The sequence below is a fragment of the Schistocerca americana genome, chromosome 8 (genome assembly GCF_021461395.2).
Source record: "Schistocerca americana isolate TAMUIC-IGC-003095 chromosome 8, iqSchAmer2.1, whole genome shotgun sequence".
Classification (NCBI taxonomy): domain Eukaryota; kingdom Metazoa; phylum Arthropoda; class Insecta; order Orthoptera; family Acrididae; genus Schistocerca; species Schistocerca americana.
Window position 1 is genome coordinate 257718715 of NC_060126.1, and position 60948 is coordinate 257779662.

The 60948-nt window shown below is 39.9% G+C and overlaps 1 protein-coding gene across 6 annotated transcripts; it reads right to left on the bottom strand.

Moving 5' to 3' along the window:
• Positions 1-15263: 15263 nt before the first annotated feature.
• On the bottom strand, positions 15264-59322 carry LOC124544809 (non-structural maintenance of chromosomes element 1 homolog). Of its 6 annotated transcripts, none has more exons than XR_006967566.1 (7): positions 58966-59286; positions 58663-58816; positions 47068-47269; positions 45439-45552; positions 41921-42041; positions 20090-20427; positions 15264-17750 (listed from the first exon to the last, which is right to left on the bottom strand). XR_006967566.1 is itself a non-coding variant. In XM_047123498.1 (6 exons), exons 1-5 carry the CDS (start codon positions 59066-59068, stop codon positions 41928-41930), a joined length of 687 nt encoding a protein of 228 aa, XP_046979454.1. In that variant the 5' UTR covers positions 59069-59322; the 3' UTR covers positions 15264-17750; positions 41921-41927. The 6 variants fall into 6 exon arrangements, 4 of the variants coding, with proteins under 4 accessions (XP_046979454.1, XP_046979455.1, XP_046979453.1 ...); XR_006967565.1 differs by having other exon boundaries at positions 15264-15346; positions 15742-20427; XM_047123498.1 differs by lacking the exon at positions 20090-20427 and having other exon boundaries at positions 58966-59322.
• Positions 59323-60948: the final 1626 nt, after the last annotated feature.

Consider the following 60948-nt stretch of genomic DNA (forward strand, 5'->3'; position numbering starts at 1 on the left):
TGACACATAGATTAGACTTCTGTAATTCTGTGTTTCAGATTCCTACTCAATGAATAACTTCAAGAAGTATTGTTAAAATAGCACTCAAAACTTTGCAAATAATAATAGAATTTTGATGCTTTTGCTGATATTATACATGTTGTGTTCCATATTTTATTTTCGACAATGGTGGTGCCTGATTATTTGCATGTTCTAACTGTATATATATATATTTCCTACTGCTTTTGCTGTTGACAGATTTGATCTAAAGTCAAACTGGCTTGTATTCAATAACCAGTTTTTTTTTCAGAATAGCCATACAGTCAGTTATGTGTACAGCTTTCTATTATTCTTGATAGAACTGAGATCAGTCTATGATTACGACAGTGGTGTCTCTCTTCTTTCTTAAACACAAAGAGGGTAACAATTCTTTTAAGAATTTTTCGCTACATAAAGCAATGGCATTTAAATTTCATTTGCTACGATCTTTCTGACAAAGTTACGCATTTCACTATACTCCTCTGTCTTAGAATTTCCAAGCTTGTTAATTGCCTTGCTAATGTTGTGGAGAGTAGTTTTAGACCACAAGAAGATAGTTACATTCTTTATTTGAGATACATGTGTGTCAGCAACTGGGTTGTTGTTGCAGCTTGAATGACGACAGCCTGTACAGTTTACAAAGTGTACATTTAATACATTAGAGTCTATGGGAATGGTATCGTATTTTTTTACGTTCGTTTCCTGCACTTTTAATGACATCCATGCTGCTTTATGACTATTTCTAGATTTCAGAATGTAGCTATTAGTTGTTTCGCACATGGCTATTTTAATACCAGTTTTGCAGACTTGTTTGAGTTTTGCATATAGTTTCTTAACTTCACCGCTTTTAAGAGATATATCTTTAGTTACAAGAAGCTGTATTCTTATTTTATTCAGACTTGAAGTGTACCGTATTTTAGTATTTTATGATTAATATTAATTAGTGTTATTAATGTTTTTCTTATAGATGGTTGGACAGCTGCTATTTAATATACTCTGAACAATGTCAAGAAACAAAGTTGTGCATTCATCAATACTTCTCTGTGGTCAATTTACAGGACCAATCCATTGATTTTGGTTCCCTTATTATATTTTTCCATGCGATTTTTATTTAGCATCCTATAATTTACAAAACTTTTGGTACATTCAAAGTGTGACTGTTTTATTTTTAGACATAGTCGTTCAAGATCAGATAGTCATAATTTAACACTACATTCTACATAGTCTGCTCCTAACCTTGTGGGTTGTTCACTTATGCAATAGATATTAAGTGACTTCATCACCTTATTAAGTCAGATACCTTATTTCTTTTTTCCTTTATGTCTTTATGCTTTAAATATACCTTCTAGACACAGCTACTGATGTCTATAACTGAGTACTTTATATTTAGACTGTTTCTAGCATATATTGATACCCCACTGTGTGCAATATTTGTTCTACAGTTACTTGTGATCAGAAAGTATCCCAAGTGGGACACACAATTCTGTATGTGAACTACTTAACCAATGTTTGTTATTACATAGTATGTTACAGATGATCTGTTCAAGCCAGTAATGTAATTAGTTGAGTTTGCTCCTGAGTGATTGCATATAAAAGTGAAGTAGAAGCTAACTATAGTGGTAATTCCCAACCACAACCACGTCTATTACTACCTGAATTTTTTTATTAAAAGTGAAAGGAAGCACAACTTCACATTTCCATAGTGTACAGGATTTCATATCTTTTCTGCCATATTAATTAAAATATCAGCAAAATTTCTTTCAATGCTTTATAAGGAATAACAACATATTATACATAATAAAACCAGAATTTTGGAATACACTCAGCTGTGTTATAATTCTTATGTCTGGTTGAGGATGCTTATATAATTTGTCTCTTGCCAAGTTTGATAGTTATCACATAAGTGAATCTTAAAGTGTTTTGTTATTAAGAATTACTTAAAATTTCTTGACTGTTATGCTACAATTAAAGAAATTCTGTTCTTCAGCCCATCATTTCATCCTGATCTGTCTCCATACAACATTTTTAGGAAAGGTAGGCCTTTGATTTAAAACACAATTGCTCTCTGCTGACTGCAGTGAAAATTATTTAATGCAACAGTAGGAAATATTTTGTTAAATAACACAATTATGTACTTTACATTTCATAAATTGAAAGTCTGAAGAAAAAATCTCTGCTAAGTGACATGCACAGTATTACTGGAACCTGCTTCCTACATTTTACTGATGCTAACAAGTAAGTTTTTGTTTTATGTCCACAAATATTAATGCAGATGTTTTTGACATCCAAATAATATTTGTTTTGAAAATAATTAACTCATGTGTTTGCTTTCATTCTGCCAAGGCTCACACTTAGGTTAGTATAAACAGGAGGCTGTTATTAGCTCAGCAATGTGTTCATCACACCCAAAGTTAAAGCAACGATATATTGTGGGGATTTCACGAAATCTGAAGTTTTCCCCGAGAGCTGTCCCTACAACTTAACCATCCAGGAAGGTCTTAAGCAACAAATAATGGTCGCATGTGTGATTTTTGGTTAAAATACAGGGTGTTTCAAAAAGAATAACCTGATTTTGAACGATAATAGTTCCAAAACATGGGATGTGATGGCAAAGAAACGTGTGTTGTTTGAATGTGCAAGACGTATAGTTTCAGAAAATCGCCAGTAAATCTGTCAATGTGTCTTCTCAGCTTGGAAGTCCAAAGCCATTCTAAAAATAACTAGGATATTTTGAACCTTTGGCTGGGCGCGATTGTGGTGGTAAGAGTCTGGTAAGTAGAAGTGGTATGTGGCTTTTATGGACAAAAATCGAACATTGTGTATTTATTGGAGGGGAGGGGGGGTGGTAGGTATTTACTTTATTTTGTAATTGTACTACATACATGTTGCAGTTCACGTAGAAAAAAATTGTGAAAAGTCGCACAGCATTCAATTGCACAAATAAATTCGATAAAGGGACCAATATAACCTTTCATAGCTTTTTTTAATGTTTTGTATATTGATGCACTTGCCTTATAAATGTTCCTACAACGTGATAGTCTAATAAAAGTGCATTTAATTGCAGGTTTCCTGTTTCAGAACCACACCTTTTAGAAAAATGGTAAAATGCTGTCTGGAGGCACGGTTTCCAACAGAAAGAAACCCATTTTCTGTGTTCGCAATAGAGCCTGTCGTGTTGTATTTTATCTAATAACTTGAAAAACATTGAAGAGCAAACAAGAGGAGATTTCGCGCCTAAATTTGCCACCACAGTGGCCGCCATTCAGTTTGTCCTTTGTTCACGACCACTCACGGGATTGTGGGACCTCATTAGCAGTCAGTCAGATGGCGAGCACTCAACAGACGGCGTTTTGTGCGATGCAGTCTGCAAAGAGCAAGTACGTGATGTCGGTCCAGTGAGCATTTCGTTGACGTATTGACACTGATCTGTCTGCACCCAAAAACATTCGTAGTTGGTTTCGCCAGTTTGAAGAGGTAGAATGCTTGTGTAAAGGTAAGAGTCCAGGTCGACCTCAGTCTTCTGATGACACGATGGAAATAACTCAGTAAACGCTCCAGCGTCCACGAAAGTCTACGCGCACCGCAAGTAGGGAACTGACAATGCCTCATACTTCTATCTGGCGAGGGAACTGACAGTGGATGCGCACGCTTCTGATTTGGGTGCCATCTATATACAGCGCTTAGAACTTGATGGCTCGGTTACACGGAAGTTAGTAGAATAACGTTTTTGTCAAATGGAGCCTGACTGACCATTCGGTACAGAACGTCTCAGTACCGTAAGATGACGTACGAGGGTAATCCTAAAAGTAAGGTATTTTTTTATAAGTACATGGACCTGTTTATTTCTACAATGGTTTACATCAGTTTACAGCTTGAACGTGTAGCTATTTTTTGACATAATCACCATTTCTGTCGATGCATTTTTGTAGACGCTGTGGCAGTTTCTGCATGCCCATGTCATACCAAATCGCCGCCATGCTGTTCAGAAAGTTATGAACCTCTTCTTTCACCTCGTCGTCGGAGCTGAATCGCTTTCCGGCCAAATATTCTTTTAACCTAGGGAACAGGTGATAGTCACTGGGCGCCAAATCAGGACTATAAGGTGGGTGGGTGATTACTTTCCACTGAAACTGTTGCAGAAGAACGCCCTTGCTCAACATTCCTCTTCTCCGATTCCGAATTGCCCGTTTGAGTTTTTTCAGAGTCTCGCAGTACCTATCAGCGTTACTTGTGGTCCCAGTGATTCAGCTCCAACGACGAGATGAAAGAAGAGGTTCATAACTTTCTGAACAGCATGGCGGTGAGCTGGTATGATATGGGCATACAAAACCTGCCACAGCGTCTACAAAAATGCATCGACAGAAATTGTGAGTATATCGAAAAATAGCTAAATGTTCAAGCTGTAAACTGATGTAAGCTATTGTAGAAATAAACAGGTCTATGTACTTAAAAAAATAGATCTTACTTTTGGGATTACCCTCGTATTTTGTGGTTTCTCGTTTTCGGCAATGTGTATTGTTGGGTAGATCACACATAATGTGAAAACAGTGATACGCGCTCACTTCATCTTGTGTACGCCGTATGAGATAATGCAGGTTGACTGACGGGACGATTAATTACTTGAAATTTTGAGCTACAATGCCATGATCAGGTACAATGGGAAGCACCCTCTTCTATGCACTTCAGTGGTTTGTAAAGTAGTGAGAAATCACAGAGACAGAGGTAACTTTTATGCTCTGTTAGAAAAATACGATTCAATTCAATCAGCTGCAAAATGATGGTTGTGTTGTTGGGTCCTTGGCTTTAAAACTTTTCACAAGGGAAAGTTCTGAATTCATCCTTGCAAGCGCGATACGGGGATACACAATCTAGCTTAAGCAGTGTGTAATTACATGCCGGATAAACATCGGAATGGCGAAGAAACAGTATTTTTCATTTACGGAAGCTAGCCACATGCGAAATTCTAACAGAGTTCACATTTTATTGCTATTTTAATGCCCGAATAAGCTCCTAATTTCAGCTGTCACCTTGGCAACGGTCGTATTGGAGTCAACAACAGAGGAAACGTCATTTTTAGCACTCAACCATCCGACCACGCAGGGCCACCTGGACTCCCACGCATAAAAAGGTACGTAGAACTATTTCCTTTAGGTTTACTTCTCCAACAATCTGCGGAGCCAATGGAGGGAAAGATACGAGTTAGTGTCCTCTCGATTGAGCAGTATTTTGAGTTTCTTCAGTATCCTATGCCCAGCTATTCTTTACCTGTGTTTATGCGATTTCATAATCCTGGTTAATGTTTCGTAATTCTACGCATCTACTGTACCTGTATCTTAAATTTATACGATACCAAAAAACTAATCCGCAGTTCTCTCGTTAGAGTAAAAGTATCACCGTTCAGAAATTAAACCAGTCACATGTATTATAAAATTGAAGTACGCCCCAAATCAATGGTGTTTCTTACTCCGACCGTGGTCTCAGCCTTAATGTTTCATCAAAATATAATCATTCGCTAGAAGCCCTTAAAAAGATACAGTACAATAAATTCTCACGATTTCGGAATTCGCAACAATTTGGTCTGGTTCTTTATCAGGAAGTAAATCGCCCTTACTGTACCGGACTTCATTCGCATCAAGCTTCATTATTGACAGGCGTCAAAGGCATCCCCTCCCCATTTGCTTCACTTGTGGCCGATAATTAGTAACGTATATATCATTGTTGGAATATATAAATCGTTAAAATTTAAAAGATAAAACAAAATGCTTTATAAAATCCGTGCTGGTGCATCTACCAAGAGTTATGGCCGAGTTTGGCATTACCAACATGGGAACATTACCAAATATCAGTAAAAAAAAAAAAAAAAAAAAAATAAATATATATATATATATATATATATATATAATTTTTTTTTTTTTTTTTTTTTTTTTTTTTTACTGATATTTGGTAATGTTCCCATGTTGGTAATGCCAAACTCGGCCATAACTCTTGGTAGATGCACCAGCACGGATTTTATAAAGCATTTTGTTTTATCTTTTAAATTTTAACGATTTATATATTCCAACAATGATATATACGTTACTAATTATCGGCCACAAGTGAAGCAAATGGGGAGGGGATGCCTTTGACGCCTGTCAATAATGAAGCTTGATGCGAATGAAGTCCGGTACAGTAAGGGCGATTTGTGTGTAGAAGGGACAAAAGAGCAATACGATTTCCTTTTATGCTCAGTTTCACTTTTAGGGGATAAAACAACCCGAAAAGTGAGTTGGCATTTTAGGTTTAGTGGGAATACCCCAGAACAATGATATACAAAAAAATGTTTTCTTATAAAAGTTGATATGTAATTGACGTTCTTTAAAATTGTATAATCAACTGTTGTAATTAGAAATTTTGCAAAAGATCCTACACCCATTAGTTAACTTTGAAAACTGAAAACTTTTGTTCCAACATAAATTAAAGAAGCTTTCAAGCCAAATATATCCCCTTGTAATAAAGCTGGTTAATGAAATACTATTGTAGGAAAATAAACTGTATTTATATTTTTTTTTTTGCTTACCATTTCACATACGTGTATTTTGTTAATTGAAAATAATAAGTAACTCATCATGATACAGAATCACTACAATAACGATAATTTGCAAATAAATGCTCAAAACAGCGTTTCTTTTTACACCTTGCACATAAAATCAACGTAATTTCTTCAGATATTCGCGACCCAAAAGTAAAAATCCGGCAGACTTTCAAATGTTCATGGGTAATCCTCTAATATTCTGGTTTGTATCAGACATTATTACAGTACATTTCAAAGACTTGGTGAATAGAACTGCAAAAGCTGATTATTAAATTTTCAAGAACATTAATTACATCTTACCTTTTATATGAGAAACATTTTTTATATACCATCATTTTGAAGATATTCCCTCTAAACTTAAAATACCAAATTACCTTTCGGGGTGTGTCTTAACTCTTAAAAGTGAAACCAGGAAAAAAAAAAAAAAAAAGGGCATGTTGCACTATTTTGCCCACTCGACATACCCGCTGAGTTTCATCAGGATCGTTTATTGACACTTGGGAATGTCCTGTAAGTCGACATCTTGAATAATCGTAATAAAACTTTGGATTTTTTTGTTTAAAACAAGATGAACTAGCCAGAAAAATGGAAATGGGCAACTGTGTCAAAACTGACCGCCACTGATGATGCTCTATGGGCCTGACACGTACAAGATAAAGCTCTGCAGGGCACCATGTAAGAGAAATCGAACTGCATGCTGCACTAAAAAGATTTGCAGATGAAGTAGGTCAAGCAGGTGGGTGGCTCTTCAGATTCCATAACTGGCACAATATCTCTAACAGAAAAGTGTGTGGACAAAGTTTAAGTGCAGGTGTAATGACTGCTCAGTCACACTTTTACAACACAAATGAAAATGGTTTGTCTTGTGAATCCATTTCTGACAACACACAGGCTAGCAGAAAAGATAGTTTAATATGAAGACAAAGTGAGTAAGGAACAAATCACTAACCTTGTCTGTGCGAATTATAATGGTTCACACTGTTTAAAAATCTCTCATAGCTGAGAAATCTTTTGCTACTCAATAATTCCTAAATTTTATTCCACTGAAAAATCTGGTAACAGATTTCTCAATATATAGTTCAAACCTGTTTTGCCTTTCCATTGTGGTATTACGAAAGCTTCATGGCGTTAGAAGATATTTAAGTACAATTTCTAGGACAGATTCACAAGGTTAAATGATTACAGATGCAATTTTCAGTTACAGGTAGAATGGCCACCAGAGTGCATTAGTGTTGTTACCAGGCCTGATAGGGTATATAAGGTCATCAGGTGTCAAATGATGACTGTGAAGTCCATGAAGATGCCACATACTCGTGTGATACAGCATTAGCAGCAAGTGACCATTTGAGAGGAGCCCCTTGTGGGTCTGGTCAAATCATGCAGTATACAGATTTGTAAGGCATTAGGATGTAACAGTGGGCCGATGTTGGATGTATGGGACCGTGAGAGCAGGCATATTTATCATCAAGGTTCTGGTCAGCCACCATATTGGAAGGTCACAGTGTTGTGTACCGAGCTCATTGTGACCCCTTCACATCTTTGCCTGCCGTCCAGGAACAGGTAATGGACTCCCTGCAACATTCTGTGTCAACCCTCTCCATTGGCCAGAGATTAGCAACAGCCAGACTGCAAAATTACTATCCAATGCCTAGGATGCCATTAACACCACAACACAAATGGCCACATTTGGTGTGTGACAACACTATTTCACAGACATCATGTGCCCTCATGTGTTACCTCTCATGCAACACTGTTGTGGCGCCATTTTTCAGCAGTATAATACTTGTCCACACATGGCACACACTTATGACCTGTCTGTGAATGGAGGTACTCCAATGGCTAGCAAGCTCCCCAAATATGTCCTCAATACAACGTGAGAGACCAGCATGAATATCAACTCCATACCAGCACTAGTATTCGGCATATCAAAGACCAGTTACAACAGTTGAGGGCTGGCTTACGTCAGGAGAAGATAGAATAGCTTTATGACACCCTTCCCAACAAAATCAGTGCGTGCATCCAGGTCAAAGAGGATGCGATGTCATACTGATACGTGGGTTCATATTACCAAACTATTTGTAAATTTGACTTGATATTACGATCACTGAAATAACAAAACATACCCTCTCTGCCTAATCTGTTCTTGGACACTGTAGGAAGTATTCCAGTCAGTCATGATGAAAGGTAAAGTGCGAATAAACAGTCACTGAAAATAATAATCAGAGTCAAATATTACATAATGGACATAATTTATGTTTTTTGCATAATGTAATTTTGTACAATACATCCTTTTTGTGGCACAAATTTATATTGCCCAAGTGGAACAAGTATGCTGCTTCTGTTAAGTCAGCAATGTCCGTCATTTCTGTCCTAATTGTCACTGCCTTTAGTGTGCACTGTGGCATTGTCCCTACTGAACGAAAATAGGTTTTTTGACCAGTCTCATTTAGGACTGAACCTAACCGGATTTTTATTTCCTCAGATAGAGATAAAGAACTCAGCAGAGCACTTTAGACACACTTACTATGCAGGGTCATTTCAGAATATCTCCCTTCTTTGATTTTTGATAATTTACAAACTCGGATAGATAACAAACTGATTTTATCTTTATTTCATTAAAGTCACAACAGACAAATAGCAGAGCAAAAATATATTTTTTTCCCAGCAATTACAAGCTACTGTTCACTGATAAAAACACTGTGAAACATCAATGGAACAAATTAGTTTTTAACAAACATTTCTGCAGTGTTTATGGCATTTAACATTTATGTTGCTAGTCTCATAATCAATATCTGCTAATTTTACATCAGCTTCAAATATGTGTCTGCTCACCATGTTCAGGTCGTACGAGTGAATTTCTGTTCCTCCTGAATTGTTCTGTGTACCACTTTAGATGTTCAGAGTGACTAAAAAGTCCATTAACGTTTGAAAATGCACTAATTCTTGGAATAATGTAGGTAGAGAGGTAAAACTTGACTTACACATGCAACAAATGGCACTGGACAGCAAGATGACAGTGGTGACATCAAGTTGTGAATAAAATGAGCTGTAGTGAGAGAGGGAGTCTGATGCACCAGCAATTGCGGCATATTGACCCTTATATTAGTGAAGCTTTACTGTCAGAATGGAGAATTTGCAACTGCAGCTTTATGATCCTATCGCCAGACAAAGGGTATCCATATCGGTAAATATCCTGTGACAAGTGTCACTGTAAAGACAATGATAATGATGTTCAAAGCTACAGGCTGTTTAGGTGCTCGGCCCCATAGTGGACGACATGATATAAATAAATGCTGCTGCTGCTCAGACAGTTTAGGAGGAAATGGAGACTTTAGTGGGTTCCTTTCTGCATGGTGAAGTCAGCGCTCGTTAAGTTGTATGTCACACCAGCATTCTGCACACTATTGTTTGGAAAGCACTAAGGTGTACCCTCCAATGCTACTGTACAACATCCAGCATCATCATGAACTGTCTGCAACCAGTTTTGAGACACAAAGTGCATTTGTGGCGTGTGCACTTCAAAAAATGGGGGAAGGTGAGGATTGGTTGTCTGTGTTATGGACCAATGAAGCCCATTTCACTCTGTTGGTCTCTCAACACTGACAGATGCAGTATTGGGCTACCGAAACTTCTGCATCTGGGCAAGTAGTAACTCCTTGGAAACATCACTAAATACCTTATTTATCACACTTTTTGAGTAATCATCATCAGATAAAATATCCTTAGGAAAACTCATACAGGTGAGCAGTACAAGAAAATGTATTCTCTTATGTGCAATAGCTGTTGTACATGTTTGAAAAAGATATTATTTTGAGAACCGCATGCCAGAATGGTCATTGAAACTCCTTTGCATGATGAAGTCTTCACAGTGCAGTGTGGATTTACCATATCAGTCGTGATTGGACCCTTTTCCATGGAGGAAACGGGGCCTGCTTCTTTAAAAACTGCCAGTGTTACAGGTGCGAGGTATGCCCATATGTTACAGAATCACATCATCCCCAGTGTGGCTCATAAACAGCTGGTGGAAGGTACAACTTTTATGCAGTATGGCACTCCACCCATATTGCTACACATGTGAAAGATATCTTGTGCACATTTGTTTGGTCAGGATAATGCACTCAGCCGCAATTTCTGTCATCCTTAGCCTACTGGGTCCTCAGACCTCAATCCATGTGATTTTTGGTTGTGGGGTTACCTGAACTCACAAGTCTACCGATCTCATTAGAGATGCTAAAAGACAAAATCTGACGGCAATTTCTCACCATACCTACTGATTGAACATGATGTCAGAGCTCATCAGTCCCCTTCCTTTTCTGTGCAGACATGGTGCCAGCTCCTTCCAGCGACTTATCAAGGCCTCACTGCTTCCATGCCACGATGCATCACAACTATTATCCATGCCAAAGGTGGACATATTGGCTATTAGTTAGATGGTCATAACATTCTGGCTGATTGGTGTATACCTTACGCAGTAGATACCAAGATATCCACATTCAACAAATTTATTTCAAACTAATTTCATATGTCTGTCGACTGTCAGTAATAGCTGTTCTTTCAGACATGAAAGTAACTATTCTTCGTAAACCTACATGTGGACAAAATTCTTCGCAAGGCATGGCAAAGAAATCTGCCATAATGAGTCCACTACAAAGAATTGTGGCAATGAGTCAACAATGCATCACAGTGCATACTAAACTTCATGAGAGAAGTGCTTTAACATGAGCTAAACATGTAGATCACATGTGTTTTTTTTTCTTTTATTTGTGCAACCTGAGGCAGCCTCCAATACATATTGAATCACTCATATAACATAAAAACCCACAATTTGCATACAGTATTTGCATTGTTTGTAAATATACATGATCCAGTCACATCCATGTGATCACTGCCCATGTTCAATGTCAATGTGAAATAAGCATTGACGGATCACAGGCGGACACGAGCAGTGTAGGATATATAGAGCGCCTAGGGGTCGTGGGAAACAGTGCAGTCGTTGTCGTAATGCAGAAACGAAAAGATTTATCTGACATTCAAAAGGGCATAATTGGCTTTTGAGCCAAGGGCTGAGGTATTTCCAAAATTGCTAAGTTTGTGAACTGTTCGTGTGCTGCTGTGGTTAAAGTGCTCCATACATGGAAAAACAGTGCTATCGAAAACCAGAGTCAAGGCAACTGTGGAGCTTCATGGGCTGTTGATGACAGGGGGGGATTTGTATGGGGAAATAGATGTGCAACTGTTGAGTAACTGTCTGCCCAGATGAACAACGGGACTATCATGAGTGTTTCCTCAATGACCGATCAGCAAATGTTGCCGCGTATGGGCCTCTGCAGCAGGTGCCTGGTTCATACATCCACGCAGACTGCAGTTGATAGGTGATGAAGGCTGGAATTTGCGCCACCAGTACTGCAACTGGACATCCACTGAGTGGTGACAGGTGGCCTTTTCACATGAATCACGTTTTATGTTCCATCGGGCAGATGGGCGTTGGCATGTTACGTCCGAAAGCAAACACCCTGTAATTCAATGAATCAACCCAAGTATGCATCTATCCTTGGGGACGCAGGACAATGCAATGCACATATTTCACAGAACTCATGCATTGTTAGAACAGCACCAGGACAAATTTAGGGTCCTCTCCTGGCCACCAAACTCTCCAGATTTAAATCCAATCAAAAATCTGAGAGACCACCTTGATTGATCTGTTTGTGCCATTGAGCCTCAACTTAGAAACCTTACCACTGGAGTCAGCAAAGATCCATATCCCTGTCAGTATCTTCGAGAACTTCATGGAATCCCTTCACGCACGTCTCACAGTTGTTTGAGTTTTTCAGGCTTTTGACAGATGGTCACATAAATGTGACTGGACAATGTATTACTTACATTATGATGTGCTCCCATCATTGCCATGAGATCTCACTCCAAACACCAGTTCAATATGGAACACACAACATTCTTGTCTCCAGACAACTTTCCTGGTGTGCACTGCTTACATTGCGTAATTTATATTAAAGAAATGTTATTGGTAAGCTTGATTTCTCCCAGTATCATATAAAGAATTCCAAAAATATAGAGCGTACAGTTCATTGTTGATAGCCATCTGAACTGGTCACTGTTGTTGCAATTGAGAATGGAGAAAATCAAGTTTCTTGCTGTTGGGTTGGACTGCCACACAAATCAACACAGAGCCTGATGAAGTTCATGTGAACCCAGCAACTCTGCATCATCACTATAGACCATTTACTTTTGGATTAATGAACTGAAATTGGACAAGCACAATATCGTGCACGGAGAATTGGCTATGAAGAAACTGCGGGTGAGGTGGGTGCATCCAGCACAACATTTCAGCACGATGTCTGGCAATGTACAATCAAAATCTGCACGACATTTTGCACTGATTTGTGACTGTTGAATAAACATGGATCCAACGTTACACACTAGAGTCAAAATGGCAGTCAAAACACTGGACAAAGGCTGATGAAAGTGCATCAAAAAAGGAAAGACCAATATGTCAGGTGATAAAGTTATGACCACTTTTTTTTTTTTTTTTTTAATTCCTGACGAATAATCCACCTAGATTAATTGGAAAAAGGCAGAATCATAATTGGACCCTATTATGCTTCATTGTCAGACCGTCTGGAACTTGCGTTGGTTGAAAGAAGACCAAGGTTGCCACACAAACAAGTGCTCTTTCACCAAGATAATGCACCATCCCACACATCAGACATAACATAGGTGAAAGTGCATGAACTGGACTTCAAATTGGTTCTTCATACAGCATGTTCACCAGATGACTAAGCCACATGTAAAAAGGTCGACACAACATTTGAAATTTTGTTCTCGATTTTAATCATTAGAACACCCATCATGAAAAACCCCACTTTCATGTTATTACTGTTTGTGGTATGATATTCTTCCAATTAAAGGTAGTATCATTCTAACTTTGTTATAATACATAGCATACATTTTAGTTCACATAAGTGAAGGCTTACCATATGTCTGGGATTAGCTCAGATAATCCTGGTTTTTTAGTGCTGTCCGGGGATACCAAAATGTCCCACGTTTGAGAGTTTTATGACTGGTGAAAATTTTTTTTATTTTAAATTTTAGAGCTATTTGTTGAACAACGCACTTTTAAACATTCTCTTTCCGAGTCTCTCTCAACATACCTTGGAGCAAGTGCTAACGTCAGTGGAGAGGCTTAACTACCAATTCTGCCACAATTTTTCACTTAAGGAATTTGACGACAAAATGGGTAATGTGTTTGTATTGTTTTCATGCATGAAGTACTAATCTAACAGCAGAAGTAAATGAAATACGCATCTGATAAATTACCAGCTCAAATAAGCCAGCTTCATCTGGTTCACTAAGAACCACATATCAGAGTGCTGTGTTTTGCAACTGCGGTCAGTGTTTTAAACAGGTATCTGTTGGAGGTTGGTAGTTGGCGATGGGGGGAACAGGCAATGGAGTGAGGTTAAATGGAAGAGGAAGTGGGGAAAGCAGGCTGGGAGGGGGTGGTAGGGATGTCAAGAGTTTAAGAATTATAGAATGTATAACTGTTCGATTCTCATTGAAACACCGGTAGTGTAGAACAATAGGTGCGTAAAATGCAAATAGCATAAATATTGAATTTATGAAATAGAGTGTGGGGGAGAGTGGGCAATGGAAAGGGAGGGGGGAGAGTGGCAGAGTGCTATGGGTTTAACAAGAGATAGTCTTATATTAAAACTGCAAGAAGTCAGTAATGCAAAAAACCTTGTTATGATACCAGAGTGGATGTAGTGTTGTTCTTAATATGTATGTTGTTGTATTCTGTTGTATATATCAAGTGGTGCGCTTTGTGTGTACACATGTAGTTCATTAAATGGTATGATTTGTAGGCACGTATACATATACATATAGTTACTCATCAAACGACGCCACACGTGCTAAGGTGACAACACAACTTATCAGGGGCAAATTACACAGTCTTTTTTTAAGGAAATATTATTTGACAGTTTAATACCCACAATATGAAACACATAAAGAGCAGTGTGTAGCCTGTATGTTAACAAAACATCTCAGATCCTTTTTGCATTGCAATTTCATTGAATACTGCTTTAATGTCACGGGTTGTGGTGGAAAAATTTTATAGTGTGGCATGTTTGTCAATGATCATTTGGAGTAAGTTAATTTCTGTGAATTTATGTAGCTGGGATAAAAGATAGCTGTTATGTGGCAACCACAAGAATTTAATGAAAACTGCTATTAATATTTGGAAATAAATTAAAATGCAAACTTTCAAAGTTATTTCTGTAGCTCTGTGCTGCTTAATATTGGCAATATTCAAATAAAATGTTGTGGCTGTGCAAACGGCGCTGTATTGCACTTTCTGATACTCTGAAAAAATAAGTTATTAGTTTCCTAACATGTAGGGGTGCTAAAGATACATAAAGGTTTCAAGAGTAAATAAATACGTATATTTTACCAAAATGCAACATAAGTACACTTAACAATGTCTCTCACATCTATCCTCATCAAAAAACATGACCACCACAGAAAGTAATTACATCAAATTACTTGGCTGTTTCACAGTCATTAACATTTTAAACATGGAACGAAGGATAATGTACATAATAAATCAATGTCATTCTTAAATACAATTAAGTTGAATGATAACTTTTTTTTTTTTTTCTTCAAGAATCATGAAATCATTGCACCGTAATTCCGTATGGAAAAATGTTGTTCTCCACAGGACAACCAGTACAAGGCGTAAAACTGTAAAAGGAGAATAAAATAGTAGATTATAAAATTGGAAATAAAGTAGCAAAAACTAAATTAGTATCTGTAGTTATTCTAAGTGTGATACTCTGAAAGTTCAATGTGATAAGTTCTTACTCAGAAAGTGTAAAAATAAAACTGTGTATTGTTTTCATTAAAATATTAAAAGTATAGGCCTAGAACAATGGACACACAAATAGTGAAAGATATAAAGGTCGTAAAATTACCAAAATGGGATTATGTTGAGTATCTAGAATTGCATTTAGTGCCATTAAACATTGTCAATTTTAAAAAGCATGGAAACCGATTAAAAAAAAAACATTAAATTATAAAAGCGAAACAGCATGCAGCAACTAATGTTATAGGGGACAGGGTGTGACAGTTACGGTTACCTGCATTTCCTTCTGTTTGGTGACACTGTATGGCGCACACTGTTGCAGTATGTACGGAAGCCAGTCAGCACTTGTACACCCACCTACTGCTAGGGGGTTGGTGTGTGAGCCGTTAATAAAATCATTCAACTGATTTAATGTGTTGCCAGGCTCTTGTAGATGGGGTGAAAAAATCTCAATCCCTTAGGTTCATTGTGCAGTACTTTCAAGTGCGTATTGATAGTTCCAATGGCATGCCTCCATGTTAGAAGATGCTCAGCAAATGCTGTTTTATTACAATGAATTGAAGTGTGCTCTTTGATCCATATTTCAAACGTGCTGCCTGTTTGACCTGTGTAAGGTTTTTTAGAGATTCCACATTTTAATTTACATACACCTGCTGCTGTGAATTTTGAGGCTTTTTCTATTCACATGCTACCTCAGGGTGAAGTGAATAATGTCATTAGTTTTAAACCCTATATGCAAATTGGTATTACGAAATTCTCCAGCAGTAACATCTGAAACCTGTCCTTTATAATTCACAGCCATGTACACTACTTCCTTGTCTCCCTGTTCACCTGTTAGCGTGCTGCCATTGATTTTATGCTGTTGTTGTCTGTTAATTTTATGAACCTCTCTGGTCATTTAGGTAATCCCATTTATACAGAAAAATTTCTTTCAATTTCGTTAGCATAACCTTTTCTCAAAACGGGATTAGTGAAGTGGCTAGAGATCCTACAAAAAAGTTCCAGGCATAACTAATGGGCAAAGTTCGAAAATCAAATTTTCTGTTTTCTGATGGGCAAAAAGCGATGTATAATCATAAGCCCATGAATGCCAGACGCACATGTGCAGGTTAAGCTTCATAATAAAAAAAGTAAAAAGTCCTCATGCCGTGATAAATGCAGTGCTAGTACAAAGATTGAAAATGCTATACACTTTCATGAGCAGTATAGTTTGCGGACAAAGTCATACCACCTGTTTCCATCTTTTTATCCCTAGATATGGTGAATTTGTATATTAACATGCCTGTTTGCAAGCCATTAGAAATAGTTAAGAACAACCGTGAATTAATGGAGCTTCGAGAACTGATGTTTTCCTATTTTAGGTTTAAAGGTAATATATTCCACAAACCCGGGAGGGCCAGCCATGGGAAATTCCCTCATCGGCATTATGACTGAGATTTACCTTAATCATTTAGAAAACTAATTTTTCACTAAGAACCCTGCAACAGCCAGTAAAGTTGTCTGCTATTACCGCTACGTTGATGATGCTATTTTGTAGGTTAAAGGAGATCAAAGCGATTTTAATGACATAGTGGAGAGAATGAGTGCCATTCACCCAAAAATTAGATTTACAGAAAATAAAGAAGCCATCAACTATTTCGACATTACGGTTATAAGTAAGGTGGGTAAACACCGTTTTAGCGTGTACAGAAAACTGACCTGTGCAGACATTATCACTAAGTCCTGGCACCCTGAAAGGATGAAGATGGCATATTTTCAATCCAAGATTAATAGGTTATTAAAACTGCCACTAAGCAAGCACGAGAGGAATAAGAAATCACTGTTATAAAGCACGTTGCAGAGAGCAATGGTTACACGGTCTCAACAGTAACTTAAGTTATTACAGAAAATTAAAAAACAACAATAGCGTGAGATCAATAGTAGCAAGCTAACAGGTGAACAGCAATACAAGAAAATAACACATATGCCCTTGAGTTACAAACGACAGGTATCAGATTGTTGACTTCCATAACTCATTTGCCACTGTAAGAACCATCTAGTGGCAGTTTGAAAACTGGGCAGGCCAGACTGTCAGGTGTAATCTGCTCCTTTTTGGGAAACATTCTAACTGTGTGCTCGGAAGTGGACTTTCCAGATCATCTGTTCATGCAAGTAAGCTGGTCGGCTGCTGTAAGTGGCTAGCTGGTGACCCGGGGACTGCAGCAATCAGACGTATGTCTTGTCCAGCCAAGGGCCGCAGTTCATGGGCACATTGTCCAGTTGTTAGATATTGCTGAATAGCACCTGTAAAGTAATACAGAATTATTGTGAGAGGAAAAAAGGGGAAAACAGTGAGTCCTCTTGCACTACATGCTCAAAACAAATGTACTAACGCAGGACCAGAGGCTTGAAAGTGAATTGCGCGCACAGATGTTATTGCTAGACAATTTTACAATACCAATTTGCATATGGGATTTAAAACTAATGACATTACTCTCTTCAGCCTGAGTATCATATGAATAGAAACGCCTCAAAATTCATGGAAGCAGGTATATATAAACTAAAGTGTAGAAACTGTCGAAACATTTACGTACGTCAAACAGGCAGGACGTGTGTGTGAAATATGCATCAAAGAGCACACTTCTGTTCACAGTAATACAACAGCGTTTGGTGAGCATCTTCTAACATCGAAGCATGCTGTTGGAACTATTGATATGCACTTGAAAGTGCAATGAACATAAGGGACCACCTTCTAACAATGTTGGAAGCAATCGAGATTTTTACACACTATTTGCAAAAGCCTGGCAACACATTAAATCAGTCGAATGATTTTATTAACGGCTCACACACTGTCCCAGAAGCAGGCGGGTGTGCAAGTGCAGACTGACTTCCGTACGTAATGCAAAACTGCGCGCCATACAATACTGCCAAGCAAATGCAGGTAACCATAACTGTCACACCCTGTCAGGGCTTAGTTGCTGTATGCAGTTTCACTTTTATAATTTATTGTTTTATATTTTTTACTGCTTTATACATTATCTGCTTTTTAAAATTGACAATATTTAATGACACTTCATGCAACTCTAGGTACTCAACATAATCCCACTTCTGTAATTTTACTGTTTCACTATTTATATGTCAATTGTTCTAGGCATTTACTTTTAGTATTTTAGTGAAAAAGAATTATAGTTTTATCTTTATGCTTTCAGAGTAAGAACTTATGACCTTGTGCTTTCAAAGTATCACAGTTTGAAAATAGCTTCAGATATTAATTCAGTTTTCACTACTCAATTTCCACTTTTATAATCTACTATTTTATTCTCTTTGTACAGTTTTACATACCCCATCTAGTACCTTAACAGAAGGTTTTTTTTTTATGTTATCGACTTTTTGCAGTTTCAGTATAAAACTCACTCTTATTAAACCCATGTGATGCTAGGTATGCTCCCTTTGGTAAAAACTGTGCTAGAAATAAATATAAATGATGCTATTCACACTCATCTGATATTATGTTCAATAGTGTGACATACTGAGAGTTATTGTGTGTGTTACACGAGGGATCTCCAAAATACGGTCTAAAGGTTGCATCTGGTACAAGCTTGAACGAAGCCTTTTAAAATAGTGTGAGAGTCTTCCTGGCTTGTTTAATTCAATTGTAATTTCAAGTTTTCTTTCTTCTGAATGCATGTGAAATATGTCTATTCAAGCTAAAAAGAGGAAATTGAATGTAGGTGTCCTATCTTCAGTACAACGTGGCCATGAAATATTTTGTTATAGAGAAAGCCAACAAATTAATTAGTGTTGTTTGTAATGAATTTATTGCTGTTCTTATGGAATACAATAGTCAGTGCCACTATGAAAAAATGCATGATGCACATTTCGATAGCAGTGCATTTTAATTACAGCTAGAGAGGTGTTTTCTTTACAGAACCAAATGATGTAAAGCTACTCTTTTAGCAAATACAGTGACATGTTGAATTGAAGAAATTGTCTGTAATTTATCCAAACAGTTACAAGAAAAGACATAAGTTTGCTTGGTACCCAACAGACCTGGATGAATCACAGACATCTCTGTTGTCACTCAATTGAGGTATTAACACAGACTTCGAAGTTACTGAAGAACCAGCAAATCTTATTTCCTTGCAGGGTACAGATGGGTGCAGGGGATTGTGTGCCAAATATACAGGTCTCATTGGAACACCACACTACATTCAGTGTGAAGCCAGTGGTGTATCAAACCCTGGAAAACACACTGCACTATTGATCGGGATGCACTTTGGGCAAAATCAGTGGGTGTGTCTTGTGTGAAGAATACTGTTGTAATTTTGGTTTTTAATTTCATTCGATGTCATAGACTCGCTACCGCCATCAATTCAAGCCTTTCCTTCAAGAGGTAGAATCTTTGTCAAGTATTCTCTCATATCACATGGCAGTGAGATGGTTAATGTGTGGTAAAATTTTGCAAAGCTTCCTTTCTTTGAGAACAAAGATGAAATATTTCTGAATGAGAAAAACAATTTTGAATGAAATGAATCAAACTTCAAGAGGAGGACAATATTATTTTTTGTCTTTACAAGCATGTTAAAGATTTTAATCAAAACAAATACTTTCTGAACACAATATCACACAGAAACATTCCTCACATTTTGCCAACTCCCAGTCATCAAATCGTGAACATGTTTAAAGTTCTCCATTTTTGTTCACAAGGTAATTTCTTGGTGATCTGAAGGAGATCTCTTCCAGGTTCTTGTATTTAGACGCTTATTCCAATGAGATCGAGATTTTCCAGAACCCCTTTTCTTGCAAAGTGGAAGATGTCCAGGCACACTGCAAATGGAAATCATTGACCTGCGAGGTGATTATTCCGTGAAGGACCAGTTTAAAGAAGAAACTGTGTTGAGTTTTACAAGTTTCTTCCAGAAGGAAACTACCCCAAGATCAAAGATTTTGCACAAGATTTGTTGTCTGCATTTGACACTACCTATAAGTGGGAACAAACATTTTATTTAGTGAAATTTAGAAAATCTAAACACAAAAACAACAAACATTTATGAAATAGTTTACTCATACAGCAGATTAAGTTAAGAGCCACATTTTCAGAAAATTATGGGTTCCAAAGCTAAAATTCTAAATTTCATTCCTTTCACTAAGTGTGCAGAGGAGAGAGTTGTGCCAGGAGGATACTGCAGTGAAAAACACAAGTTTTTTGGTCAGTACTTCAGTCTAATGACTTGATAATAGAATCGCATGCATGAGTAAGTACTAAAGACTGCCAGAAGCAATTTCCGTCATGTTATGCAGTTTTTGTAGTTATTGTATACGAGATCGTGTTTTGTGCAGCATTTGTAAATATTTCGAGTTCTACACATTTAAGCTATGTATAATAAAAGGAAAGTCTGTAAAGTTTGGCAGTGGCTTCAGAAAATAAAGGAAACAAAAATTACAAACAAAATACCTCTACTAGTCTTCAAAGTAAGTAGTTGTCAACGGCACATAGTTGTTCATCTTCCACACTTTCCAAAAAAGTGGTCTGACAAAATCCAAGATTAAGACAATGTTGATTGCCTTTTTTGACAGCATGGGCTTGATCCATCATGAATATTTATCCAGGGAGATGGAGGAGATAATGAACGGCACGCCATTAACTGTCACTTGGTCTCCAGATCGATTTGGTAGCACTAGGTCCCATGACCTGTAATGACATGAATGTCCAACAAGGCATGACCACACGTGCTTTGAGCAATTCCACAAGAATCGTTTGCTGACAGTTTACTATATTTTTACAGCTGATGTCAAAAGTGTGCTACTACTAGTAGTGATTACTTTGAAGGACACTAAAGGTGTTTTGTTTGTAACTCTTGTTTCCTTTATTTTCTGAGAACTCTGACCAAATCTTTTCGGCACACCTTGTATATTAAAGCTATTTGGAATATATTGTTAATTCTTCAGTTAGAGAATCTTAATGCAAGCAAAAATTAGTTACACAAAGTATGGATGGATAATCCATAAATCTGAGTTTTGCTAATGTTTCAACAATTTCATCTGCCTTGAAAAATGAAAATGTCTGTTGTTTCCAACTGCTTCCATTTAAAATGTATTTTACTTGTAACTGGTTTTTGATAATACTTTTGTCTAATTTGACTTGACATGCTGATTATTAGTGCGCAGTAGAGTAATAATGTAACTTAGAGGTGATTAACAACAGATTGGGAAGATTTTCTGAGCTGCATAGCTTTTAAATTTCAACAGAATATTTGTTTCTAAGTACATGGCCTTGTTGTACATTGGAACATGTTTTCACATTTGGATAACCCTTAATTTTCCAGAGTAATTTTTGTAATTTCAAGAAAAAAACTGCAGCACACAAAAAGTCAATTGGGCTGGATAGAGGCGAAAATCTGAATTAAGGGTTCCAACATACATCACTCTCCTCTACTAAAGATTTATAAAGTGTACCTGAGGTTTTCACTTAAAATTGTGTTTCTGTCAAACAACAATAAATTTCGTTGTTATTTCCTTCTTGGATTTCTAAGAACAGTGTGTTGTTATCTGGTGCCTAATAGGATTCAAAACTTGATGTGTGGCCCTCGTGCTCTGGTAATTTCGAGACCCATGTTAGACTGTGCTTAAAGTTTGTGAAAGTCCAGTCCTTCATTAATTTGCAACACAGCTGGACAGTAATTTTGTTGTCTTTACACCCCCCCTCCCCCCAATAAGAAAGACCAAATAACATTTTTATGGGAATTGGGTTGTACTCTCACAGACGTCTAACAGTAACTGCTGTAGGATATCTGTTAGTAACTATATTTACTTCTCACTATTGGCAGACCCATCAATAAAACAAGGACCAACAATGTGATTCACGAAAGCCTGCACCCCAAGTTGACACACTGAGGGGGTTGGTTATCCACTTCTCTCAGCCAATGTGGCTTTACAGCTGACCTGTAGTGCGCATTGTGAAGATTCTTGTGCCTGTGGTTTGTAAATGATGCTTCATTTGTAAACAAAATCTGGTGCAGCTGTAACTGATTTTAAAAGCTATTTCCGTGAAACTGTTGAAGTGAAATGTGGGAAATATAAAATGTGTTTGACTGTAGTATTCACAAAATACTCCCCTGGTTGATCTGACTAGCACATTCTAGCTGCCTTGTAGCAAGATGTGTATTGTAAGTAACCGCTGCTAAAACTTTTGTTTGATTGCGTTCAGATGTTCTGTTTTTTCCAGTGGTGTATTTTATTCTTTATAGTACCAGTTTTTGAATGTTACTTATATGTTTGCAAAGACAGATTGTGAGGGCTTGGCACAATCAGGATATATTTTGGTATATAAATGGACAACTTGTTCTAAGAATTTGGTGACATTTCCCATAAATAAAAGCCTAATCCTCTTTTTTGACAACCCCATGAAACTCTGAATAACTTCATGAGCTAGTTTTCTGATACCTACAACAGCAGAACACATACTGATGGATTTCAAGTGCACAGATAAAACACAAGAACTATACTTATGTAAGGTATAGTAGCCAGATGTTTGTGGGATCTCTTCTCCTGATTGTGTGACAATGTTTTTTGGTGCTGTTACCTTGCAACTATTTGAAAAATTTTTGCACAGTAACTGAAGTCCTCTATGAAGGCTATTTCCAATGCCACAGAAAAAACTGTACAGTCCCACCTTAAAAAAATCATAATTCAGCTGCTATAAATATTAAAAATTGCTTGAATGTCTGAAAATTTGCCACACTGTCTCAACTCAATTTGGTGAAAATCTCGTCTCAACATATTTACTCGTTCTGCAAATGTTTGGAGTGGCCTGTCTTTGCTGCCCTCACTCTGTAGTGAGTAATGTGGTAGTACTGCAGTCCAACGATAGTGCTTTAGTATTTGGCTTTCCTTAATTCTTTTGCTGCTACAGACATGCTCCTTGCATTCTGGTGGCTGTGCTGAGACTGGGCACTTCTGCCAATATGAAATACTTTTCATCCGATTTTTCAAAAACTACACTCCTGGAAATTGAAATAAGAACACCGTGAATTCATTGTCCCAGGAAGGGGAAACTTTATTGACACATTCCTGGGGTCAGATACATCACATGATCACACTGACATAACCACAGGCACATAGACACAGGCAACAGAGCATGCACAATGTCGGCACTAGTACAGTGTATATCCACCTTTCGCAGCAATGCAGGCTGCTATTCTCCCATGGAGACGGTCGTAGAGATGCCGGATGTAGTCCTGTGGAACGGCTTGCCATGCCATTTCCACCTGGCGCCTCAGTTGGACCAGCGTTCGTGCTGGACGTGCAGACCGCGTGAGACGACGCTTCATCCAGTCCCAAACATGCTCAATGGGGAACAGATCCGGAGATCTTGCTGGCCAGGGTAGTTGACTTACACCTTCTAGAGCACGTTGGGTGGCACGGGATACATGCGGACGTGCATTGTCCTGTTGGAACAGCACGTTCCCTTGCCGGTCTAGGAATGGTAGAACGCTGGGTTCGATGACGGTTTGGATGTACCGTGCACTATTCAGTGTCCCCTCGACGATCACCAGTGGTGTACGGCCAGTGTAGGAGATCGCTCCCCACACCATGATGCCGGGTGTTGGCCCTGTGTGCCTCGGTCGTATGCAGTCCTGATTGTGGCGCTCACCTGCACGGTGCCAAACACGCATACGACCATCATTGGCACCAAGGCAGAAGCGACTCTCATCGCTGAAGACGACACGTCTCCATTCGTCCCTCCATTCACGCCTGTCGCGACACCACTGGAGGCGGGCTGCACGATGTTGGGGCGTGAGCGGAAGACGGCCTAACGGTGTGCGGGACCGTAGCCCAGCTTCATGGAGACGGTTGCGAATGGTCCTCGCCGATACCCCAGGAGCAACAGTGTCCCTAATTTGCTGGGAAGTGGCGGTGCGGTCCCCTACGGCACTGCGTAGGATCCTACGGTCTTGGCGTGCATCCGTGCGTCGCTGCGGTCCGGTCCCAGGTCGACGGGCACGTGCACCTTCCGCCGACCACTGGCGACAACATCGATGTACTGTGGAGACCTCACGCCCCACGTGTTGAGCAATTCGGCGGTACGTCCACCCGGCCTCCCGCATGCCCACTATACGCCCTCGCTCAAAGTCCGTCAACTGCACATACGGTTCACGTCCACGCTGTCGCAGCATGCTACCAGTGTTAAAGACTGCGATGGAGCTCCGTATGCCATGGCAAACTGGCGGACACTGACGGCGGCGGTGCACAAATGCTGCGCAGCTAGCGCCATTCGACGGCCAACACCGCGGTTCCTGGTGTGTCCGCTGTGCCGTGCGTGTGATCATTGCTTGTACAGCCCTCTCGCAGTGTCTGGAGCAAGTATGGTGGGTCTGACACACCGGTGTCAATGTGTTCTTTTTTCCATTTCCAGGAGTGTATTACGTGAAAAAATTTTAATTGTTGCACACCTTACAGTCTGATACCTTCACTCAATAAAGAACTGAAATTCCTTTCGTTATCCATCATACACACTGCATTACATTACATTAAACAAATCATTTGCACAAACTTTTAAAGATTTTGCAGTGGTAAAAATGCATTGTGTAAACTTTGTCTATGGTTCATTTTAGTTCATATGCTGCAGTGAATGGAGTGTAAACAACATGTTGTTGTTGTTGTTGTTGTTGTTGTTGTTGTTGTTGTCGTCGTCGTCGTCTTGAGTCCTGAAACTGGTTTGATGCAGCTCTCCATACTACTATATCCTGTGCAAGCTTCATCATCTCCCAGTACCTAGTGCAACCTACATCCCTCTGTATCTGTTTAGTGTATTCATTTCTTGGTCTCGTATTGGTGATCCCTTGATGCCTCAGAACATGTCCTACCAACCGATCCCTTCTTCTAGTCAAGTTGTGCCACAAACTTCTCTTCTCCCCAATCCTACTCAATACCTCCTCATTAGTTATATGATCTACCGGTCTAGTCTTCAGCATTCTTCTGTAGCACCACATTTCGAAAGCTTCTATTCTCTTCTTGTCCAAACTAGTTATCGTCCATGTTTCACTTCCATACATGGCCACACTCCATACAAATACTTTCAGAAACGACTTCCTGACACTTAAATCTGTACTCGATGTTAACAAATTTCTCTTCCTCACAAACTTTTTCCTTGCCATTGCCAGTCTACATTTTATATCCTCTCTACTTTGACCATCATCAGTTACTTTGCTCCCCAAATAGCAAAACCCATCTACTACTTTAAGTGTCTCATTTCCTAATCTAATTCCAGGAGCATCAGCCGACTTAATTCGACTACATTCCATTATCCTCGTTTTGCTTTTGTTGATGTTCATCTTATATCCTCCTTTCAAGACACTGTCCATTCCGTTCAACAGCTCTTCCAAGTCCTTTGCTGTCTCTGATAGAATTACAATGTCATCGGCGAACCTCAAAGTTTTTATTTCTTCTCCAAGGATTTTAATACCTACTCCGAATTTTTCTTTTGTTTCCTTCACTGCTTGCTCAATACACAGATTGAATAACATCGGGGAGAGGCTACAGCCCTGTCTCACTCCCTTCCCAACCAATGCTTCCCTTTCATGTCCCTCGACTCATAACTGCACCTGGTTTCTGTACTAATTGTAAATAGCCTTTCGCTCCCTGTATTTTACCCCTGCCACCTTTAGAATTTGAAAGAGAGTATTCCAGTCAACATTGTTAAAAGCTTTCTCTAAGTCTACAAATGCGGTCACGCAGTTCCAGACTGAAGCGCCTAGAACCGCACGGCCACACCGGCCGGCCGTTTGCCTTTCCTTAATCTAGCTTCTAAGATAAGTCGTAGGGTCAGTATTGCCTCACGGGTTCCAATATTTCTACGCAATCCAAATTGATCTTCCCAGAGGTCGGCTTCTACCAGTTTTTCCATTCGTTTGTAAAGAATTCGTGTTAGTATTTTGCATCCATGACTTATTAAACTGATTGTTCTGTAATTTTCACATCTGTGAGCACCTGATTTCTTTGGGATTGGAATTATTATACTCTTCTTGAAGTCTGAGGGTATTTCGCCTGTTTCATACATCTTGCTCACCAGATGGTAGAGTTTTGTCAGGACTGGCTCTCCCAAGGCCGTCAGTAGTTCTAATGGAATGTTGTCTACTCCTGGGGCCTTGTTTCGACTTAGGTCTTCCAGTGCTCTGTCAAACTCTTTACACAGTATCATATATCCCATTTCATCTTCATCTACATCCTCTTCCATTTCCAGAATATTGTCCTCAAGTACATTGCCCTTGTATAGACCCTCTATATACTCCTTCCACCTTTCTGCTTTCCCTTCTTTGCTTAAAACTGGGTTTCCATCTGAGCTCTTGATATTCATACAAGTGGTTCTCTTTTCTCCAAAGGTCACTCTAATTTTCCTATAGGTAGTATCTATCTTACCCCTAGTGGAATAAGTCTCTACATCCTTACATTTGTGCTCTAGGCATCCCTGTTTAGCCATTTTGCACTTCCTGTCAATCTCATTTTTGAGATGTTTGTATTCCTTTTTGCGTGCTTCATTGACTGCATTTTTATATTTTCTCCTTTCATCAATTAAATTCAATCTTTCTTCTGTTAATCAAGGATTTCTACTAGCCCTCATCTTTTTACCTACTTGATCCTCTGCTGCCTTCACTGCTTCATTCCTCAAAGCTACCCATTCTTCTTCTACTGTATTTCTTTCCCCCATTCCTGTCAATTGTTCCCTTATGCTCTCCCTGAAACTCTGTACAACCTCTGGTTCTTTCAGTTTATCCAGGTCCCATCTCCTTAAATTCTCAACTTTTTGCAGTTTCTCCGGTTTTAATCTAAAGTTCATAACCAATGGATTGTGGTCAGAGTCCACATCTGCACCTGGAAATGTCTTACAATTTAAAACCTGGTTCCTAAATCTGTGTCTTACCATTATATAATCTATCTGAAACCTGTCAGTATCTCCAGGCTTCTTCCATGTATACAACCTTCTTTTATGATTCTTGAACCAAGTGTTAGCTATGATTAAGTTGTGCTCTGTGCAAAATTCTAAAAGGCGGCTTCCTCTCTCATTCCTTCCCCCCCAATCCATATTCACCTACTATGTTTCCTTCTCTCCCTTTTCCTACTGACGAATTCCAGTCAGCCATGACTATTAAATTTTCGTCTCCCTTCACTACCTGAATAATTTCTTTTATCTCGTCATACATTTCTTCAATTTCTTCATCATCTGCAGAGCTAGTTGTCATATAAACTTGTACTACTGTAGTAGGCGTGGGCTTCGTGTCTATCTAGGGCACAATAAGGCGTTCACTATGCTGTTTTTGTAGTAGTTTACATGCACTCCTTTTTTTTTATTATTCATTATTAAACCGACTCCTGCATTATCCCTATTTGATTTTGTATTTATAACCCTGTATTCACCTGACCAAAAGTCTTGTTCCTCCTGCCACCGAACTTCACTAATTCCCACTATATCTAACTTTAACCTATCCATTTCCCTTTTTAAATTTTCTAACCTACCTGCTCGATTAAGGGATCTGACATTCCATGCTCCGATCCGTAGAACACCAGTTTTCTTTCTCCTGATAATGACGTCCTGATTATTCCCCGTCCGAAGATACGAATGGGGGCTATTTTAGAACCAGTTGTACAGAACATCTCAGAGCACTGAAAAGTGATCACTCCTAATCAACATCTGCTGACCATCTAAAAGCATTGAATCACCATCCAACAAACACAGAAACTAATTTAAAAATTCTTAAAACTACTAACGGCCTATACCAAAAATTAACACTAAAAAAAAAATTATCATATTCAAAAATCAATAGCCGCAGGAAAGAAGGTACTAAATAAATAGACATCACAATGCAAGAAAACTGCATATGAGCATCCTCCAAAATTGAATTCCCCTCCACCACATACTCCACACCATTCACTCTACCCGTCTATCCATAACTCCCTCATTTCCCTCCTCTCCTGTCCCCTTTTTCTCTGTCTTTGACATTCTACCCTCCACCCCCACAAAAGCTATGCATCACAAACATCAACAACACTTCAAATGATGTGTGTGCCATGTCCCAAACATACAACAAAACAAATGAACACCATACAGCCACACCTACATGTAATGGCAGCAGAAAGTGAAGGAAATAATTGTGTTAAACTGACATAAATATGGGAAAAGCACCACAACATCAAAAACTAACCTATTAAATAACCAGTATATAGTGATTCTGTTGGAAAATAACAATAAAATACAAAAGGTTTTGTTGATTGCAGATGACAAGCTGTAGATTGTGTAGAAGATGTAAAGCCACCAGCATAAACAACCAATAGTTTCATGTGAGGTATGTAAAGAAATGAATACACTTACTTTATTTCCAAATTCACTATAAAACTAAAACCTGTAGGCATATCGTAAATGGGCACTGAATGCCTCAACCCTATAATCTGTGTCCTAACTCCGTACTGCACGCAACCCAACGTAAAATATTTGACAATAATCGGTCCTTTTACAAATGTAAATGTTCTGTGCAAAAAGTTCAAATAACTCACACAAGAGGGTAACATGTAACAATAATTTTGCAGAAAGCAATGAATAAACCCACTGAAGATAGCACAAAAAGTGCAGAAACATATCTGGGTGAAAACAAAACTACAGAATGGTGTTTTGGACAACATGGAAATCCTCTCCAATAATATGTACCATTTCATTTGTTAGTAATGGGCATGTCTACTACTGGACAGCATATCAACCAACTTTAAGATTGAGGAATAATACACTTTTTGTTGTTGTTAACAGTATTCCAAACTTCACTGTTGGCAGTAAGCATGACTTTGTTCCTAGTTCATGATACTAATGCTATTCCTTCAGCACATTTTGGCAACTGACAAAATAGATGTAGTTCAGTTTTAGCATTTACTTTTGTTTTCTTCTCGATCCTATTGTCATATCCTGCATCACTTTCCAGTTTTAGCAGTCACGTACCACTTATTGCTGATTTCTTAGTACCAAACTCTCCTTTATTCTTCACAATCTATTTTTCAGTAATGCTTCGTAATTACAAATGGTTATTGAGCTGCTCTGCCCTTATATGTATCTACTGAATTTCCCACAGACAGCAATTCACAAACTCGAACTCATACTAAGTTTCTTCAAAAGGAGTCTTGAAATTCAGTATTTACAGAGCAGTTTCTGCTCCTATAAGATTTTTTATATTCAAAAAATCTGAGCTCCATTTAATATATACTTGGGTCAACAGTTAAAATGTCAGGAAGGCAGAAACTGAGCACAACTGGTCACATTCATGGCATCCTGTCAAAGCCTCAGCCACTGACATGGTAAATCATCATTCTTGTGGCTGTATTGACCAAAGGGTCAATTAATAACTGAAGCTCATGTGAAGAGAGGGATCAAACTCAAGAACTGTTTCCAATGTCTGACTAGAACCCAAAAGAAATCTTGTTCCAACATGACATTGCACATCCACACACAAATCTCACATTGTTGTTGTTGTGGTCTTCAGTCCTGAGTCTGGTTTGATGCAGCTCTCCATGCTACTCTATCCTGTGCAAGCTTCTTCATCTCCCAGTACCTACTGCAACCTACATCCTTCTGAATCTGCTTGGTGTATTCATCTCTTGGTCCCCCTCTACGATTTTTACCCTCCACGCTGCCTTCCAATACTAAATTGGTGATCCCTCGATGCCTCAGAACATGTCCTACCAATCGATCCCTTCTTCTAGTCAAGTTGTGCCTCAAACTTCTCTTCTCCCGAATTCTATTCAATACCTCCTCATTAGTTATGTGATCTACCCATCTAATCTTCAGCATTCTTCTGTAGAACCACATTTTGAAAGCTTCTATTCTCTTCTTGTCCAAACTATTTATCATCCACGTTTCACTATCATATGTGGCCACACTCCATACAAATACTTTCAGGAACGACTTCCTGACACTTAAATCTATACCCGATGTTAACAAATTTCTCTTCTTCAGAAACGCTTTCCTTGCCATTGCCAGTCTACATTTTATATCTTCTCTACTTCGACCATCATCAGTTACTTTGCTCCCCAAATAGCAAAACTCCTTTACTACTTTAAGTGTCTCATTTCCTAATCTAATTCCCTCAGCATCACCCGACTTAATTCGACTACATTCCATTACCCATGTTTTGCTTTTGTTGGTGTTCATCTTATATCCTCCTTTCAAGACGCTATCCATTCCGTTCAACTGCACTTCCAAGTCCTTTGCTGTCTCTGACAGAATTACAATGTCATCGGCAACCTCAAGGTTTTTATTTCTTCTTCATGGATTTTAATACCTACTCCAAATTTTTCTTTTGTTTCCTTCACTGCTTGCTCAATATACAGATTGAATAACATCGGGGAGAGGCTACAACCCTGTCTCACTCCCTTCCCAACCACTGCTTTCCTTTCATGCCCCTCATCTCTTATAACTGCCATTTGGTTTCTGTACAAACTGTAAATAGCCTTTCGGTCGCTGTATTTTACCCCTGCCACCTTCAGAATCTGAAAGAGAGTATTCCAGTCAACATTGTCAAAAGCTTTCTCTAAGTCTACAAATGCTAGAAATGTAGGTTTGCCTTTCCTTAATCTTTCTTCTAAGATAAGTCATAAGGTCAGTATTGCCTCACGTGTTCCAGTATTTCTACAGAATCCGAACTGATCTTCCCCGAGGTCGGCTTCTACTAGTTTTTCCATTCGTTTGTAAAGAATTCGTGTTAGTATTTTGCAGCTGTGACTTATTATACTGATAGTTCGGTAATTTTCACATCTGTCAACAACTGCTTTCTTTGGGATTGGAATTATTATATTCTTCTTGAAGTCTGCGGGTATTTCCCCTGTCTCATACATCTTGCTCACCAGATGGTAAAGTTTTGTCAGGACTCGCTCTCCCAAGGCTGTTAGTAGTTCTAATGGAATGTTGTCTACTCCCGGGGCCTTGTTTCGACTCAGGTCTTTCAGTGCTCTATCAAACTCTTCACGCAATATCATATCTCCCATTTCATCTTCTATTTCCATAATACTATCCTCAAGTACATCGCCCTTGTATAGACCCTCTATATACTACTTCCACGTTTCTGCTTTCCCTTCTTTGCTCAGAACTGGGTTTCCATCTGAGCTCTTGATATTCATACAAGTGGTTCTCTTTTCTCCAAAGGTCTCTCTAATTTTCCTGTAGGTAGTATCTATCTTACCCCTGGTGAGATAAGCCTCTACATCCTTACATTTGTCCTCTAGCCATCCCTGCTTAGCCATTTTGCACTTCCTGTCGATCTCATTTTTGAGACGTTTGTATTCCTTTTTGCCTGCTTCATTGACTGCATTTTTATATTTTCTCCTTTCATCAACTAAATTCAATCTTTCTTCTGTTACCCAAGGATTTCTACTAGCCCTCGTCTTTTTACCTACTTGATTGTCTGCTGCCTTCACTACTTCATCCCTCAAAGCTACCCATTCTTCTTCTACTGTATTTCTTTCCCCCATTCCTGTCAATTGTTCCCTTATGCTCTCCCTGAAACACTGTACAACCTCTGGTTTAGTCAGTTTATGCATGTCCCATCTTCTTAAATTCCCACCTTTTTCCAGTTTCTTCAGTTTTAATCTACAGTTCATAACCAATGGATTGTGGTCAGAGTCCACATCTGCCCCTGGAAATGTCTTACAATTTAAAACCTGGTTCCTAAATCTGTGTCTTACCATTATATAATCTATCTGAAACCTGCCAGTATAACCAGGATTCTTCCATGTATACAACCTTCTTTTATGAATCTTGAACCAAGTGTTAGCTATGATTCAGTTGTGCTCTGTGCAAAATTCTATCAGGCAGCTTCCTCTTTCATTTCTTATCCCCAATCCATATTCACCTACTACGTTTTCTTCTCTCCCTTTTCCTACTACCGAATTCCAGTCACTCATGACTATTAAATTTTCATCTCCCTTCACTATCTCAATAATTTCTTTTATTTCATCACACATTTCTTCGATTTTTTCGTCATCTGCAGAGCTAGTTGGCATACAAACTTGTACTACTGTAGTAGGCATGGGCTTCGTGTCTATCTTGGCCACAATAATGCCTTCACTATGCTGTTTGTAGTAGCTTACCCGCATTCCTATTTTTTTATTCATTATTAAACCTACTCCTGCATTACCCCTATTTGACTTTGTATTTATAACCCTGTATTCACCTGACCAAAAGTTATGTTCCTCCTGCCACCGAACTTCACTAATTCCCACTATATCTAACTTTAACCTATCCATTTCCCTTTTTAAATTTTCTAACCTACCTGCCCGATTAAGGGATCTGACATTCCATGCTCTGATCTGTAGAATGCCAGTTTTCTTTCTCCTGATAATGACATCCTCTTGAGCAGTCCCCGCCCGGAGATCTGAATGGGGGACTATTTTACCTCCGGAATATTTTACCCAAGAGGACGCCATCATCATTAACCATACAGTAAAGCTGCATGCCCTCGGGAAAAATTACGGCTGTAGTTTCCCCTTGCTTTCAACCGTTCGCAGTACCAGCACAGCAAGGCCGTTTTGGTTAGTGTTACAAGGCCAGATCAGTCAATCGTCCGGACTGTTGCCCCTGCAACTACTGAAAAGGCTGCTACCCCTCTTCAGGAACCACACGTTTGTCTGGCCTCTCAACAGATACCCCTCCGTTGTGGTTGCACCTACGGTACAGCTATCTGTATCCCTGAAGCACGCATGCCTCCCCACCAATGGCAAGGTCCATGGTTCATGGGGCGTACAAATCTCACAACTGGGAATATATCATCAAATTGGGTTGAATATCACTGTCTCATCCACCCTGTAGCCCAAACCTAGAGGCTTCAAAGTTCCAGCTATTTGGACCACAAAAGAATTATCCACATGGAACACTTTGAACGTCACCAGAGTGTAATTCATGCAGTGAAAATATGGTTACATGCACAGGCCAAGTGCTTTTACCAACAGGGAATACATACCCTTTCACAACACTGACAAAAGCCCATAAAACATGATTAAGATTATGTAGTGAAGCAATACATATAAAAGAAATATTAACTGTTATTGTTACCAAATTCTAACTCTTAAGAATGAATTATGTTCTGAGAAGAAGACTGTGGACACTATTTATTGAACAACCCTCATTTTATGTATACAGCCAATTGTTGATCTTGGCAGCTGAGACATCGCACTATGGCTTAGGAATAGCACTGTTTCAATAGAACACTAATGGGCTTGAACACAGAATCTATTCAACTTCAAAAATTCTAATACTTGCCCAGAGGAATTACTCCCAGATAAGACGACAGGCCTTTGCGATATAGCCAATGGTACCATGAAACTCCTCATCCTCTCTTTATGGAGCACACTTCCATCTCATCACTAATCATAAGCCCTTGGTGGTAATATTCTTTGGTCTGCGCAGTAGTCAACTAGAGTGGACAGCACAGCTCCCGCACTTATTTCTGGTACTGCAATTTAAAAATTCATCAGAAGTCCGCAACTAAATATGCTAATGCCAATACATTGCCCCACATGCCCATGGGTCCTGGCATCATTTGACAGAAGGGCACAGGTCGGCATCCAGATCGACTTGTCAGCCCAGTATGTTGTGCAACAGCCACTGAGCGAGCGGGTCCCACAAGACATCAATGCTTCAGCATGTCCTGTGTGTTGCCTGTGGGGTCTGTAGAGAAGTGTCAATGACGGAATGGTGGGCTGCTTGGTTTAACTGTGCTTGGGCAGGAAGAGAAAGGAAAGGAGAGTAGCACGGAGAGGGAAAGGACTATGCTGGTGAGCCCGGGGGAGGGAAAGGTTTGTTTGTTTTGTTTTGTTTTGTTTTAGGGCACAAAAAACAACTGGGGCCATATGCTCCCAAGTCAACACTATAGGACATGAACACAGTGAGGAAGGAAACGACTATACGTTAGTCCCAATGGACAGAATAGGAGACAGCTAAAGACAGGCATGTGGAAAAGGCCTAAAAAAAACCATCAAAAATGCAGGTCCAAAACTAAAAATTAAGTGGTTTTCGCCATATTGCTTCAGCCAATAAAAAGTAAAATACAGTTGACAGCCTGCGTGTCATTCGCTAAAATGGCTGATAAATCAGACAGGAAACCCAAGCTGGAACATAAATTGTTAAAAAAAGGGCATTACACAAGGAAATGGTGAGCAGTTAAAATTTGGGCGCAATGCCTACAAAGTGGCGGGGTAGCGCCACTGAGCAAATGACGATGGCTAAAAAGGCAGTCCCCAATATGCAGCCAAGTTAAAAGAATCTCTTCCTGGCAGGAGGGCCGAGAGGAGGTCGTCCAAGGTGCAGAGAGAGGCTTAATAAGCCAAAGCTTATTCCTGTGAATCGAGGACCACTGACGATGCCAAAAGGAAACCACCTCCTGACAAATGGCAGCGCAGAGATCATCAGAGGGAATATAGGTACTTGTGGGCTGAGGTACAAGGACAGCAGCCTTCACAGCAGCATCAGCAGCCTCGTTTCCTGGCAGACCAACATGATCAGGGACCCACAGAAACATGACATTGGCTCCACCAAGAGTGAGCAAGTGACAGTTTTCCTGGGCTTGCTGCACTAAGGGATGAGTTGGGAAGGCAGTGTCGTACTCCGTGGCCTGATACAAGGCGAAAAGCTTGGCTGTAAATACTGAGGAATGTGCCAGAAGTTGATATTGAAAGACACAGGTGCCAATGACGAAGGCACACCAGACCCTATGGTCAGTCCAAGAGCCATCAGTGTATACAAAGGTACTATCGCAAAGTCCCATGCGAAGGTCGTGAAACTGAAGGCAATAGACTGAGGCTGGAGTAGTGTCCTTAGGAAGCGAATGAAGGCCAAGGTTAACATGGGCTGGTACAAACAGAGGAGGGTGGTTCGATCGGAACACCAGGAAATACCATTGAGGACATGTAGGACATTTGAGGGACTGTGTACCGTGGCAGGCTGCCAGGTAAGATACATGGGAGGACCATGAGAATTTCTTTTTGAGCAGGAGACCCAGGAATTTTGTGGTGTCAACTAAGGGAAGGGCAAGCAACAGGCCCAAGATAGATAGATGGTGGGAGAAACCATTTTCACTGCCAGAAATTCACACAGATGATTTTGTCAGGGGAAAAGCGAAAGCCATTGTCGATGCTCAAGGAGTGAAGACGATCAAGACAGCACTGAAGACTCCGCTCAGTGAGACAGGTCCTTTGAGAACTGCAATAGATGGCAAAATCATCGACAAAAAGGGAGCCGGAGATGCCCGGTGGGAGACAGGCCATTAGAGGGTTAATGGCAATAGCAAAGAGGATGATACCCTGGATGGAACCCTGAGGCACACCGTTTTGCTGGGTAAAGGTGTCTGACACGCACCTTGAAAACTCAATCTTGTAAGTGCCCGAAGAAAACAGGGCGGGCGCCCACAGAAGCCCCACGTGTAAAGAGTATGGAAGATACTAGTTCTCCAGCAGGTGTCGTACGCCTTTTCCAAATCAAAAAACAGCCAGTCTGGGATTTCCACAGAAAACCAATCACGCCATGGGTGGACAAAGTAACAATATGGTCAACTGCAGAATGCTGTGCTCGGAATCCATGGTGTGCAATCGTTAGTAAATGGCGAGACTTGAGCCATGAAACCAGCCGAGCATGAATCATATGATCCATCACCTTGCAAACGCAGCTGGTAAGAGAGATGGGGCAGTATAGCTAGAAGGAAGGTTTTTGTCCTTACTGGGCTTATGTATGGGTATGACGAGGAAATGTGCCCTCAGCTCAGACACGCTTGTACGTGTTAAGCAGAAAGTGCTTGCCTGCAAGAGAGAGGTGCTGCAATCTGAATGTGGATGGCGTCTGGCCTTGGGGGCAGAGGATCGGGGTGAACTGAGAGCATGATCTAGCTCCCTCATAGTAAAGGCGGCATTGCAGCACTCACTATTCTGAGAAGAGAAGGGTATCGCCCGAGCCTCCTCCACTTGTTTCCAATGGATGAAGGCAGGGTGATAGTGGGAAGAGCTCAAAATTTCCACAAAATGGCGGTCAAAGGTGTTGGAGATAGCTATAGGGTCCACGATGACATCGTCAGCTACTGTCAGGCTGGGAATTGGGGACTGGATCTTGGGTCCAGAGAACCGTCGGAGGTTGGCTCACAGGACAGAGGAAGGTGTGGAACTGTTAAAAGAACTAGTGAATGAAATCCAGCTAGCTCTTCTGCTATCCCGAAGAACTCAACAACACTTTCCACGCATTGTTTATAACGAATGCAGTTTTCCAGCGTAGGGTGATGGTTAAAAATGCAGAGAGCATGTCTCCGTGCGCGAATTGTGTGCCTCAGTCCACCAAGGGACTGGGACACAACGTGGCAAAGAGGTGCGAGGAATGGAATGTTCTGCAGCAGTAAGGATAACGTTGGTGAGGTAGTCCACCGGTCGTCACAACTGGGGAAATCTTGTTCTTCGAAGGTTGCCAGGGAGGAGTAAAGCTGCCAGTCAGCCTAAGGTAAGCTGCCAATTGGGTGTGTGTGCGGATGGGGTAGGAGCAGCAGAGGGAGAGCACATGGGAAATCGTCACTCGAGTAGGCATCAGAAAGAACGGACCACTCAAGGCAATGGGCAAGCTGGGTAGTGCAAAAGGATGGGTCCAAATGGGAATAGGTGTGCGAGGAGTTGTAAAGGAAAGTGGGTGCTCCAGTGTTAAGGCAGAAGAGGTTAAGTTGGTTAAGTAGGTCAGCCAAGAGGGCACCTCCCTGACAGGTCCTGGAGAACCCCAAAGGGGATGATGTGCATTAAAGTCACCGAGTAGCAAAAAAGGGAGGGGGAGGGGTAGCTGCACAATAAGCTGAAGGAAGTCTGCCCTAGTGACACGCGATTGACAGAGGGACGAAAATGGTACAGAGGAAAAAGTCAGGCAGGGAAGGAAAAGACGAACTGCAACAACTTGAAGATAGGTATTCAGGGAGATGGGTTGACTATGAGGGTCATCCCGTATGAGCAGCATGATGCCCCCATGAGATGGAATGCTGACCTCAGTGGGAAGTTCAAAATGAATCGGTAAGTAATGTGAAAGTTCAAAGCGGTCGTGAGGGCACAATTTCGTTTGCTGAAGGCAGAGTACAAGGGGATGCTGTGCTGCTAAAAGCAGCCATAAATCCTCTTTGTGGGACTGAAGGCCATAAATGTTCCATTGGAGGACAGTCATGAGGAAGAAGAGATGTAGGGGGTGTCAACTAGGCGGCTGCCAAGTGACAGCCAGTGTAGAGTTGCTACTATAGGGCACAGAAGCAGGAGGATCCTGCTCCATGGGGTCCACAGAAGCATCGGCATGCTTGGGTGGTCGGTTTGTGGAGTCCAATGCTCAAAAACTGTTGGTGGTGCGCACAGGCGAGACACAGGCCAGTCAGGCTATGGGACCACGTGGCGACACCATTGAGCAGTATCTTCGAGTTGGCGAAGGAGAAGACCACTTATCTTTAGCAGACTTCTTCGAGCCCTTCTGGTTAGAGGAATACTTGGGTGTTGTTTGGCTGGAGGGATGGAGGAAGACTTGGGTGTTGTTTGGCTGGAGGGATGGAGGAAGACTTGGGTGTTATTTGGCTGGAGGGACAGAGGAAGTCTTCAAGGGAGTAATACTTCTGTCCTTTCCTGCCTACTGGTTGTGTAGCGGGTGGCTTTGCCCCTTGAGGTGAGAGTTTAATGGTTTGTTGCACAGCGGGACGGCGATGCTACCTTGACACTGGGTGATTTCCCAACCTCTGAGCCGAATTTGAGGTCACGTGTCTGCATGGCCATGTCCTTCATGGAGCGAGGGGTACCAAGACCAGAACTATAGGTGCCAGACGCGAGAACACAGGTTTTGCGACTAGCCAGTAACTTGAGAGCTACTGGGTAAGGCACTTCTTCCTTTAACTGAACCTCTTGAAGAGCCCACTCATCTAGATACAGGGAACAATCCTGAGAGGCGGCATGGCAACCATTACAGTTGATACAGTGGGGAGAAGGAGGCAGACATTCACCCTCGTGTGCATCCCTGCCACAGGTTACCCATTTGGCTGGGTGTCAACAAGATGTTTGAGTGTGGTTGAAACGATAACACTGGTAGCAGCGCATTGGATTCGGAATGTACGGCCAGACTGTGACAATTTCATAACCTGCTTTGATATTGGACAGCAGCACCACCCTATCAAAGGTGAGGAAAAGAGTGTGGGTGGGCACCAAGGAGGAATCGACCTTTTTCATCACACAACGGAAGGCAATGACACCCTGATCAGAGAGGTAAGATTGTATTTCAGCCTCAGTTAGACCGTCAAGCAGCCTGGTGTAAATTACACCGTGGGAAGAATTCAAAGTTCTATGTGCCTTGACATGAACAGATTAGCCTTGGAGAAGCGAGGCAGCAAGCAATTGTGTTTGAGAATCAGAAGCCGTCTCCCAAAGCAAATTGCCATTCCATAAATGAGAGCAGGATTCCACACAGCCAACAACTGCATCAACACCTTTCTGGATAATAAACAGATTGACTGCGGCAAATGACTGACCGTCATCAGTATGTGAGGCCACAAGGAACCGCAGTGCAGTGGGAGGGGTCTTCGAATAAGTAGCCTCATTACATTTACGTTTCATAGACGCCAATAGGGGAGAATGATTGACTCATAACGAGGAAATACCCCATAATTGCCCGCATCTCCTATGACGCGCTCCTTCCAGCTGCGGGCCACCTTCACAAGGGGGTGATTGTTCACACCTCTCGAACACCTGCCGGAGGGACCAATCGGCAATTTGGAAAGGTTACAGCTCAGGCAATCAGCCCTCCCTGGGCCTGGCCTCTACCAGGAGGTCTGTGTGAACCCAACCTGTTGACCCGGGGCTGGGAATTACGCATTACTCAGTCACCTGTTACACATCAGACACATTGGCCGGCTTTCAGGAGCACACAGGGAGGAAGAAGAAAAAGAGGATCCTCAAACGCCAAAGTGGAGGAATGAGAGAAGAAGGGAAACAAAGAAAGGAAAAGGGAGCCAAAAATAAAATTGAGACCGTTCGCACGTCAGCGACAGAATGCAGAACATTCCCAATAATACCCCAGACATGTTCCCCAAGGGAGGGGAAAAAGAATAGCAAGAGGATAGACGAGCAGCCCGGAAGGGAAAAAGTGCTGCAAAGGCTGGGGCCCCGTGGTAGCCAAGTACAAACCCACCAAAGAGTGGCGAGCCCAGGAGGGACACACACACACACACACACACACACACACACACACACACACACACACACAAAAAGGCATGTATGAGGCTGGTGTGGGAGCAATGAAGGATATGAGACCAGAGGGATTATGGGACCAAAGGGAAGGTTGCGAGAGTTCCCACCTGTCCAACTATCTCTTGGCCACAATTGGGTAGTGGCCTTTTATGCAACTAAATGAATAGGCTACTGTATTTACTTGAATCTAAGCCTCAGTTTTTTCCAGTTTTTGTAATCCAAAAAACCACCTACAGCTTAGAATCGAGTGCAAAGTAAGCGGAAGTTCTGAAAAATGTTGGTAGGTGCCACCACAACTAACTTCTGCCGTCAAATATATGTAGCGCTACACAGGCATGCTTTGCAGGCACGAAGATAAATACTGGTGCCAAAACCTCTGCATCAGTAAATAAATTGAAAGAAAAGGCAGAAGAATGTAAACATTATGTCACGTATTTTTTCGCGTTTGCTGTCTAATAAACTATGAAACTAGAGTGAGACAACAGCAAACGCGGAAGAATATACATATCATGTCATATTTATATTCGTATTAGTCTTATGCTGAATAGTGATACAGTCAGAAATGAAGCACGGCAACTGACTAGATTTTTAAATCTAAGATGACTAATTTCTGTGCAGAATGTAATGTACTGAAGAGGCGCCTGCAGAGATTTTCAAACGGGGAAACATTTTCGCTAAAGTCTCGTTCAGATCATCATCTATCATACACAGTCTATTATTTGGTTCTTGTTGATCATTATCAAAGAAAGTAGCAGTGTAAGTAACAACAAATAGCAGTGACTTGCCATTGTTCTGCTTATGAGAATTCCTCTTTTTTATTATAAGCGGCGGTAGCGCACACAAAAGCAAGCCATGTCGCGAGCGGCGACAGGTCATAAACACTCATTATCAGAATGCAACAAACAATGCATTTTCAGCTTAGAGTGACGTAAACACCCATAACAAACAGAACGGCACTTATAATATTAAAGCAAAATTAGCAATCGATTCAAACCAGACGAAGCACGTGAAAAAGGAAGGGTACCCGTATAAATACGGACGGAGCCTGACACATAGCAATGGCTACTTGGTGAAGCTTAACTGTTAAGCTTATGACTCAAACCAAACTACTGTAGCTGTATCTTTATCCATTTGACCTAAATTGTGTTTCATGTTACAACAGACCAACTTTGTTTCGATTTGGAGGTGCGGTCTAAAACGTTTCTCCCCCCCTTGAATTTCGAGTCTCAAATTTCAGGTGCGGCTTAGATTCGGGAACATTTTTTCCCCTTGATTTCGAGTCTCATTTTTCAGGTGCAGCTTAAATTTGAGTGCGGCTTCGATTCGAGTAAATACGGTACATGGTTGCTTTAAATGGTGGGTCTGCCTTTGATGCATAAGGAAATTCCTGTGACCCAATCTACCCAATATACTCATCAGTTCCCATTTCACCCCCTGCTCCCAACCTCTTATCCGTGTCTCATGTCCCTGTAAATGACCTGGATACAAGACGTAGGCCATACATCTCCCCTCTCTATTGCAATCCAGTCACTGACATTTTCTACCCCATCAAACTGGCCAAGAGACACTTGGACCAACAAGTTACTGGGCATGCTGCACAACTCAATGTGCTTGACTTCTATGACTGCTTCATAGCCCAATGCCATCTAGATTCCTCTCACAACCAGCACTTTTTTAATAGTTCAATAGGAAACTCTCCCTGTAACATATCATTTATTCCCGTAATCCCCTGTGCTCAACCTTTGCAGCCATATCTTGCAACTGCCTCATCTGCTCTCCTGCCCCTACTCCAGCCTTACACATGCCTTCTCTCCTCCAGCTCACTTGGACAGTCTTTCCTTCTATCTTCTTCTCCTTCTCTACCTCCCCCATCACCGCAGATCTTCTGATGGCACACTGTAGATCCCACTAACCTATCCCTGCTAAGTCTCTGCACACTCTCACAGGCAGCACTACAGCATCATCCTCCGCCCTTTTCCTACTACCCATCCTTATCTCTTTCATAACTCTACTACCCACTCTTTCTGATGAAAGACTTTGTCCAAAAGCTGAATAATGTAGCAATTTGTCCCAATTCATATTGTTATTATTCTTCCATTCCTGAGTTTTTCCACTGCTTATATATTACTAAGTGTGTGTCATTACTATAGTACGAACTCTGAGTTTATTTACAATAAATAGTGTTTCTTAGCATTTATTATAAACTTTCTACACACCAAAATTCTATATCTGTTGCTGAACTTTGCATTTGGGGCACTCGTATACACCTGACAAAATTTTTCTCATTTTGTCCACACATCGTTTGTGACACACTACACCACATTCACAGACAATTCCCTGGAAAAGAGAGAAACAATTAAAAAGCATTTTATAAACCACATTTTATAAACCAATATTCAAAAAATTTCATACATAAGCATAAATTTCTAAAATGTTATAGAATTATGACAGAGAGATTTCCTTCAGGGAGTGCTATAACAGTAATAATGGGAATGCAGGAACATAATCTGTGAGAATGGAAACCACCAACAAAGATTTTAGAAACATGTTAATCTTGGAAACCAGCATTGTTGCATTTTTTTCTTTTTTTTTTAACGCACATGCATTTACAGAGGTGTGAGTTGGGGTTGTCTCATTAGTCTTCTGACAGGTTTCATGCTATCATATAAAATACAGCTAACTATCATATAAAATACAGCTAACTAATATATAAAATACAGCTAACATTTCTTGGGATCACAATTTGTCCATAGGTGTAATTTTCCCAAGTTCAAGTTCCTTCTTTAATTTGATTCAGCAAGAAGACTGGAAATATTTTTCATATTTTGTTTCTGCAGTCATACGCAGGACTAATTTGATTACTAGTATGAATTAATGCTCATTTAAGGCAACAGATAACCACTATTAATAGTTGTGATGCAAAACTTTGTCCCTTTAAAAAAATTCTTCTGTACACAAGTACTTTAATTACTACAAATTTAAACAGTATACCTACAATTACCAATTTTCCCTGGCTTATTTCACAGTGAAAGAGGGTTTGGTGAATGGTCAGATCACTACAGCAGACAAGCAAAGTATTTTAGCAAAAGAATGCATTATCAACAAGTGCATTGATGGTTGGAGCACAAGTTGTCCCAGAAAATGATACACTCAGATTTTATGTGGCTCTCTTACAGACTATGACAAGGCATGCACCCCAAAATTGGGAATATTACAGTTCCAACACACCAGTCAGCAAAGAACTTAAAGTCACTGTCAGCAAACATTCACTCCATGCAAAGACCACACAAACAACTAACTGAATTTTGTATAGCACCCAAGACAATTTTTGCTTACAGACTCTGATATTCTTGCAGACTTTGATACTAGAAATCTCAAATTAACTGGCAAAAAATGCAATGAACCTGTTCAGGCAGCTTCCTATCACTTCAGTGAGTATTTTTGAAAGCAGACCATCAGCATAACTGTGGGCAGCACCACTTTCCTTGTTATATTAGACAGGTGCACAAGTAAGTTAGTGGGCTTCAGCACCCAGCCATCACTGACAAAGTGACAAATTGTTCTATAGTTCATATATTTTACATGTCTGCCTCAATATAGTAATTTGTCCATGAATTATTCTATTGTGATGGGGTGTATCATAATTAACACAAAAAATGGGTAAAATTTCTTCTTCTCTACATACATAAATTTAAGTCCCCTGCCCACTTCTGCCTGTGTATTCAGGCTAATCTCAGGAATGATTGTTCATATTATGATATTTCTTTTACCAACAGGTACACCAAATTATGAGAAAGGCTTGTGTATTTAACTTATAAATATTTTGTGCAAACTGGCAGGACTATTATGAAAAATTCAACAGTCACTGTGAAAATGATGCCGCTATCATCTAGCAATGAATGGTGCAACTCAGAGTGAGGGCTGCTATTATGCGATCGAGAGCTTCCACTGGGCTGTTACTGTGTGATCGAGAGAGTCCATTTGATCTTCACTGTTCTCACTCACTCCAAGACACTACTGTCATGATTGTGTGACGTATTTTCGTTTTCCATTCTGGGGTTTGTACATTTTGTGCTGTCTGCATATTTTCCTGGATCAGGCAGTGGCAGATACAGAAAAACCCCAAGAAGGGAGTACTAAAGATATCTTGAGCTACCTTTACTTTTACCGTAATAAAAATAATCAACTCACATGCAAAGTTTAAGAAAGTTTTATTTGAACTGATTATAAACATATACAAGACAATGCCATCTTATGATATAAAAAAGTTACAGTTGTGGTTCTCTTTCTTAAATGATGAATTCTAAGTGCCTATTCTTCCTGGCAAATTGGTTAATTACATTATCAATAGGACAATCAATATCAGGGTGAGTGTTCAACAGAGCTAAGCCATTAAGTCGATCCTCCTCGACTGTTGACCTCAGCCATGTCTTTGAATGCCGCATTGTTGAAAAACTTCTTTCTGCTGTAGCAACAGATGCAGATACACAAGCAAATATTTTGTATAGTGTGTGCAAAGTAGGATAGATAGATCTAGGACAAACAGACAACACTTGCATAACAGAATCATGATTATTAAGGGCATTTTTGTCCTAGGTATGTATAAGATATGATGATGCGGACGCGTTTGCTACATAGGAAAGCACAACAACTTGATTCAGTCAAGGCGACTGATGAAAGAAACGAACTAAAGGCGTGCGGGCCGAATGGCAGGGGTGGCTCAGGTGGCAATGTATCCGCTTCTGGGATCAGGGCAATGTTGTCTAATATAGGCATGAAGTGGTGTCTCACAGAAAGTCTTGCACTGGGTCACTGAACTACACAAAACTATTATTATCACATACTGTGCATTTCTTCCCATTCTTCTTCTATACATTTCATAAATTAAAAAGTCCCCCCCCCCCCCCCCCCCGGCCTCATTTTTCACTAATAGATAGACTGGTTCAGGGCAGTAGAGTAGCTCACAGCTCCAATCACTGCCAAGAGATGTCACTCCAAATACGAATTAAATATGGAACACACAACATTCGTGCTGCCTGACAACTTCCCTGTCATGTGCAGCTTAAATTGTTTAAGTGATATGAATGTGATGTTATTCATTTTAACCTTATGCAGTGGTCCATAAATAAAATTACTGGCAGACCACACAAATCACCTAGCCGCAGACACTTAGTGCTTGCATTTGGATGCAATACTGTGCTCTTCTCCATGGTACATTACGAATCCTTTCAAACATCCTTTGACCCTCTCCTAATATCGACAAAACTGCACATCTTGTTGCTGCAATTCTTAAACCATATTAATGGAAATGCTCTACACTTCACTTTTAGGAAGACCCAAGACAGTAAGATCCACAGCATTGAGGTCAGGTGATTCTGCAGGCCATGATACAGGATCTGCTCTAGTTGTACTACAAATAGTTGTACTAACTATAGACAATATTTCATATTGAAGTCAGTGATGACCTATAACTATCCATTTGAATTAAGTTGAAAAAGTTTGTTTGCAGAGCAATGATTACTAGAAACTTTTGCTTCTATTATACATTTTTACCTGTGTCAGTTTCCACTATATATTGCCATACACTTTGTGTAATAAATGAAGGAAGATATGCGATGGCAACAGCCATACAAAATGACACATTAAATTGGTAAACTCAGTTTCATTTATGGTGGAACAGATTTGCCAAATTTAAAAATGTGCAATTGTGTGTATCACACAAACTCACACTTACCACAAAAACATAGTCTTTGCACAGGTGACAGTTCGAAACACAATCTGCATATGCTTCTGCAATGTATGGTGCCATTTCAGCAATGGTGCGAACGCCTATGTAGATCTTGCCTTCCTGTGGATAGCAAACACAGATTTAATCACCCTGTTGTTTAAATGCGCCATAGAAATACAAATTTTCTCACTCTAAAGTGCAAAGTTTATTAAAACAGTTGAAAAAATGATAAGGCTAGTATTTAACCCTTCAGGTGGTGTAATACTTAGTACTGTCTATTAATGGGGAAAGTTAATCAGGAAGGGCATGTCACTTAGATCTCAGGATGAAACAGATCAACCTGCTGATGATGGAAGGCAAATATGCAGATGGAACTGTCAAAGACAGTACACTGGTAAGCACTGTGCCAGTTTCAGTTCAGATAAGAGGGCAGAACAAAAAGTAAGGATAAATTAGCAGAAGAGAAATGGATAGTGTAATTTGCCCATCCCCACTGGGGAAAAAACTAATAGTTGTGAAAGCTAAGATAGTATATGCACTTTTGTGTGTGTTTATCAGCAGTATAGAAAGCACCTACTGAAGGTAAGGACTGCCTGGTGATTCTCCCCCTCCCCCCCCACCCCCCCCAATAAGCAAACGGTTTTTCTCTGATAACAGTGTCTTCAAATACACTTATTTGCACAGAACACTGTAGATTACAGAAGTGACAGAGCTGTAAATTGTGCAAAATTTTACAGCCTTCGTAAGAACAGCAACTGGTTTAGTTTGCTGAATGAACCTGAGATGGCAAGTGATGACTGGAAACCATTCCCCCTGAAAAATAATGAGATACACTGCCCTGGAAGAAACATACCACACTCTACACACAAATGGTTTCCATTTTCCTCTCATTGTACTGCATTAAGCTACAGAAATATACCGAGTTTCATCATATAAATGGCACTTTTGGACAATGTGCTGAAGTGTTGCTCAGTTTGAAGCTTTATTCACTGAAAATTCCTGCAAAGTTATCTTGTAACACACACACAAATACTTCTAAATAAGAATTCTTAATTACTAGCATCAGCTTTGCACAACTGGCTGTCTTAGTCTTGTGGCTTCAGTTCAGCTTTACACAATCAGCTGTCTTAGTCTTGTGTCCTGACCTCAAGGGTTCGGAGTCTCTATGCTCTTCTGGGACAACATCTCAACACAGATAATCCAAGCACTTCAACTAGAGAATTAAAAGCTTGCTTCCTAGTTATAGTCTCAAAATACAGATTTGGTGCATTTGATGTGGACATCCTTGATATCACATGTACAGAGGTAAGGACTAAATCAAAGGAAAATATTAAGGAACACTTTAAATTCAAGAAAAGAAAGTCTTAGCAAAATTAATTATTATATACAGGAGAGAAAGCGATCACCTCCATAACAATGAAATTGGAAAAAAGACCAATCAGTTATTATGGTTAGTTTTCATTTGTAGTAAATTTACTTGTGTAGCAGCAAATTTAAGGTCTTCCTTTACTGAAATCTGAGACAACAATGACATCTCATTAACAATGAACACCCTACACTAATTTCAAATACTCCCATCCTTAAAATGGTTGGATCTGTCATATTAAACAATACTGTCAGATATTAATGAACAACCTTTTTGCAGAACCACCCATCATTAATGAGTTTCTCTGCAATATCCTGGAGATGCCCTTTTGTTATATGAAAAGGCATATCTTGTGACATATTCAGCACATGGGTAGATGACACACAGCCCAAAGTCTCTGAAGTCATAATTTCTGCCAGAATCCTTTTGTAGACCTCCCTGTGTTCCTTTGTGTAACCACCTGTCAGAGTCCTGTAAAAGCAGATGTGATATATTTATCAATGAATTGCTTTAGAAAACAATATTCCAATACTTGCAAAAAATTACAATATGCTACTCCTACCAGAAGTGTTTAAAAACGCAGGAAATAGAAGACTCCAACAAAATATTACAAGGGGTGCTAAAAAAATTTCCGTTTGAGGGCGCTGCTGCAGTGTATATGCAACATAGTGTGACTCTGATGCGGGCGCACAAGAACTGACGTGTACAGAGAGGGTTAATGTGGCATTTGTGTCTTTCCTATGTGTGTGCAGTAACTGTGGGGACATTATTACTGAATGCATCCAAACAAGACCAACATGTTATTTCCTTGGCAGCCAAAGGACAAACACCAGTAAACATCCATCAGAGAATGAGGAATGTGTATGGGAAAGCATGTCTGTCAAAAACCACCACTGTGGAAATCAAGGCAAAACACTTGGGGAACTGCTGCTGCTTCGTGTAAATGCATGTCCCCATGTTGCAAATGTCATAATATAGACTGGTTCACATCTGCTTAAAAAGTCCTTTTTTCAGCTACTAAATTTTAAGGGCCCTTAGAAGCTGCTTATTTTTATGCCTTCCAAAATTACTATTGTTTCACATGTAATTTCATGGGATGACAAGGACAATTTGGTCCATGAAGTTTACATACTACGCACGTAGGATGACTAATTTAAGCTACCACAGAAAACCTTATACACACTACACGAAGTCCTTACAAATTCCAAAGAACTTTTTAAGAAATTTTGAGTAACAGATCTCCAGCATTGTGTACAATGATGCCTACGTAAATGCAAATCATCCATGCTTTTACAAGTTAAGACTGTGCTGTGTGCTGTTAATTTTGTTTTATCAGTTTGTTCTGTGCACAGGGAGGTCAGTTTGTTTTTTACATATTATGGAGTACAAAAGAAGAATAAAGAATGCAGATAAAGCCTCATTCTGGCAAGACAGTGAGAGCAGAGATGACTACGGATATTGCACTTTGTTGCAGTCAAACACTTTCCAACGAACAGTTACAGAAAAACTGAAGGAAATAAGTGAAAAAAAGGATTCTAAAGAAGCAAGAGAAATCATTTTATGCTGCTACTCCACATTAAAGTATATGCGTTAAGTCAAAAATGAAAAGTGACTAAACTTCCATATATTTTTCTCAACAATTTTGTAAAGTGTTAAATATAATTTGTGTCAAAATGAGTGTAATTTGTGTCAAAATGAGTGGTAATTAAAATTTTATCTATTTTATGAGAAAAATAATTTGCTGAAACCCACTGTTTATGAAATTATATGAAAAAATGAGAAAAACCATGACAGAAATTATGCCAACTCAAGTGGGAAACACTTGTGCACTCATCCAATAGTACTGATCTCTCTCTATGCGATTATCACACCTTTGTTTGCACAAAAAAGGCCTTGAAAGGTCGATGATTCCCTTTTGGATGAGGATGTGCAGCAGGCATTTAACAGATTTCTTCACGCAGCAGGACACTGTTTTACCAATCAGGTATCTTCACAATCTGGTGCATTGGTGGGATGACTGCCTCAATGCTCACAGCAATTTCGCCTGATTGGCATACTGATTCTGGACTATAAGGCCTTCCAACAGAAACATTCTGACTGCCCCTTACACATTCACCTTCAATTCATGATGGGTATAATGTGCTTTTCGTAACATTGACTGGAAACCGACTGAACCAATAAAAATATTAGTATCACACATCAATCAACCCAGCATGACTTCAGTAGTTGCCTATCCTATTGTGGACTGGACTCATAGCATCAGGTCTCTTTCCTATGTTGACTTCACACAAAGGGGATCTCAGTGTAACATGTCTGTGAAATCTCCAACACGAAATAATGAAGGTCTTACAGTCCAGAATCATCGGTATGCCAAATTGGGAAAAATCACAGTGAGCACTGAGGCAATTATCCCCCTGATGCACCTGGTTGAAGATACCTGTTTGATAAAACACTGTGTCCTGCTCTGTGAAAAAGTCTACAGCTGCCTGCTGCACATCCTCATCTGTTAGAAACCATGACTGAAGGTGTCATAATTGCATGGGGAGAGATCAGGACTCTAGGACGAGTGCCCAAGTGTTTCCAACTTGAGTTGGTATAATTTCTACCATGGTTTGTACACTCTTTCTTTCCTTAAATTTCATAAACAGTGGGCTCCCAAGTACGTACAGGTTTTTGTGAACAAAGACATTAACAATCCTGTCCTTGTTAATCTCCAAAATCAAATAGGCTTTCAACAAAACACTGCTACTAACAAAGCAACCTCTGATGATGTTGGTTTGCAGTTGGATCATGCAGGCATCTAAGCACAATATTTCCTTGGTCCGTCTGGCCCCTTTCAGGTGACAAGACTGTTTGTTAATCTCACCAGAATTGATTCGTACCACAAATGGCAACCAATTATACTCTTCAGAAGACCAACAGTGCATGCACCATAAATCATCACTGCTGCCCCCTGATGCAAGTGTAGGTATAACCCCATGGAGGGGGGGGAAAAAAAAAAAAGAAAATGAACTATCAAGTATCACTGTCAAGACAGTCTGTCACCTGAGTCAACAACCATTGTGTTTTAATGTCAGTTGAAATATGGTTCCAGATCTTATGTACTGGGTAACCCTAATCTCTGTTTACAATTTGGTCCGACAGTCCAATTTTAATTAATTATTTCAATACACAGCCCCAAAAGAAAGATGTAGGAGCAACCATTTGTGCCTTATCATATAAAATACTCCATGCATCAGCAAGACAGTTTTCCACCACCACAGATTTCTCATGCTGCAACAATCGTGTGGCGACGGTGCTCAATACACCTGTCATAGTGATGTGTTGTGACCCGTGTGCTGGGGTAATGCGTGGAGTGAGGGTGAGTGGTCTAGTGCATGCCCGTGGCCGTAAGTGAACCGCGGTACTTGTAATAACATTTATTTATTGTGCAGAGCACACAAAGGTATATGTGAATTCAGGGTTGCAGTCGGTGGCTGGGTGCAAACACATGTGCTGCACATGAGTGCTGAAGTCTCAACAGTGACTGCCACAGGTCAGTGCCATGGCTGTGTGTTGTGCTCATGGCAGTGGCAGGACAAGGAAGGCTCTGCCTACCCAGATGTTTCACAGTGTACGAATCTCACCTTAGGGCTCTCAAAGACAGCCCGTTCTCTCAAAGAAAGCCTGTTGTGTGTTGAGGTGGAGACTGCTGACTGTATTCCAGGATTCCAGTTGTTGTGAAGGCTATGCCCTGGTAAACAACCATGAAATTACAGACTACAGCAGATGCTCACCACTCAGACAGGAGGCTGGGCAGACACGCCTTGCATGGTCAGAGCGAAGATGGCAGCTTGCAGGTCGTCCATGATGCCCCATTAGCGGAGGAGGGCTGACCACTTACCAGTATTGTCATGCGCAATGATTCAGTAGATATCAACAGCAGACCACCACTATGGTATGCATTTGGTTGGCTGCCTCTTTGTGTTGAAGTCAGCAAGTAAGTAGTAGGTTTGCCATGGTTTCACTGAAACTCGACAGGCCGTCATTCTCTCTGGTTCTGGTGACACAGACAGAATAGCAGCTTGACAAAATGTGTTCTTGAGCTCTGAAAACCTCTCTATTAAAAGGACTGGGCCTAAGGTGCTGTGGCTCTGAGTGTATTTGTCCTCATTTATCAGACCTGTCAGCACTCCTTCACTGTGGTAATTTAATAGCAATTCTGGGTCAGTGAGCTCCATTATTCTTTTCTGTCTACATTTGATTTTGATTTTGTAGTGTCACTCAGGTGGTGGAGTTATATAGTGTTACCTCAGAGTGTCTTGTTAAATAACAGTACTTGTGTTTCTGTCCGCACTGTTCTGGGGTCTGTTGCAGCAGTACACCTTGTTGGCACACTGATTACCACATCAGCCCAGTGTCAACCTTGAGCTCGCCTGGTAGAAACTTAACAAAATTTTAAAATTGCACATTAAAATTATTCTCCTGCTTAACTGATGCAAATAGTTCAGCCACACTGGCAAGGGAGTTTGTAAACTACACACTAGCTCAATCCTAGGTCATCTTTTACCAAGCCAAGGTGCACTTTACTGCTTGCTGGGAGGGGGACTCAAGGAACGATGGATCTGTTTGTCTGTGAAGCCATTCTGCTTGAACACAAGCTTAAGACATTCCATCTCGTGTTACGCTTAAACAACGAAGCCTTAAAAAACTTTGTCCTGTTGCTGTTGTTCCATTGAGATTTTAGGATATGCCTGAACTTCATAAAGAAAGGATTCCACTACATCCCATTATAATCTGGGTGTGTCCACTTACAACTTGGCCAAGGATTTATTAGCACTGTTCTTCACCCTCATGTCGGAAAATGTAAACACTACATTAACAACTCTACGATTTTTACCCAATGGTTGAAGTCCTTGTGTCTTCATCCCTTGGACTTGCTTGTGAGCTTTGAAGTGAGTCTTTTTTCACAAAGTCCTCTCGAAGAATCCTTGATGTTAATTAGGAAACTGGACATGGAAAGGGCAAAGCTTTGCCATCATCCGCTGAAGTCTACATATTTTTTTATTCAATGACAAAAATTTTGAACATATTGACAGAACAACTGGGAAATCCATTATCCTCCAGTCACCAATTTATTTATGGAAATTTTGAAGGCAAGGCACTGCGGATGGTCCTTTTAAAACTACTTGTTTCTGGCGCTATATTAACGATACATTTATGGTGTGGCCACATGCAATAGATGCTCTGAACCGTTTCCTTCAGCCAAGCAACAAGTTCACAATGGCAAGGGATGGAAGGTTTCCGTTTTTAGACATACTGGTTTGCAGAAAGGACAATGGGACTCAGACAGTGTTTATAGAAAACCAATGCACACAGACCAGTATTTAGATGCAAAGAGTTGTTGTCCACTGCACCGATGCACAGAGGTCCTGCGGTGTTTATAAAGAGGGATTACATCATCTAGAATATGCCAGTAGATTAGAATATGCCAGTAGATTAGAGGCTTTCTTACCATTTTCTGGGGGCATATCTTCAAAACTGGACAGATTTTAAAAATACATAATATCAAAAGTACATTTCATTCGCCAGCCAAGATTACAGTGCTCATGGCTTGGTAAAAGCTGACCTACAATTAAGTGAGACTTGGTGCTTATAAAATCCCTTGCCATTGCGGGAAAACTTATATTGGCCGAACTATCTGCATCATTAATATACTGAGCATCATCACTGCATATGACTGTTGCAGCCTGAGGAATATACGATGACAGACAGCTTGAGGAATATACGATGACAGAGCACTGTCATATTGAGGAACTCGGAAGTTATATGATAAGGAACAAAGGGCTGCTCCTGCAACTAGCTTTTGGGGCTGTGTTTTAAAGGAATCAGTTGAAATTAGACTGTCAGGCCAAATAATAAACAGAGAAAACGGTTAAACAAACGCAACGATTGAAACCGTATTTTATAAAACACAACGATTGTTGCCTCGGCCTACAGAATGTATCGTCCATGGTACTCGACAGTGATTCATTGTTTTTGTCAGCTTTCACCACTGAGGCACTGTATCTACACTAGAGTAAGTTGGCAGCAGTGACAATTTACGAAGGAAGTTTTGTTTGATTTCTGTGGCTTATAAATGGTCTGCCACTCACAATATATATCATTTCCAGCAAGATTACCAAACGGTATTCTCGCATGACCATGGGAATATTACATCCAGATGACTGCATGATCTGTTTACAGACAAGATAAGATTATCACCAGTTAATATGTTGGGAAAAGTTTACATAGTTGCACCAAAACAAACTCTGTGTAACTGTTCTGTGTGATTTTGGTTCAATTCGATTTTGGGTGACTACAAATGGGACGTCTTGTAACTTTTACGTCCTCCCTGCAGTTCAATAAGTGAGAGAGAAGCTGTGTTAGCTGCTATATGGCTTCAAAATAAATCCCCAAATCTTCCACTCTGTGAAGCACAGTTATCGTAATTTTTAAATGATACGTGCACCACGTAACATGTTATTTTTAAACTGAGATCAATGAACATTAGTCACTGGGCCATTTCCTGCCAAGTGGTCTAATTTAGGAGAAAGTTCCTGCAGGACTATCATGGGTTTTGCTGAAATTTTGTGTGATAATTCATATATTTTCCAAGGAATATTGGTGAAGTTTTACTTTCACCAATATAATACTGATAAGAGATACAGCTGTTTGTTTGACCCCATAGCGCAGCTATCAACAGCTCTCCCCCGATTTTTCAGCAACTTTGAGGCATGTTATCTCCAGTAACATTTTCTTGAAAGAAACAAAACTAGGCTATCTTGTACAACTTTTTGCATTCAACTGCAACTGAATGAAGATACGTACATTGTATAACACCAGAATAAAACATTCAAAAAAATTTTTGTAGAAAGCTTTGCAAATAATAATCAAAACTAGTTTATATTGGGCTATAAACTTTACCTGGCCTTATGAAGTACATAACAGCTACACTCAGCTGAAGGAAAGCACCCACTATGCTGAGAACCCAATAGTAAAATGCAGATAGTTTGAACAAATTCCACAACAATTAAACATACAGAAGCATAAGTGATAGTTAAATAATTACTGACATGACATTTTCTATACAATGTACCTTGTGGTATTTTCCACGTGAAATTAGTCAGTTAAATAGTTACTGGTAGCATGCTTTATAAAAGTCCAGAAATACAATCTTTCTTTTAAATTCATAGCTATTTAATACACTAATTTCACATTACAAAATCACAAGGTAGATCCTATACATTTTAGAGAGACTTAAATAATGTATAGTATTGATTATGAACATTTTTATCATGCAACACAAGGTTCAAAACACATGGGCTAACTGGGAAGTACTTTTGATACGGCAGAACCTAAAGAATCACACTTTTTGAATGTGATTACCTCAAATTAATAGAGCCCCAAAAGAAGAAAACTATTGTTTTATTGGCTTCTTTATTCCATTTAATTTTTTATAAAAATAATTTCGTAGACGTAAACACTATAGAGGTGTTTAAAAGGAAACAAAGAAGATTACTTATTTGAAATTTTCCTGACAACCTCATTTCCTAGTTCTCAGGGCTTTCAATATTACCTTTCCCAGAGAGCACCAAACAATTGTCAAACAGAATAAAAGATGTCAGATTTAATTTGAGTACCATCAGAATATGATGTATTTTCAATGCACCTCCACCATGTTGACTTTAAAGCTGCTTGCATTGCAAAACCAAATCCAGTTTTTGAGGTGGTGTAGAACACGGTCTTTTTAATGAGAGCAGTTTAATGGAGTTTGCTGAAAACTCTCTTCATAAAAGTGGATTAAAAATACCCACTTTTGGCATTTTTACAAAAATTGTCAACTTTCCCCTCAATTTGTAAGCTACTGGAAAACAGTGAGAGAATGGAATTTTACGTTCTAAGACCTTGTAGCGGTAAGTTATTAGGTGCAAGATGTCAGGTTTATCCTGCAATTATTTCTGGAGATATAAAAAGCTAGAGACTAAATTTTGTTAAGCATCTATTTTTACAGCCCACTTTGATTCAAATTGTCCACATGAAAATAGCTAAAGAAATCTTTTTTCAGTATGTCGCTTAAAAGAGCACAAAAAGTTGTACAAGATGTCAGCTGCCCTCAGCTGCTAAAGAAGTTTCGAGGGCACCCTCGAAATGCTAAAGAAGTTTTGCCACCTTCTTCTTATTTAATTGATATCAGCGATTGCTAATAATGAACTGTGTAACCATTCTGAAGAGGATTGACTTGCTAGGTGTCATAAGATGGTTGACCAATGTGTGGGAAGAGATTCTGAACATATTATTTGTGAGGTCTTGGTAAATTCTTTTATACCATGATGTGGACCTTTAACTTTGACCCCACATGTGAAACCAAAAATGTACCACACTGTGAGGATGTCGACACATAGGACGTCACAGAATGACAGGCAAGTGATGATGATATTATGGAAATGGTGATGCAGGAGGAAGAGAAATATCATCCCATATTTGGGAAGGTTAAAGATGGCTGAGGCAATGCTGCAAGTACATAAGTGAGCAGGAGGAAGCAATGCCAGTGGATATCATCTGTTTGCTTAAGTGGAAGGATACTACAATGTGGGAAAGGGCTAAAGGAGGGGAACAGTCACCTACCAAAGGCTTTCTTAGAACCTCAAATCTTTATGTTTCATCTTTGTTGCTAGGCCTGGTGTTTCACACGTAAGTAATCATACATTCATACTTTACCATGCAGATCATTTTATTTTTTCTTCAACATTTTTTGAAGGGCGCAGTACATACATAACAAACATATGTAACTAGCATGTATTACGTACGAAGTGAGAAAATGTTAATGCAATTAGGTTTTGGTATAAAAAAGGTGTTTTGTATAGTACAGCTAGGGTCAGAAAAGAGAAACTATAGAACTCCAGCCTATCCAATGTGACCTTCTGTCACATTGCCCGAATAGTTGAAAATTTACTGCACTGACAAATTATTTAAGGAAGAATGGGAAACGTAGAAACCAACCTCGGGAACCATTCTGGGCATCTAAGAAAAGTACGAACATAAAAGGCAATATGGGCCCTACAACTTCCATCAGAAGATAGGTTTAAGGAAAGTAATTAAATAATTTTATAGATTTGGAGAGTTTCTGACCACACTGACTACACTATTTGAAATGCTGAAGCTAGCAGGGGTAAAATACGGATAACAAAAGGTTATTTACAAATTATATAGAAACCAGAGAGCAGTTACAAGGGTTGAAGGATACAAAAGAAGCAGTAACTGAGAAGAGTCCAACAGGGTTATTGTCAATCCTTGATGTTACACAATCTGTACACAGAGCAAACTGTGCAGGAAACCAAGGAGAAATTTGTAAAGGGAACTGAAAGTTCAGGAGAACAATTAAAAACTTGGGGTTTTATGAAGGCATCAAAATTCTATCAGAGACGGCAAAGGACAAGGAAGAGCAGTTTAATAAAAAATGGATACAAGAGAAGATTAACATAAACAATAGTAAAACATGGGTAATGGAAGGTAGTTTAAGCTGGATGATGCTGAGAGAATTAGACTAGGAAAAGTGAGACTCAAAGTAGTAGATGAATTTTGCCTTTTGGGCAATAAAGTGGCGTACGTCAACAAAAATAGAGATTACACAAAATGCAGACAAGCAGTAGAAAGAAAAGTATTTCTGAAAAAAAGAGGAATTTCTTAATGTCAAACATGAACTTAAATCTCGGGGAGTCTTTTCTGAAGGATTATCTGAATTACGGCCTAGTATGGAAGTGAAACGTGAATGATATACGCAGTTCAGACAACAAGGGAATAGAAGTTTTTGAAATGTGGTGCTCCAGAAGAAGGCTGAATATTAAATAGGTAGACTGAATAGTGAAGGAGAAGGGACTGAACTGAATTGTGAGTGGAGTGAAAATTATGGTACAACCTAACTAAATGAAGGGAACAATTGTTTGGACACATTCTGAGGTATCAAGGAATCGTCAGTTTGGGAGTGGAAAGAAGGGGAGGGAGAGTTTTTTTTAGGGGGGGGGGGGGGGGAGGGGTTGCTAAAATATATAAGCAGGTTCAAATGGATGTAGGCCTAGTTTGCAGTTATTTACAAGAGATGAGTCACTTTGTGCAGGATAGGCTGGTGTGGATATATGCATCAAACTAGCCTTTGAACTGAATATACTAACAACAGCAAAGCAGATAGATTTAATAATTACACAAAGCAACTACACACATTGTCTGTGAGCGAGCATTGATTTAAATCAATAGGGAAATTGAAAATTTGTACTGGACAGGGAACTGAACTTGGGTCTCCTGCTTACTAGGCAGATGCTCTAACCACTAAGCCATCCATACACAGTGCTTATCGCAAGTGCACCGACTGCCTTCCATCAGACCCAAATTTTCAACGTAATCACACATCACTAATGTAGTGCCTCTACCCATTATTCTGATTATGGTATCTGCGGTATTTTGCTGATTCCCATAAGAGTTTGAACCTGGATCAAAATGGTGTCTGTTCTTTCTGACCTGCCCAAAAGAACGAACACCACAAATATCGAATTAGGGCAAAGATGGCCAATGATCTCTTCAGTATGGATACACACCAGATCGAACTCTTATGGGAATCGGCGAAATGCCGCAAGTAATGACAATAATGGGCCGGGCACTATCCTAGCAGTGTGTGAATAAATTGAGAATTCGGGTCTGATAGGAGGTGTGGTAGGGTAGTCTAGGAGTTGCAATAACAGCTGTGTCCAGATGGCTCAGTGGTCACAGCATCTGCTTAGTAAGCAGGAGACATAGGTTTGATTCCCAGTCCAGCACAAATTTTCAACTTTCCTCTTTGAATTAAATTGATGCCTACCCACAAACCATGTCTGTTAGTCCTTCGAACATTAATTAATAGTATCCAAAAGAACAGACACCACATACATAGGTTTAATTATCTTTACAGTGGTATGGAAGAAAGTGGTAGATGTGCATATCCCTCGTGTTCAAGAGTTAAATCTGACCAGGTGAGGCTCAGACCAATTAAACAGGAGGTGGTATAGACACGTGGTTGACTGGTCAGACAAAGAGTGTCAGCAAGAAACCCACAATGCCCGAAGGCCTAAGGAAACACTAAAAATGATCATGTGTAAATACATGCTCAATCTTGAAATCAAGCCACAGTGTTTACAATGAAATAACATAAATTACATGTACCAGTAAGCTAATGTACTACAAAGTTCATATAGCCATTTAGTGAATAACAGTGATGGTAGGCTACTGCATGGGTGGAGATTAAATTCACAACATGGCAACTAAACTCAAACCACAGCCCACTATCAGAGAACAGTTCTATGTTTTTGACCTACTAAGTATCTGAAGCCTTCTACAAAGCAAAGGCATGGTAGTTTTTACACCATGTGTACTTTTCCTTGCAGTCTAACATGCTGTATTTGGGATAAGCAGTGTGTAATCTCCTGAAGGATAAGAAGTTGTCCATTTATGGCCTACAATACACATTTATCACTGGTAGAGTGTGTGTGTGTGTGTGTGTGTGTGTCTGTGTGTGTTTTTTAGGAGCACTCAAAGACTATGGAAATGGGAATGTGAACTAACATTGTGAAACTGTCATAAAACACAGGCTTATCTTAGACTTAATTATAGGCCCTACCCAAATGGTAGTAGTAGTTTTAGATAAAGAACTACCATGGTGTTTGTAAACAACTGATGAACGAGTGGAAAATATTATAGCCATGTAAAGTATGCAAAAGCCCAATTAAAATAGAAGGCAAGTTCTGGAATTAACGATCATTCTTTCAAACCGAACTTGCGAAATGATTACGCTCAAAAGGTAAATAATATCAACATACTGAATAGCTGCGTTGTTGCTCGTACTGAATAAGATGAGATATTCATTTTCTGTGATTTCACAGATCTGTTTAGTTAACTGCTGTCCGTGTCGATTCACATGCCGATTTATCTGGTGAATAACACTGTCTAAATCAACCGCCACTGTTCTTCTGTCTAAAAAAGAACGAAGGAATGGCAATCAAAATGACATTCATGCTACAGGTAAATTAATGAAACAGGTAAAAGACGATTGCAAGAGAATGAACTAAGAAATATGGACACAAAGGCAATATGGCAACGACAGAAGGCAATAACATTTTTACCATTCAGTTCCGATAACAATTCGGTGACATTTTTCAGTTCCATTACAGGCTGAAACATGAGAATTTGCAACACTGATTTCCACACTTCTTTCTCGATTTCCATGCTGCTTATGAAGTTTTTATCGTAATATATTTTTTTCCTAATACGTCTAGCACGAAACGCTTTTATATATCCCGTCAGTACTGATACCAATGGAACTGCGAAACATCATGACATGATGCTATCAAAATAATACCGCGTCTCCTGCTCTCGGCAACTGTAAACAACTTTCAAACGACACACACGCTAGAACCATAGACTATAGAGCGGCAAGAGAAGAGCCAAAGACGTATTTTAATTGTACCAAAGTTGATCTTGAAAACATCACATCGCGATGATTCGAACTATATATAACACGCTGCGTTAATGTATATGAGACTGAAACACGCCGCGTTAATGTACCAGACAAAATTAATGCCATGCTGATGTATGTAGAATGTTGTATGCACCCACCTCTCCCCCCCCCCCCCCCTCCACCGCGCCGACTAACTGCACCAAATCCGTTCACCCGTGGCAGATAATTGTATCATTGCTGGTCACAAACAAGCAATCACAGTCACGCAACAAAGTCGAGCTGCTGAGTTCTGCATATTGAAGGGAGCATAACGTAGAAGGATAAAATGTGGCTGTTTGATACAATTCAAATCAGTGTTTTGTGACAGTTTGGCAGTGTTAAGTCGACTTTTTGCGACATTAAGAAAAATCGCAACAACGCTTGGTTAGTAATTAGTTGATCCATGGATCGTTTTGCACGATAAATCGTAATGATGTGGAACGAGTTCGCTTCCCGAGTTAAATTGTCAGTATTTTTTTTAAAGACAGATGTGAGTCAGTAATTTCCACTCACCACACTTACCTTATAACTATAATAGAAATTCTTCTATGCAACAGAAGGAGTTGTCAAGGGAAACTTTTTCAGTTTGCTTTCTGTCAGACATTTTACATCCCCAGAATAGTGATGAAAAATTTTAGTTGTATTGTGCACCCCATTTTGTGCTAAAAACAATTCTAATGTGGAGTGGTGAATGTCATTTTTCTCTTCTGGTACTGTAACTATGTACATCATTATGCTTTTGAATTCAGTGGATTACTAACAAAAAACTTCATCAGGAAATAAATATACAGGGCTATTACAAATGATTGAAGCGATTTCATAAATTCACTGTAGCTCCATTCATTGACATATGGTCACGACACACTACAGATACGTAGAAAAACTCATAATGTTTTGTTCGGCTGAAGCCGCACTTCAGGTTTCTGCCGCCAGAGCGCTCGAGAGCGCAGTGAGACAAAATGGCGACAGGAGCCGAGAAAGCGTATGTTGTGCTTGAAATGCACTCACATCAGTCAGTCATAACAGTGCAACGACACTTCAGGACGAAGTTCAACAAAGATCCACCAACTGCTAACTCCATTCGGCGATGGTATGCGCAGTTTAAAGCTTCTGGATGCCTCTGTAAGGGGAAATCAACGGGTCGGCCTACAGTGAGCGAAGAAACGGTTGAACGCGTGGGGGCAAGTTTCACGCGTAGCCCGCGGAAGTCGACGAATAAAGCAAGCAGGGAGCTAAACGTACCACAGCCGACGGTTTGGACAATCTTGCGGAAAAGGCTAAAGCAGGAGCCTTACCGTTTACAATTGCTACAAGCCCTGACACCCGATGACAAAGCCAAACTCTTTGAATTTTCGGCGCGGTTGCAACAGCTCATGGAAGAGGATGCGTTCAGTGCGAAACTTCTTTTCAGTGATGAAGCAACATTTTTTCTTAATGGTGAAGTGAACAGACATAATGTGCGAATCTGGGCTGTAGAGAATCCTCACGCATTCGTGCAGCAAATTCGCAATTCACCAAAAGTTAACGTGTTTTGTGCAATCTCACAGTTTATAAAGTTTACGTCCCCTTTTTCTTCTGCGAAAAAAACGTTAAAGGACACGTGTATCTG

What these genes read in the sequence shown, in the direction of transcription:
- LOC124544809 (XM_047123498.1), bottom strand. Translation starts at nt 59,068, where the DNA reads ATGGAAATCGAGAAAGAAGTGTGGAAATCAGTGTTGCAAATTCTCATG. An exon ending in ATTGTTATCGGAACTGAATG is followed by an intron (nt 58,817 to 58,965) that starts GTAAAAATGTTA and finishes GTTCTTTTTTAG; the next exon opens with ACAGAAGAACAGTGGCGGTT. An exon ending in ATGGGTGGTTCTGCAAAAAG is followed by an intron (nt 45,553 to 47,067) that starts GTTGTTCATTAA and finishes TGCTATCCACAG; the next exon opens with GAAGGCAAGATCTACATAGG.